This window comes from Coffea arabica, chromosome 5e (assembly GCF_036785885.1).
Source record: "Coffea arabica cultivar ET-39 chromosome 5e, Coffea Arabica ET-39 HiFi, whole genome shotgun sequence".
Taxonomy (NCBI): Eukaryota; Viridiplantae; Streptophyta; class Magnoliopsida; order Gentianales; family Rubiaceae; genus Coffea; species Coffea arabica.
In genome coordinates, this window is record NC_092318.1 from 38,121,254 (window position 1) to 38,193,342 (window position 72,089).

Consider the following 72,089-nt stretch of genomic DNA (forward strand, 5'->3'; position numbering starts at 1 on the left):
GATGATATTATCCTCGCCAACTATTTACTCTGCCTTTGAGTATCTTCAAATGGTCCATAAATGGCCTGCTGGTTTTTGTTCCAACAATAATTGTACTAGAAATCCCCGTCCGAATAATTCCACAATTCGTGGCTTATGGCCTATCAACTTCAGTATGACATTGGAGTCTTGTGTCAGGCTCCCTATGTTGTCCTGGTGATCTTCGTACTCATTAATGTGTTCTTTAGAAGTTGAGTACCTTTTTATTCTTGATTTTAACATAACGTTCTTTTGTACAGTGTTCTCCAAGTTGACTGGCTTACACGAGATGCATCTTGGCCAGACCTTACGGTGCAATACCCAACAATTTCCCAGTCTTTTTGGTAACATTAATGGAAAAAGCATGGGACTTGTTCCCTGAACATGTACAGCCAAAGTTCATACTCCGATCTTGCAACCTGCTTGAAGAATGATGTCTACCTTTTGAGCATTCTTAGCAATAGCAGTATAATTCAAAACGGAATGACTACACTTGGGGCGATTAACTCATCAATAGTTGGGGCCATTCAAAAGGTGCCAGACGCGAGGTGCGTACGCTCTAATGGTTTTCTGGAAGAAATCAGCATTTGTTATGATATCACTGGTCAAACACGTATCAACTGTCCGGCTATAATATATTACAAGAGTAGGCAGAGGTTTATGCGATCCGGAACTTGTCTAGGACATAACGCCATACGCATATGATGTTAGCAGATTACCATTTTCCACCCTACATATACTACTACTAAATAAGATTGTGGAAAATTTTATTTGTGAATCAATTGCTCTTTTTGTGAATCGATTGAATTGAAATGAATGATTTACAACAGCATTAAGCGCTCTGCATTGCTACAACTGTTAGCTAAATTGTCGTTTTAAGTAAATAGGTGTTCTTCCAATCAAAATGTCTTTCATGTCTCCCATGTGAGAGAGACCAAATCTGATCATTTCCCATTGGAGGAAACACTTTCTCTAGTTTTTAGTTTCTCTTGTTTGAAAAAAAATTTCCTAGGGTTTTCTAGCGAACGATTTTTCTCCCTTAGAATCTCGGATCTCCTAGTGAGAATTTCTTCTTTCCTAGATTGTTCTAGTAAGAGTTTTATTCTTTCTTGAGTTTTTTTATGAGAGTTTTTAAGCTTTTATCTTTTTTTTTTTGTAAAATTTGAGATTTTGTAAATTTAGAATCTAATTTTTCAGATTTGTAATCTCTATATTATTATCATATCTAAATTTGTTTTTGGAATTGAACCAGTTTTAATAAGATCTGACTATCAAAAAATGTGCACAGATGTATTGGGTTACATGATTTATCCGAATAGAAGATATGTAAGAGAATCAATATTATTTTTATTTGTATTGATTTTTTAAATCCATTGTATCTATTGATTTCAAATCTATATGTATTTGTATCACATTTATTTGACTAGTGTGCTAAGATTTGTAATCAGTGCAAATAAATGCTGAGTGTACCAAATCAGTTTATTTACTTGCATGTTTTAGAGTACTGATGATGACAATTGACTCCTTTTCACAAGAACTAAAGTGTTAATTACTATTAGGATGATAACTACGACACTATTAAGAATAGTGTTCATACAAAATTTTGTAGGTGTAGCATTTAATCCCATCTTTCTAATAGATACAAATTAGTATACAATATTAAGAAGGGTTTTCTTAACGGGTGCCCTATGGGCACTTGTTAACACACCTATATTGCAACCAACTTATCCTATATATACGCACACTAACAATTAATACATTCTTTTGTATTTATACACCTTCTCTAATTAATTGTCTTGCTTTTATACGCTTTCCATAATTAATCTTATATTTCTAAAAATCTAATATCTGAAATACATATTAAAGAGTACCCTATGAGCACGCATTAAACAGACATTATTAAGAATAATGTTAATACATTGCTTCATATGGTAGGATTTTTGTAAGAGGTGTCCAATAAATACTAGTTAATATTCAATATTTATCATTTCAATGGACATGCTTATATGTCCAACTTTGCATTTGGGTTCTTTCCTCATTTAACTTCATCTTTCGAGAAACTAAATTCTTGGGGAACTTTCAATCAGGTTTATTGAACACTCGAAAAATCTTATAAAAATATAAAATTATAGTATATGTATCACAAATAATAGGGGTGTTCAACTTGATCCGGTGAACTGAAAAAATCCAATGATCTGATCTGGATTTGATACAGTTTTAGGATAGCATCATATGCAGATCGTATCATGTGTGGATTAAGAACTTATTTGAATCACATTCAAATATCATTTTATATAATCTATGAATATCCGATCCGATCCTGATAAGTTGCATTTTTGTCGTTAATTTTATAATTATTTTTCTTTTTTATTTTATCAAATATTGCATTAATTGATGGAGTCTACTTATATTTGGTAATTTGTATTGGTTGTAGGGATTTGGAGCAAAAAGAGATTAAAGACGTAATTTTCATTGAATTTTTATGCTAATCAACGGAGCATGCCAAAATTAAAACTCTACCCGTCCGAAACGCTTGGAAATTGAAGCGTAATCTCCAATCGTGAATTGAAGTTACAAGAGTCTTGGATGTTTCACTAGATGGATAGGATAGTTTGTCTTGTTCGGTTAAGATATGATTTGAAGGAATAATTTGACTTCAATAAGTAGTAGTAGTTTAGTAGTGGCAGGAGACTAGTCAGTAGCTTTTCTTTAGTCATTTCCTTGTCCCTTGGGGATGAAGCGGTAGACTGGTAGTCATGAGATATCTCTTCTTTTTTGCCGCAAGAAACGTGTGGAACGTTTCCTTCTTTTCCTTTTAATTTCTTCGAATAATATACATAACTTTTGGAGAATATTCATGTCGATGAGTTCAACTAATTCACGTGAGATTTCTTCAATAGAGATTAACTAAATTTCTATTTCTAGTCAAAGAACAACGAAGGATTTGGTTCATCTAAAATTGTGAAATCGAATTGATTATATTTATTTTCTTTATTTTACTAGTAATTGTATGTTCTCTGATTTAATTTCTTATGGTTATTATTTTATTTAAATATCAAGGACGCTCGATATTTAATTTACTCTAATAACCTAAAACTAATTAGAAAAGTTAAATCCGTAATTGTTTAATTACTTTAAATTAGTAGTAATTGGCATGATTAGGTTTGTGTCAGGAAAACATAGGGGTTAACTTAAAATAACTCTTGTAGCGTGTTATTTGGTTAGAACAGAGCTTCTCTAATTCTTAAAACAATTGAAAAATTGAACTCTAAAGTCGTACCAAGGGCTATTTCTTGATTAGGGAAGTGCTTAACGGTCGTATCTTGGTTACCGATACAGTAACGAGAAGTTGATTGTCATCGCATGTGTGGCAGTTATAACTTGTTTATCAGCGAGTGAATGTAATTATTATTGCATCCATGATCAATTGAGTGAACCATCTCTAAAGTTATTTTTTGGTTAGAGTTTATTTATTATTGTTTTATTTTTAGTAAATTATTAGTTTGGCCTTTTTATTTGAGTTGTTTAATTATTCACACTTTTTATAAAAACCCCCTTACTCTGGACTCTAGAAGAAATAAAATTTTTCCAATCCCTATGGATTCGACCCTACCCACCACTGTATACAAAATTTGTATTTTAATTGAGTAGATATTTATTATTGCACAGGTTCGATACCTATCAGATCCACATAATACCTTTTTTTTTATAAAACTTTTTACATTAAATTTTAATATTGAATTCACTAATCAATATTAATATTAGTTCTTGTTTCTTACTTTTATGTCTATGTTTAAATAAAAATATATATATTCTCTCTGCATGTCATTTCAAGTTTTTCAATGTACTATAATATAAATTATGGGTGATGAATTAAATCTTATTGTTTTTAATTGGAGTAATAAAAAGAATGACGAAAATAATTTAAATTGCAACAAAAGAAGTACTGATCAAGGATTAGAAACTGATATGATACTTTTGAGAACCTTATACCTTTTTAATTTTATTTTTGGGATAGTTCCGACAACCTCACCTAAGGTTTCTCATAATGTCACTAACATCCCTAAGGATTTTAAAATCACACTTACCTCCTCTATCAACTTGACAAGACCAGATGTACTCATTAAAGGTCACGAGTTGACAATATTACCCTATTACTCTTATAATTACTTAACCAAAAAACCAAAATAAAAAGAGAATTTTTAAACCAAAAAATATAGACCAAAAAGAAAAACAAATGTCTATCCAATATTTGTCAAATATTTCTGAGTATCCAGATTGTGGTGGGGCAAAAGAGAAGGCGAGTGTCAGGAATTCAAGTAGAATTCCTGAGGCTGAGATGCCGTAGGCGCAGGGAAGGAAGGAAATTAGGGAGAATAAGAATTGAAGAAGAAGAAGAGTAAAGTGAGAGGAATTGAGGAAGAAATAAGAATCAAATTTGTTATTCTGCTAATAATGCTCCTCTCGTGTACTGAGCTCCTTATAAGGAGATTAGCTAGCTAACCGTCTACTAACTAACTGAGCTGCTGACATCATTAGTTCTAACCACCTGAGTAACCGACCTAACAGAAACAGAAATAGGTATTTATTATTCACTATTTACACTTAAGTCCTTCCAGTCCTGACAATTCCCCCTCCTTATGATCAGCCTTGTCCTCAAGGCTGGAAAAGTGGAAACTGATGGCTAATAACAGAGGCATCTTCCCACGAAGCTTCATCACTATCCATATTAGTCCATTTGATCAGATATTGTATCACCGGTTGATCATTTCTGAGGATAACCCTTCTTTTAAGGATTGCTTCAGGTTCCAATATGCACTGATCTTGCATGTCAAACTCTGGCATGGTGGGAGTGGTATGCTGATCTGGCCCAATCTTTTTCTTAAGTAGAGACACATGAAATATTGGATGTATCCTGGCTCCTTCCGGTAACTTGAGTCTGTAGGAAACCTGCCCAACCTTTTCCAGAATTTCAAAGGGGCCATAATACTTGGCTGCTAGTTTGAGACTTTTCCTGATAGCTAAGGACTGTTGTCTGTAGGGTTGCAGCTTAAGGAACACATAGTCTCCAACTGCTAAAGTCCTTTCAGTTCTGTGCTGGTTGGCAAAATAAGTCATCCTTTGCTGTGCCTTGTCCAGTTGTTCCCGGATGGACTGAGAAATCCGAAGTCTTTCCCGTACCAAATCCTTTGCTCCTGGTATGATAGTGTCCTGGTAAGGCCCCAGTGGTACGTGTGTTGGTTGGTAACCATAGAGGGCTTCAAAAGGTGTGGCTTGTAATCCTGAATGGAACGTAGTGTTGTACCATAGCTCCGCCAATGACAACCATTTATGCCAGTGAGTGGGATGTTCACTAGTCATACACCTCAAAAAGTTCTCCAGGCATTGATTAAGCCTCTCAGATTGCCCGTCTGTCTGGGGGTGGTAGGAAGAGCTCAGATGTAATTCCACCCCCATTAGTCTAAAGAGTTCATGCCAAAACTTGCTAGTGAAGATTTTATCTCTATCACTTACAATGGACACTGGTAATCCATGCAACTTGTATATATTGTCTAGAAAAAGCTGTGCAACCTATGTGGCTGAGAAGGGATGCCTGAGTGCCAAGAAATGAGCATATTTAGTGAACCGGTCGATAACCACAAGGACTGTGTCAAACCCCTGAAAAATAGGCAACTTCTCGATGAAGTCCATAGTAAGATGAGACCATGCTTTATCAGGAATAGACAAGGCCTGCAACAGGCCTGGATACGGCACATTCTCATGTTTGCATCTCTGACACACCTCACAAGAGCTGACAAACTTGGCCACATCTTGCTTCATCCCTTCCCAATAAAATGAGCTCTTCAGTTTCTGATAAGTCCCTCTCTGACCAGAGTGCCCTCCCAAAGTAGTGTCATGTACTGCCTTGAGCAAGGAGTTCCTGATATGGTTGGCTGATCCCACAACCAGCTTCCCTTTATACTTAATTATCCCATCTATAACCTGATAGTCACTCTCAGCTTGTGAGTCCAGCAAACACTGAGCTATAACAGATTGCCATTTGTCATCCCCTGCATAGCTACTACATAGATCCTTCATCCACTTGGGTCTAACTGTAGAGAGTGCCAGTATAGAGTGTTCTTGTTGATTTTCCTGGGCATAGCAGACCTTCCTGGATAGAGCATCTGCAGCATTGTTATCACTTCCTTTCTTGTATTGTATCTCATAATCCATACCCAGCAATTTAGTCAACCACTTATGTTGCAAGGGAGTGGTCAGTCGTTGCTCCAATAAGTACTTCAGTGACTGGTGATCAGTCTTAACAATGAAGTGATGTCCAACCAAATAGTGTCGCCACTTGGTCACAGCTAACACTAAAGCCATTAATTCTTTCTCATAGACGGATATACCCAAATTTCTAGGTGAGAGTGCTCTACTGAGATAAGCTATTGGGTGAGAATTCTGTTGTAGAACTGCCCCGATACCCCCATTGCTAGCATCTGTTTCAATTACAAATGGTTCCTCAAAATCTGGTAGCCTTAGGACTGGGGAAGAGCACATGATTTGCTTCAGTTTTCGAAAGGCAACGTCTGCTTGCTCATTCCAGCAGAAACTATCTTTCTTGAGTAAGTCTGTCAATGGTCTGCATATGATGCCATACTGCTTGATGAACCGCCTGTAATAACCAGTAAGGCCTAGAAATCCCCTTAAGGCCTTAACTGAGTTGGGTGTAGGCCAATTTAGTACATCCTTTATCTTCTCATCTTCCATACTCACTCCTTCTGATGAGATTATGTGCCCCAAGTACTCAATCCTTTGCTGGGCAAAAGAACATTTAGATAGCTTCGCATAGAGCTGGTTTTCCTTCAGTACTTTTAACACCACCTCCAAATGCTGTACATGCTGGCCCAAGTCCTTGCTATAAACCAATATGTCATCAAAAAATATTAATACAAACTTGCGTAAGTAAGGCTGAAAAACCTGATTCATCAAAGCCTGAAAGGTGGCTGGTGCGTTGGTTAACCCGAAGGGCATCACCAGAAATTCATAATGTCCCTCATGGGTCTGAAAGGCAGTCTTGTGCACATCCTGGACCTTGACTCGCACCTGATGATAACCAGCTCGCAGGTCTATCTTGGAGTGGTACTTAGATCCTCCCAACTCAGCTATCAGCTCCTCAATATTAGGAATAGGGTATTTGTCTTTAATAGTCAGTTTTTTCAGGTGCCTATAATAAACACAAAAACGCCAGGTTCCATCCTTTTTTTTAACAAGCAGCACAGGTGAAGCATAGGGACTATTGCTGTGTTTGATGATCCCACTGCCTAGCATTTCCATGACTTGTCTCTCTATCTCCGCCTTTTGTGAGTGTGGATATCTGTAGGGCTTGATTTTGAAGGCCTGAGCATCAGCCTTAAGAGGTATGGAATGATCCAGATTCCTCTCAGGTGGTAGCCCTGTAGGAGCAGCAAAGACCTCTCTGTACTTGTCCAATAGTTCCTTTACCTCTGCTGGTGTGTCGGTATCTGAACTCCCCTGCTGGAGCTCAGATGTTAGGTTGTAACAACTGTGCTTATAGTTGATGTAGTCTCGTAGGTCCTTATTCCTCAATAGATTAAGTTCAGCCTCTACTACACATCCTTGCAGGATCACTTCTTCTGCTTCACTGTGAATAGCTATATGTAGTTTGTGGAAATCAAAGGTGATGGGGCTATAATGGGTCATCCAATCCACTCCTAAGATCATGTCCCACCCTCCTAGCTCCATAATCCTCATGTCAAAACAGAATTTATGATTGTTGGTGGACCATAGCACTTTTGGCCACTTGGTGCACCCTGTCACACTCGAACCATCTCCAATGACCACCGTGAAGGGATTAGTGACTACATATGGCAATTCTAGATTTCTGACCAGATGTTGGCTAATATAGGTTTCTGAACTACCTGTGTCTACTAAAATGTACACAGGAAATCCTTTGATTTATCCTCGGAGAGTGATTGTCTTCCTCTTCAACGCTTCAGAGAGTGTATGTAAAGATACATCCATCAGTTCCCCTGGGTTGCCCGTTTTTTCATCTTGCTCCCCTACTGCATCTAGGAATTCCCCTTCGTCTTCTTCCTCAACTACCATCATATTCAGCTGTCTATTCCTACACTGATGTCCAGCACCATATCGCTCCCCACATTTAAAACACAGTCCATTGTTCCTCCGAAATTGAATCTCCTGTGGAGATATCCTCCTAGTTGGCGTGGCTTCATTATTCTCATTTTTAAGCATACTAGATGGTGGAACCTTATAGGCATTGGAAACAGCCGCAGTGTTCTTAAACAGGCCAAACTTGGGATCAATAGGTGATTTTGTTATTGGCTTAGCAGACTTTTGCTGCAGTTTCCAAGCTTCCTCTTGCAATCGAGCTAATTCCATCGCATCCGACACTTTGTTTGGTTTCAACATTTTTTACCATGGTTTTAATTTCCTCTCGCAATCCACTAATAAAACTTGAAACGAAGTATGATTCAGAGAGGTGTGGATTCTTTACCAGCCAAGGAACATTTCGACTACCTCCATCTGCTGCTCTGGTGGAATTTGGTAAGTTATGAAGTACTTCTGACACTTGCGAAGCCAGATGCGTGGATTCTCTCCGGCGAACAAAGGCAATTCGATCCTTGGTGGATTGGATAAAAATACCTTTGGAGGTTTGACTCTTGAGCATTGATTGGTGCCAAACTCCGGTTGGAGCTTCGTGTGTGGGGGCGGCGTGGGTAGAATGGGGCTTTTCTCTAGTTGAGTTGCTTCCTCTCTGTCCCCATTCCTTTCTCTGGCCATGATCTGAACCAAGGCATTGAGTTTCTGGTCCACGCCGGCGATCATTGTTCTCATTTCCTTGTTGGAGTTCTCCATTTCCCCTCGCAGCTGCTGTTGAACTTCTTGCTGGTTTTACTGAAGAGAAAGGATCGATTGCAGAGCTTCCTGCAGTCGAACTTCTTGTTTCCGTAGTTGATCTTCCATATTCTTGAAGCGGGTGCCTTCTGCCATTGTGATGAGCTGCAATAATCCGAGGATTCGCAGCTCTGATACCACTTGTCAAGAATTCAAGTAGAATTCCTGAGGCTGAGATGCCGTAGGCGCAGGGAAGGAAGGAAATTAGGGAGAATAAGAATTGAAGAAGAAGAAGAGTAAAGTGAGAGGAATTGAGGAAGAAATAAGAATCAAATTTGTTATTCTGCTAATAATGCTCCTCTCGTGTACTGAGCTCCTTATAAGGAGATTAGCTAGCTAACCGTCTACTAACTAACTGAGCTGCTGACATCATTAGTTCTAACCACCTGAGTAACCGACCTAACAGAAACAGAAATAGGTATTTATTATTCACTATTTACACTTAAGTCCTTCCAGTCCTGACAGCGAGTAAATTAAGTCAGTCAGCCACTTACAAAGATTTTGGTAAGTGATTAGTAAGTTGAGAAATTCTGTGGAACGGATAGATAGTTCACTATTCTAAGAAGCTTAAAATACCAACCTAAGATATAGAAGAATATTATGAAGCCTGCAGAAATTTGAACAACTCTATGACTTCCAACTCGAGTGAGTCCAAGGGTCCTACGTTTTCCCTGAAATATGTTGTGAAAGTTTCAGTCAAGAAAATGTAGATAAATACACAGCAATCACTAATCATACTGACGGCTTTTTTTTTTAATACGTACAAGTTAAAAATTCGAAATACACCCGTTTCACCGCAAGTATACAGGTCAACTAGTAGTTTAGGGTATATATCGGGTCGATCCCACGAAAAAGATTGAACAATTACCGGCACTACTAAAACTTCTCTATTATTTAGACTACTCTCTGAATTATAACAAATAAAACCCACTGAACTTACACAAGAAAATAACAAATGAAGGCTCCTTAGGTTATGGTATCCCTAACTACTCATGCAAGTGCTATTTTGGATCATTGAATGCTACTATCTAGACTAGCTATGGTGTAATTTCCTTATGCATATGAATCCTACTTTCGTAGTGAATCAATTATACTCATAACTAATTCATACCTATTCTCATGGTTATGAAATTAGCTACAAGTTCATTTCTTCAATGAAATTACATGAAATGAATCACTAAAATCACATAGATGCACCTCTACTCTCGTGAGTGTACTCCCTATGTTTAGCACTTCTTGAACCAGTGTTAAATCTCAATTTTCATTGCAGAAACAACACCTTAAATAATCACAATCAATGGTACCAAATTAATCATGATTTCAAAGAGCTAAAGTGCTAAATAACTTGTTCAAAATAATGGCATCAATTAACCAAATAATAAACACTAGCAATTATAGAAAGTTCAACCAAACCCAAGGCATAAACTTTAGAAACACATAATAACATATAAATCCATAACTTGCATATTAACTAAACTTGGAATCAAGTACAAAAGATAAAGAGTTGGAAAGGAATGTAACCCTTGTCACATGAGTTCATCTCCTTGCCTTCTTCATCCTCCAACCTCTTCTTCATCTAGCTAATAAACAAGATGGATGAACTACTACTCTATATTAAACTCATCTAACACTCAGAAAATGGAAGAGCTACATTTCTGCAGACTCCAAGCTTTCTCCCATATGTCTCTCCCTTGAATCTTGCAAGATTTTGGCTATATAAAGGTAAAAGGTGGTCAAAGAATGAGGCTTACACTTCCTTTTTATAGCTGCAAAGTGTTTGTCACATGTCTAGCATTACATGTGACTTGTTGGAGGTGCAAAACAAGTTTTCCGCGTATAGAGCAGCATTTTCTGGCCATTATCCGGCCAGAAATCCGGCCATAAATCCTGCCAATTTCTGGTTGGATTGCTACAGTGACTTTTTGTGCAATTTCTATTCATTCTTCACTGCTGCTCCGATTTTGCCTCAAATTCAACTGAACTTTTCTTGATGATAGAAGCTGATTTAACTCTTGACCAAAACATAAAACTTGTAGCCCTTTGAGTAGCTTTCCAATGCATCAAGAATCGCCTCATTTAGATTTGTGTAGTCTAAGAAATGATTGAAATACCCTTGACTGCTCAATGCTTTGTTTCTGCTTCGACCAATAGAAATTAGCTACTATAATTCAATTTTTTGACCTAGAAAATCTCAGAACTGGATTTTGATGTTTCACCAAAGTGTAGATCTATTTCTTATCTTCAAATTGGTTCAAGAATCGTCTCAATCCGATCACTGTAGCTCAAGTTATAGCCAAAATACGAAAATGTGTCAAAGCTGTCAAAAATTCACAAAATGCAAGTAAAAAGTGATAAAAACTTCATTTAATCACTTAAGACATTTTTTCCCAATTATAGCCAAAATGATTTATTTTCTTCCAATAATATAATCAAAGGGACTAAAAATAGCATAAAATATCATTCAATTATTACGTAAATTAGTCACTTAGCACATACTATACATTTTTTATACGACACAATAGAACTAGTGCCTGTCCTAAAAAGTTCATCGAGCAAAACCCCGACGCCCTGCAAAGTGATGCCTATGATTATTGCATGTCTATGATTGTTTCTCTTCTGAATTATTTTTATCAGTAGATTCAAATACGTCTATTAATATTTGTTGAATAGAAGGACCAAAACTATCAATCTCAAGCTCCACTTGCTTCTACATATTATCATCTGCATGACAAGAACTAGAAGATTTTTTCTTGAAGATAACATAGAAAATTCATCAAAAGTAACATCTCTACTGATTATAAATTTTGAAAAATTGAGATCAGGATACCACAATCTGTACCCTTTCACCTCAGAAGCATACCCAAGGAAAAAATACACTTTTTTGCTCAAAACTCTAATTTTTCATCATTCACATTCATGTATACTGAACACTCAAAAACTTTTAAATTAAAATAATCAACAAGAGTATCTGACCAAACTTGTTAGTTTTGAAATCAAAAGTTGCACAAGAAGTACGGTTGATAATATAACAAGCCATAGAGATCGCCTCTGCCCAAAATTCCATTGTCAACCCAACATTAGAGATCATATACCTTGCTCTCTTTAAAAGTGTTCTGTTTATACATTCGGACAGGCCATTTTGTTGAGGCGTCATCCTAACAATGTGATACCAAACAATTCCTTCATTCTTACATAATTTATCAAATTCACCTTTACAAAATTTCATGCCATTATCTGTTCTAAGCCGCTTTATCTATCTATCTATCTGTTCTCAATCAAACTTTTCATTACTTGAGAGTGAGGTAGACATCATTCTTATGTTTAAGAAAATAAACCTAAACTTTTCTTGAATAATCATCAATGAAAGTTAACATATACCTGGTACCATCCTTAGATGGAACACGAGATAGACCCGATAAATCTGAATAAATATAATTAAGAGTACCTTTCGTCTTATAAATTGCTCGTGACCTGAAACTTACTCTTTTTTACTTTTCAAAAATACAGTATTCATAGAATTCCAATGATTCAGTACTTTGACCACAAAGAAGTCCCTGTTTACTTAACATGTTCAAGCCATTCTCACCCATATGTCCCAAACGCATATGTCATAATTTGGTGATACCAGAATTAGATAAAGATGATGATGAAACTACAACCGAACCTGTGACAGTAGATCGCTGCAAAATATACAAACTATCAGATCTACAAGCTTTCATAATAACAAGAGCACCTTTTGAAACTTTCATAATACCATTTTCAGTTGTGCATTTGCACCCAAGAGTCTCCAGCATGCCCAAATAGATGAGATTCTTTTTCGAATCAAAAACATGTCTAACATTAGTGAGATTCTTTTTCCAATCAAGAACATGTCTAATATTAGTGAGTGTTCTCACAATATCAACATACATTTTAATTCAGATTGTACCCTTACCAACAACACAAATGGCATTATTGCCCATCCAAACAATTCATCATTACAAGGTTTATAAGTGGAAAACAAATCCTTATTAGGACACATGTGATAAGAACACCCCGAATTTAAAATTGATTTATTTTTAGACCTTGTCCTGTCATCAGTCACCAAAAATATTTTTGTCATTCTCATTAGCTGCAACACAAGATTCGACAATTTTAGTATTTTTCTCACCATATTTTCCCTTTGCTTTAATCTAGTTTTCAATTTAAAGCAATTTACCTTAATGTGCCCCATTTTGTGACAGTAATTACACTCCAAATTTCTATTTGGATTTAGATTTAGATTTAGATCTATCACTGTCAAATTCTTTTCTTTTGGTTCTGCCCTTAGCAACTAGACCTTCTGCCTAACCTCCATTAATTTTTTGATAATATTCCTGTTTATCTGCTTCTTAGATTTTAATGTAGATTTAATTTTTTGATACGAAATTGTTTCTTTTCCATAAATTATAGTATCATGAAAATATCTAAACGACTGGGGAAGAGAACATAAAAATAATAGGGTCTGATCCTCATCATCAATTTTTAAATCTATATTCTCCAAATCCATAATAATGGAATCAAATTTATCAAGATGTGAGAATATAGATATACCTTCAGTCGTGCGAAGCATATACGGACTTTACTTTCAATAAAGTCGATTCTTAATTGTTTTTTTCATGTACAAAGCTTTAAATTTGTCCCACATGGCCATTGTCGAAGTCTCAGCGGCTACCTCCCGCAAAACCTTGTTAGAGAGATTTAAGATAATACTGGATCGAGATTTCTTATCCATCTTAGCAAAATTTGCATCTGTTACACTCTCTAACTTTTTCTCAACTCCTTGTATCACTAAATCAACTCCATTTTGAACCAAAATGGCTTCCATCTTGAGCTGTCACATCCTGAAGTTAACATTCCTATTGAATTTCTCGACAACGGTCTTTGTTATTGTCATTGTTGTCACAAAATCGAAATCCTTAGAAGAAACTTTGATACCAGTTTATTAGGTCTGACCTTAGAAAATTGACGAAATAATTTTGGCAATCCCAAAATCCCAAAAGACAAATAACAAAGCAAAAATAAATAAAACAGAAACACAGGAATTTACATGGTTTAGTAAAATTAACCTACCTCCACAGAGGAGGAACAAAATTCTACTATGAAAAAGAGAGTACAAAAATGCCTTAGGAGAGTGTTTTTAGGTTCAAAACACCTAATACTTAAAATACAAAAGAGATCAAAATATTTTACTAAACAAAAATTTTAATGACCCAAAGACCCAAATAGTCTACTAAAGATCTTTTGGTTTGATGCATTTAATCCCATCACATGCTCACTGTATTTATAACAAACTAAGAGAAAGACTCCCTTGTACAAAAAACGATATGGGACAAAGCCACACATGATAATAATTCACCTACTTCATCCCCTTTCTATTAGAGTTAGCACAGCATTCTCGTTTTTTTTAGCAAAATTTCAACTTTATATTAATCAGCATACCTTTCCATATATCAGTACACGAAAGAGAAAGAAACAAAATTGTACCCAACTCCAGTAGCAGCTCCTAATTCTCTTTTGTACGTGAAACTTTAGGCCATGCAGAACAATTTAAAACAAAGATGCGGTAATAAATTACTGGTAATTTGGTCTCATAAACATTGATTTGTTTTGAAGTTTTTGGACCGTTACTCTTTCCTGCTGTATTATGCAAAACTTATCCAAATTTTCTGTCTTGTTATATAATCGTACTGCATAGGACTTTTATTTAACTTGTGTTTCGATACTTATAAAAAATATTTATTGTAGAGAGTTTGCATACTTGTTGAGGAGTTTGCTTGTTTAGAATTATTAAATTGATTTTAGATGTAATTCTTGTACAGAATACTATGGATCCATTGAATACGGTAGCTTTATTTGCATTAGAGACTATTGGTTCATCTGATGTCACACCTCTGCCATCAAATATGAAAGTTACGGTAATAAGATGCTCGTAATTTGTTCTTATTAGTATTTGATTTGTTTTGATGCTCACATAGTTTGTTTTGACATTCACATAGTTACTTAGTTGTTACGTTTGACAAAATATCTCCAAGCGCAGATGCTTTGTTTAAGTGATAAGTTTGGTTTTCCCATTAAGTTTCTTTCTTGTTATTTAATTGTATTGCACGGAGCTCTTATTGGATTGCTTGTATTAAGAGACTTCTGAAATAATGTTTCTTATTGTGGAGTGCTTGCATGATTGGATTGAAGAGTTCTATTTTTTTGACTTCTTGAGCTGATTTTAGATATATTTTTGGTACAGAATATTACTGATTGGTTTAGTCTTGGAACTTCATTTGCATCGGACACTGTTGCTTCATCTGCTCACCCTACCCCTCTGTCGTCAAGTTCTACAGTTACGGTAATGAAGTTTTTGTAACTTGATATTATTATTATTTTTTTTTTTGTGTTAGAGTTCGTATAGTTTTACTCTGCGTTCCTACATTGTGCAAAACTTCTTAAATACAGCATGCTCTTGCTATTGCTTTGTTCAATTAATGAGTTATTTTTTCCCATCAAATCTGTGTATTGTTATTTGATTGTGCTATGTAGGGCTTCTATTAACTAACTTGTGTTAGGAGGGTGGGAAAGAATATTTAATTGTTATAGAGAGCTTGTGTCATTGTTGATGTAGGATTTTTACTCATTCAGACTTATCACATTTAATTTAGTTGCATTTGTGGTACAGAATATAGCTGATCCATCAAATCCCGCAACTTCACTTGCATTGGAGACGGTTGCTTCATCTGATGCCACCCCTTTAGTAGTAAAGTCATCGTAATACACTACTAGTAATTTGCTCTTATTATCATTTGATTTATTTTAGAACTCATATAGTTTTAGTACTTTTCATTGTTGTGCTAATCTTCTCCGATGACCGCATTCTTGGAATAGTGCTTTGTTTAACTTATAAGTTAGTTTTCGTATTAAATTTGTGTCTTGTTATTTAAGTGTATCGCATAGGTCTATTATTCGGATGTTTGTGTACCTTTGAAGGAATATTTGCTTGTTTTCGAGGGAAACTGTTCATCTGACCTCACCCCTTTGTCATTAAGTAAAAAAGTCATGGGAGTAAAGTTGTAGTTTTAGAATTTGATTTGTTTTGGAGTTGATATAATTTGAGTACTTTTCCTGTTACTGTGCAAAACTTCTCCAAACACAGCGGTCTTTGACCAGCTTTTCATTTACTCAACAAACAATTTTTTCCTGTTAAATTAGTGTCTCGTTAGTTAATTGTACTGCCATGAGGCTTTTATTGGATTCTTTGAGTTAGGAGACCTATGAAATTGTTGACTGTCAATTGAAAGACTGCATGATCGTGTTTTGTTACTTGTTTAGACTTATCAAATTGATTTTAGACGTATTTTTGGCATAGAATATAGCTGATTTATCGAGTCTGGCAACTTCACCGGTGGAATCGAATCTCTTGACCTGCATTCTTGTTTAAGATTCTTTGAAAATTTCACCAGCGGATGCAAAGACATCTGTTTGGTTCGGTGTCTATTCAGTCCCCTCTGAATTCTTCATTGACCCTTTTGAATCCATGCCTTCCCCTTAGTGTAGAATAGGAGTAGGTTTAGAATAAAATTTATTTGTGTCCCGAGAAAAAAAAAAAGAGTTTGGCAACTTCACTTGCACTGGAGACTGTTAAATCATGTGACCTCACCTCTCTGTCGTCGAGTACTAAAGTTATGGTAATAAACTACTGCTAATTTGCTTTTATTAGCTTTGGATTTGTTTAGGGGTTCACATAGTTTGAGTACTTTTTTTCTTATTAATTTGTATCTCATTTTTTAAGGTTATGGTATAGGGCTCTTATTGGATTGCTTGTGTTAGGAGAAGAACTTGCAGAATTCTTGATTATTAACTTTTACTTGTTTAGCCTTATTGAACTAAACTATGATGTATTTGTGGTATAGAATATGACTGATTCATTGAGTCCGGCAACTTCACTTGCATCTGGGGGACTGTTGCTTCACCTAAGCCCGTATCTCCATCTTCAAGTACTGAAGTTATTGTAATAAAGTAGTACTGTTTTACTATTATTACCATTTCATTTCTTTTAGAGTATGTATAGATTTACTTTGCCTTGCTACATGGTGCAAAAGTTCTTTAAACACGGCATTCTTTAACTAGTTCTTTTTTTTTTTAATGCGTTATTTTTTCCCTCAAATTTGTGTTTTGTTATTTGATTGTACTGCATTGGCCTTTCATCAAATATTTTGTGTTAAGAGATTTGTGAAAGAAAATATTTACTCCCTCCATCCCATAAAAAGTGTCATATTTTCATTTTGAGATGTCCCAAAACATTTGTCATGTTTAAAAAATTAAAACATGTTTTAGTCTCTTTTTCCAATATAATATTTCTTTCTATTCATATGCATGTCACCTTTCAAATTTAAATTTTGAATTTGTGAGAGTAAAATTGAAAATAGAAATACAAACATCACAATTAAACTACTATTCTAAAAAAGTTGAATTCCCAAAATTGGGACGGATGGAGTATTTATTATCAGAGAGCTTGTGTAATTGTTGATGGAAGAGCTTTACACGTTTAGACTCATCAAACTGATTGTAGATGTATATACTGTACAGAATTTAACTGATCCATTGACTCCGGCAACATCACTTGCATTAGAAACTGTTGCTTCACTGAGTTGACCTCCTTTTTTTTATCAGTAAATACCGCTTCTCAAGAGCAGAAAGAAGCCATAGCCTCAACAATCAGTCCACAACTATGAAATCAGAAATAATGAAGTGTAATTTGTGGCAGAGATTGTAACGAAACATCTCAGGAGTACTCAACTTCAGATGTTAGATGCCAGAGACATCTATCTACAACCTAAGAGTGTTTTGGATGCTGTGATAAATTTCGTTAAAAGCTTCATTCAATCGCTCGAGGAGAAGGACAACTTCAATGAACCCAAGACCAGAAAAGCTACACTTGCTGTTCTGAGCTTCATGCTGCCATTTCTTGTTTGCCATCTATTTTTGTCCTACTCTAGTAGCCAAAGTTCCTTCAATGGAGCTATGCCATCACCAACCTGAAAGAATTTTGCTGTTTGATTAACAGACAAAACTTAGCTGCTCATAATTCTGCCGTCCACATTTCTTTCTTGGGATGCTGCTGAAAACTGAATTTTCTTGGGTTTTGATATGCTTTAGGCTTTAGCTGGATGCTTTATGGCTATATGGTAAGCTGAGAGATTTAATAGCTGTGATCCATTGAATTATAAAAAATAATCACGTTTTTTGATGTAGTTGGGTTGTATAGAGTTGAGAGTTGTAAAAGCTAACAAATGAATGAAATCCCACAGCGAGTCAGTAGTACTATAATAGCTCTCTTGTAATGTAGTAACTTTTATTTGTCTTCATTATTCTCAATTCATTCACTTCATCTTAGAATTCATTTTATTTGCTACATGATCTTCCACAACAATAACGATGCTCAATGCCATTTTAGTTGGGAAGTACTAAAGTGTGGTGGAAATGGTGAGATGATTTATGCAGGGAAACTTATCGTGCCGGTGCCACAACTCCCAGTTCACAGAAATCGTGAAGGACACTCAATAATCGTTGTCGTAGCAGCAGTGAAACCACATACTTCAGCAGGACTATTCAGCTAAGTCAAGGACATAATATACGTCCTGGCAGCAATCCTACCGTAAGTTCAATAAATTATACTATTTACAGAGCTATCAGTAACCATGTGCCAGATTTGATGTGCGTGACTCCTCCCTATCAAACTCCAGTCCTGGTAGAAATTGGCATTTGTTTCACTGCTGTTATGACAACAATTATTGATTGTCCTTCACGATTTTTGCGAACTGGGAGTTGTGGCACCGACACAATAAGTTTCCCTGCATAAATCATCTCACCATTTCCACCACACTTTAGTACTTCCCAACTAAAAATGGCATTGAGCATCGTTATTGTGGGAGAAGATCATGTAGCAAATAAAATGAATTCTGAGATGAAGTGTATGAAATGAGAATGATGAAGACAATAAAAGTTACTACATTACAAAACGATTGAAACCTCTTCTGTCTCTATTATAGAAGTTACTACATGTTTTCCGAGCATTTCCCATGCATGTCCCATTCATGTCTCCAAAATGATTGAAACCTCTTGTGTTGAAACATTTGCGCAGTTGGCGATGGTTTCGCGAGGTCTGGCCACTGTAAGCTTCTGTTGTTCCAATCCTGGAAAGTCTACTTACAAGAATGATCATTACATTAGTGAACCTGTGTAGGTGCATATTTCATGTTCAAGACATTTGAAAGCCCTAGAGAAATTATACATAGTGGAGTATATCAAGAACCTATGCAACTTAGCAAAATTTTGGTGAAGTTGCCCGGCCAAAGACCATGGATTGTCAAACGGTTGGCAAAGGGTTTCTTTGACATCTGCTTGGATTAGCTGGATTAACAGTACAATAGCCTTTCGGCCATTGTTGCACAAAAGTAAGGTACTGAAGGCTTGAGTTGATTGCCAGGGGGCAAAGCATGAGAATCAAAAGGACAAGTTTAAACACTATGCCCATCATCCCAACGATAGTATAGCGATTAGCACATAAAAATTTTGGCTGTGGAGAGTGGAAGAATATACTTCTATTAGTGATAACTGAGCCTATTTATAGAACTGTTGATTAAATTTTACTTCCTCTTTTCCACTTTGATAAGTTTATTTTCCTTTTTCATTTTTCTAAATTATAATCCACTGTTTAATTAAAGAATGTAGTTAACTTATAATTTCTCTAAAATGCCATTTTTTTAATGTAAGTTGTTATTGAATATAACCTAACTTATTTAATGTAAATTTAATTAGTCATACTCCATTTAATGTAAGAAAATTTTAGGAAGATAATAAACTAGATTTATTCTTCCAACAAAACTAACAACTTTTCTTAAATTGTGTGGAAAAAAAAAAACCATACCTATCTAAATCTATTGATGTTATTGGTCCATAGGGTCAAATTATTTGGGGGGATTTCTATGGCATAAATTGACAGGAGAAAGGATAAAATATGAAAAAGAAAAACCATTAAACCATATGTCAACTCTTTGCAAACATGTATTTGATACTCAAGAAATCTTAATGACTAATTCGCCATTCCATAAGACTGGAAAAATTGGTGATAGTTTGATAAACTGACTTCTATTATTGAGTTAGGAAAGTAAAAGGCGTAATAGCATTTGTATTTTATTTAATTTTAAACAAGCAACATTTTATGGTCAACATATTTACTTTTTCTATGGTCAAGTGTACAACATGTGACTTGTTTGATTAAAATAAGAAGAAAAAAAGTGGTACCATACATGAGCCATGTTGCTCATGTGCTGTGTTGCAATGTCTGCTTTAGTGCCCAAGAACTTATAGGCTAGAGAATCAAACAATTTACAACTCATGTAAATCGTTCATAATCCTGCTGAGGTTTAGAATGTTTGATATATTCATTCCGGTTAGTAGTATAGCTTCACTATAATGTGATTTGATTAGAAAGTTGGATTGATACTAGAATCTTAAATAGATATTTTGTTTTCTACTACCTTTCTTATATGAAAAATGATAATGAGCTTTGTTGGACCAACTTGTGGTCAAAGGCATGCCCTGATCCGTGGTTGTGATCGGAACCAGCCTATCCAAATTTTACTTAAAAAAATGGGGATACCATCTTGTTACAAAATTTCTTCAATATTTATGTAATACTGCCTTCATTTTTCAGAGTACGCTTTTGATTTTCTAGTTAGAGTGACATAGGAGTCACAATTTACATATATGCTGCCTCATATGAAAGTGGTACTATATAATATATAAAATTTTTATGTCTCTTGCTCAATTTATGTGATTTAAAGAGACTTTATTTGCAATATTAGGGAGGCCCAATAGCACTAAACAGATGTTTACATTGGCAATATTGTAGTAAGAATATATTGGTAACAAGTAACAACATTATTGTTATTTCTCTAAAGGAATGGTAGAATGTTTTATGATAAAGTGATAATTTCACAAACCTACCCTGAGGTTTTCAGCAATTTCACTAAACTCTCTCAAAGTTTTAAAATTACATTTACCGCCCTAATTTGACACTTTTAGTACCCAAATGTTGAAATAGCATAAAAAATTTATTGGATGTCTTAAAATGCCCTCATCTAATAAAGTTTAATTTATTTTGCACAATTACAAAGGAATGAGTGTCAAATTTTATGCCCATATTTGTTGTTTAATGATAAACTATGATGATAAATTTCATTACGATAGACTATTTTTAATAGTACTTTATTGGAGATATAATTTTTTTTTTTTAAGATTGGAGAAGAAAGTGGCCTAATCGTCACGCAAAATATTTTAAACAAATTAAGCAATATTTGTGCATTCAGCTCCTAATGCCGTCAAACTAATTCCAACATGTGGCCTATACTATGCTGGGCTTGCCCCACAAAGTCCCAAATCAGCATCAGCTCCTGTAAAGTGTAAACAGCCTTCTCACCTTTGACAAACTTCGATCTCTGCCTCGCAACTCCCATTATAACACAAAGATCAAAACCGGAGATCAAAACCGATGAAAATCCCTCATATAAACCCCGGATGCCCCCGGATGAAGGTCCAGAAACGTTATTATTTTATTGACATTATTATTTTGTTGATATGGCTAATTTCTCCCCTCATCAAATCGGAATTACTATACTGATTTTTTGAATTTTTTTGTTTTGTATTTCCACTCTACCCTGGGAGAAAGTGCTCGAGTTCTGAATCATTGGCGTTGGATTTTCAATCGCCGACCGGTGTTGGTTCCACTATGGAGAACTCGGACTTACTTAAGGTAATTCAGGAAAGGTTAAAATTTATTATAGGAAAACTAAACCTTATGTTTTCATCTGTTATTATTATTGTGTATGATGATCCATTGTTCTGTTTTGGATTCGCCAAAAAAGGATGTGAAGGATTTCGGTGCGATCAAGACGAACGTGACATAAACTGGTATCAAAGTTTCTTCTAAGGATTTCGATTTTGTGACAACAATGACAATAACAAAGACCGTTGTCGAGAAATTCAATAGGAATGTTAACTTCAGGATGTGACAGCTCAAGATGGAAGCCATTTTGGTTCAAAATGGAGTTGATTTAGTGATACAAGGAGTTGAGAAAAAGTTAGAGAGTGTAACAGATGCAAATTTTGCTAAGATGGATAAGAAATCTCGATCCAGTATTATCTTAAATCTCTCTAACAAGGTTTTGCGGGAGGTAGCCGCTGAGACTTCGACAATGGCCATGTGGGACAAATTTAAAGCTTTGTACATGAAAAAAACAATTAAGAATCGACTTTATTGAAAGTAAAGTCCGTATATGCTTCGCACGACTGAAGGTATATCTATATTCTCACATCTTGATAAATTTGATTCCATTATTATGGATTTGGAGAATATAGATTTAAAAATTGATGATGAGGATCAGACCCTATTATTTTTATGTTCTCTTCCCCAGTCGTTTAGATATTTTCATGATACTATAATTTATGGAAAAGAAACAATTTCGTATCAAAAAATTAAATCTACATTAAAATCTAAGAAGCAGATAAACAGGAATATTATCAAAAAATTAATGGAGGTTAGGCAGAAGGTCTAGTTGCTAAGGGCAGAACCAAAAGAAAAGAATTTGACAGTGATAGATCTAAATCTAAATCTAAATCCAAATAGAAATTTGGAGTGTAATTACTGTCACAAAATGGGGCACATTAAGGTAAATTGCTTTAAATTGAAAACTAGATTAAAGCAAAGGGAAAATATGGTGAGAAAAATACTAAAATTGTCGAATCTTGTGTTGCAGCTAATGAGAATGACAAAAATATTTTTGGTGACTGATGACAGGACAAGGTCTAAAAATAAATCAATTTTAAATTCGGGGTGTTCTTATCACATGTGTCCTAATAAGGATTTGTTTTCCACTTATAAACCTTGTAATGATGAATTGTTTGGATGGGCAATAATGCCATTTGTGTTGTTGGTAAGGGTACAATCTGAATTAAAATGTATGTTGATATTGTGAGAACACTCACTAATATTAGACATGTTCTTGATTGGAAAAAGAATCTCACTAATGTTAGACATGTTTTTGATTCGAAAAAGAATCTCATCTATTTGGGCATGCTGGAGACTCTTGGGTGCAAATGCACAACTGAAAATGGTATTATGAAAGTTTCAAAAGGTGCTCTTGTTATTATGAAAGCTTGTAGATCTGATAGTTTGTATATTTTGCAGCGATCTACTGTCACAGGTTCGGTTGTAGTTTCATCATCATCTTTATCTAATTCTGGTATCACCAAATTATGACATATGCGTTTGGGACATATGGGTGAGAATGGCTTGAACATGTTAAGTAAACAGGGACTTCTTTGTGGTCAAAGTACTGAATCATTGGAATTCTATGAATACTGTATTTTTGAAAAGTAAAAAAGAGTAAGTTTCAGGTCACGAGCAATTTATAAGACGAAAGGTACTCTTAATTATATTTATTCAGATTTATCGGGTCTATCTCGTGTTCCATCTAAGGATGGTACCAGGTATATGTTAACTTTCATTGATGATTATTCAAGAAAAGTTTAGGTTTATTTTCTTAAACATAAGAATGATGTCTACCTCACTCTCAAGTAATGAAAAGTTTGATTGAGAACAGATAGATAGATAGATAAAGCGGCTTAGAACAGATAATGGCATGAAATTTTGTAAAGGTGAATTTGATAAATTATGTAAGAATGAAGGAATTGTTTGGTATCACATTGTTAGGATGACGCCTCAACAAAATGGCCTGTCCGAATGTATAAACAGAACACTTTTAAAGAGAGCAAGGTATATGATCTCTAATGTTGGGTTGACAATGGAATTTTGGGCAGAGGCGATCTCTATGGCTTGTTATATTATCAACCGTACTTCTTGTGCAACTTTTGATTTCAAAACTAACAAGTTTGGTCAGATACTCTTGTTGATTATTTTAATTTAAAAGTTTTTGAGTGTTCAGTATACATGAATGTGAATGATGAAAAATTAGAGTTTTGAGCAAAAAAGTGTATTTTTTCCTTGGGTATGCTTCTGAGGTGAAAGGGTACAGATTGTGGTATCCTGATCTCAATTTTTCAAATTTATAATCAGTAGAGATGTTACTTTTGATGAATTTTCTATGTTATCTTCAAGAAAAAATCTTCTAGTTCTTGTCATGCAGATGATAATATGTAGAAGCAAGTGGAGCTTGAGATTGATAGTTTTGGTCCTTCTATTCAACAAATATTAATAGACGTATTTGAATCTACTGATAAAAATAATTCAGAAGAGAAACAATCATAGACATGCAATAATCATAGGCATCACTTTGCAGGGCGTCGGGGTTTTGCTCGATGAACTTTTTAGGACAGGCACTAGTTCTATTGTGTCGTATAAAAAATGTATAGTATGTGCTAAGTGACTAATTTACGTAATAATTGAATGATATTTTATGCTATTTTTAGTCCTTTGATTATATTATTGGAAGAAAATAAATCATTTTGGCTATAATTGGGAAAAAATGTCTTAAGTGATTAAATGAAGTTTTTATCACTTTTTACTTGCATTTTGTGAATTTTTGACAGCTTTGACACATTTTCGTATTTTGGCTATAACTTGAGCTACAGTGATCGGATTGAGACGATTCTTGAACCAATTTGAAGATAAGAAATAGATCTACACTTTGGTGAAACATCAAAATCCAGTTCTGAGATTTTCTAGGTCAAAAAATTGAATTATAGTAGCTAATTTCTATTGGTCGAAGCAGAAACAAAGCATTGAGCAGTCAAGGGTATTTCAATCATTTCTTAGACTACACAAATCTAAATGAGGCGATTCTTGATGCATTGGAAAGCTACTCAAAGGGCTACAAGTTTTATGTTTTGGTCAAGAGTTAAATCAGCTTCTATCATCAAGAAAAGTTCAGTTGAATTTGAGGCAAGGAGTTGGGTACAATTTTGTTTCTTTCTCTTTCGTGTACTGATATATGGAAAGGTATGCTGATTAATATAAAGTTGAAATTTTGCTAAAAAAAACGAGAATGCTGTGCTAACTCTAATAGAAAGGGGATGAAGTAGGTGAATTATTATCATGTGTGGCTTTGTCCCATATCGTTTTTTGTACAAGGGAGTCTTTCTCTTAGTTTGTTATAAATACAGTGAGCATGTGATGGGATTAAATGCATCAAACCAAAAGATCTTTAGTAGACTATTTGGGTCTTTGGGTCATTAAAATTTTTGTTTAGTAAAATATTTTGATCTCTTTTGTATTTTAAGTATTAGGTGTTTTGAACCTAAAAACACTCTCCTAAGGCATTTTTGTACTCTCTTTTTCATAGTAGAATTTTGTTCCTCCTCTGTGGAGGTAGGTTAATTTTACTAAACCATGTAAATTCCTGTGTTTCTGTTTTATTTATTTTTGCTTTGTTATTTGTCTTTTGGGATTTTGGGATTGCCAAAATTATTTCGTCAATTTTCTAAGGTCAGACCTAATAAACTGGTATCAAAGTTTCTTCTAAGGATTTCGATTTTGTGACAACAATGACAATAACAAAGACCGTTGTCGAGAAATTCAATAGGAATGTTAACTTCAGGATGTGACAGCTCAAGATGGAAGCCATTTTGGTTCAAAATGGAGTTGATTTAGTGATACAAGGAGTTGAGAAAAAGTTAGAGAGTGTAACAGATGCAAATTTTGCTAAGATGGATAAGAAATCTCGATCCAGTATTATCTTAAATCTCTCTAACAAGGTTTTGCGGGAGGTAGCCGCTGAGACTTCGACAATGGCCATGTGGGACAAATTTAAAGCTTTGTACATGAAAAAAACAATTAAGAATCGACTTTATTGAAAGTAAAGTCCGTATATGCTTCGCACGACTGAAGGTATATCTATATTCTCACATCTTGATAAATTTGATTCCATTATTATGGATTTGGAGAATATAGATTTAAAAATTGATGATGAGGATCAGACCCTATTATTTTTATGTTCTCTTCCCCAGTCGTTTAGATATTTTCATGATACTATAATTTATGGAAAAGAAACAATTTCGTATCAAAAAATTAAATCTACATTAAAATCTAAGAAGCAGATAAACAGGAATATTATCAAAAAATTAATGGAGGTTAGGCAGAAGGTCTAGTTGCTAAGGGCAGAACCAAAAGAAAAGAATTTGACAGTGATAGATCTAAATCTAAATCTAAATCCAAATAGAAATTTGGAGTGTAATTACTGTCACAAAATGGGGCACATTAAGGTAAATTGCTTTAAATTGAAAACTAGATTAAAGCAAAGGGAAAATATGGTGAGAAAAATACTAAAATTGTCGAATCTTGTGTTGCAGCTAATGAGAATGACAAAAATATTTTTGGTGACTGATGACAGGACAAGGTCTAAAAATAAATCAATTTTAAATTCGGGGTGTTCTTATCACATGTGTCCTAATAAGGATTTGTTTTCCACTTATAAACCTTGTAATGATGAATTGTTTGGATGGGCAATAATGCCATTTGTGTTGTTGGTAAGGGTACAATCTGAATTAAAATGTATGTTGATATTGTGAGAACACTCACTAATATTAGACATGTTCTTGATTGGAAAAAGAATCTCACTAATGTTAGACATGTTTTTGATTCGAAAAAGAATCTCATCTATTTGGGCATGCTGGAGACTCTTGGGTGCAAATGCACAACTGAAAATGGTATTATGAAAGTTTCAAAAGGTGCTCTTGTTATTATGAAAGCTTGTAGATCTGATAGTTTGTATATTTTGCAGCGATCTACTGTCACAGGTTCGGTTGTAGTTTCATCATCATCTTTATCTAATTCTGGTATCACCAAATTATGACATATGCGTTTGGGACATATGGGTGAGAATGGCTTGAACATGTTAAGTAAACAGGGACTTCTTTGTGGTCAAAGTACTGAATCATTGGAATTCTATGAATACTGTATTTTTGAAAAGTAAAAAAGAGTAAGTTTCAGGTCACGAGCAATTTATAAGACGAAAGGTACTCTTAATTATATTTATTCAGATTTATCGGGTCTATCTCGTGTTCCATCTAAGGATGGTACCAGGTATATGTTAACTTTCATTGATGATTATTCAAGAAAAGTTTAGGTTTATTTTCTTAAACATAAGAATGATGTCTACCTCACTCTCAAGTAATGAAAAGTTTGATTGAGAACAGATAGATAGATAGATAAAGCGGCTTAGAACAGATAATGGCATGAAATTTTGTAAAGGTGAATTTGATAAATTATGTAAGAATGAAGGAATTGTTTGGTATCACATTGTTAGGATGACGCCTCAACAAAATGGCCTGTCCGAATGTATAAACAGAACACTTTTAAAGAGAGCAAGGTATATGATCTCTAATGTTGGGTTGACAATGGAATTTTGGGCAGAGGCGATCTCTATGGCTTGTTATATTATCAACCGTACTTCTTGTGCAACTTTTGATTTCAAAACTAACAAGTTTGGTCAGATACTCTTGTTGATTATTTTAATTTAAAAGTTTTTGAGTGTTCAGTATACATGAATGTGAATGATGAAAAATTAGAGTTTTGAGCAAAAAAGTGTATTTTTTCCTTGGGTATGCTTCTGAGGTGAAAGGGTACAGATTGTGGTATCCTGATCTCAATTTTTCAAAATTTATAATCAGTAGAGATGTTACTTTTGATGAATTTTCTATGTTATCTTCAAGAAAAAATCTTCTAGTTCTTGTCATGCAGATGATAATATGTAGAAGCAAGTGGAGCTTGAGATTGATAGTTTTGGTCCTTCTATTCAACAAATATTAATAGACGTATTTGAATCTACTGATAAAAATAATTCAGAAGAGAAACAATCATAGACATGCAATAATCATAGGCATCACTTTGCAGGGCGTCGGGGTTTTGCTCGATGAACTTTTTAGGACAGGCACTAGTTCTATTGTGTCGTATAAAAAATGTATAGTATGTGCTAAGTGACTAATTTACGTAATAATTGAATGATATTTTATGCTATTTTTAGTCCCTTTGATTATATTATTGGAAGAAAATAAATCATTTTGGCTATAATTGGGAAAAAATGTCTTAAGTGATTAAATGAAGTTTTTATCACTTTTTACTTGCATTTTGTGAATTTTTGACAGCTTTGACACATTTTCGTATTTTGGCTATAACTTGAGCTACAGTGATCGGATTGAGACGATTCTTGAACCAATTTGAAGATAAGAAATAGATCTACACTTTGGTGAAACATCAAAATCCAGTTCTGAGATTTTCTAGGTCAAAAAATTGAATTATAGTAGCTAATTTCTATTGGTCGAAGCAGAAACAAAGCATTGAGCAGTCAAGGGTATTTCAATCATTTCTTAGACTACACAAATCTAAATGAGGCGATTCTTGATGCATTGGAAAGCTACTCAAAGGGCTACAAGTTTTATGTTTTGGTCAAGAGTTAAATCAGCTTCTATCATCAAGAAAAGTTCAGTTGAATTTGAGGCAAAATCGGAGCAGCAGTGAAGAATGAATAGAAATTGCACAAAAAGTCACTGTAGCAATCCAACCAGAAATTGGCAGGATTTATGGCCGGATTTCTGGCCGGATAATGGCCAGAAAATGCTGCTCTATACGCGGAAAACTTGTTTTGCACCTCCAACAAGTCACATGTAATGCTAGACATGTGACAAACACTTTGCAGCTATAAAAAGGAAGTGTAAGCCTCATTCTTTGACCACCTTTTACCTTTATATAGCCAAAATCTTGCAAGATTCAAGGGAGAGACATATGGGAGAAAGCTTGGAGTCTGCAGAAATGTAGCTCTTCCATTTTCTGAGTGTTAGATGAGTTTAATATAGAGTAGTAGTTCATCCATCTTGTTTATTAGCTAGATGAAGAAGAGGTTGGAGGATGAAGAAGGCAAGGAGATGAACTCATGTGACAAGGGTTACATTCCTTTCCAACTCTTTATCTTTTGTACTTGATTCCAAGTTTAGTTAATATGCAAGTTATGGATTTATATGTTATTATGTGTTTCTAAAGTTTATGCCTTGGGTTTGGTTGAACTTTCTATAATTGCTAGTGTTTATTATTTGGTTAATTGATGCCATTATTTTGAACAAGTTATTTAGCACTTTAGCTCTTTGAAATCATGATTAATTTGGTACCATTGATTGTGATTATTTAAGGTGTTGTTTCTGCAATGAAAATTGAGATTTAACACTGGTTCAAGAAGTGCTAAACATAGGGAGTACACTCACGAGAGTAGAGGTGCATCTATGTGATTTTAGTGATTCATTTCATGTAATTTCATTGAAGAAATGAACTTGTAGCTAATTTCATAACCATGAGAATAGGTATGAATTAGTTATGAGTATAATTGATTCACTACGAAAGTAGGATTCATATGCATAAGGAAATTACACCATAGCTAGTCTAGATAGTAGCATTCAATGATCCAAAATAGCACTTGCATGAGTAGTTAGGGATACCATAACCTAAGGAGCCTTCATTTGTTATTTTCTTGTGTAAGTTCAGTGGGTTTTATTTGTTATAATTCAGAGAGTAGTCTAAATAATAGAGAAGTTTTAGTAGTGCCGGTAATTGTTCAATCTTTTTCGTGGGATCGACCCGATATATACCCTAAACTACTAGTTGACCTGTATACTTGCGGTGAAACGGGTGTATTTCGAATTTTTAACTTGTACGTATTAAAAAAAAAAGCCGTCAGTATGATTAGTGATTGCTGTGTATTTATCTACATTTTCTTGACTGAAACTTTCACAACATATTTCAGGGAAAACGTAGGACCCTTGGACTCACTCGAGTTGGAAGTCATAGAGTTGTTCAAATTTCTGCAGGCTTCATAATATTCTTCTATATCTTAGGTTGGTATTTTAAGCTTCTTAGAATAGTGAACTATCTATCCGTTCCACAGAATTTCTCAACTTACTAATCACTTACCAAAATCTTTGTAAGTGGCTGACTGACTTAATTTACTCGCTGTCAGGACTGGAAGGACTTAAGTGTAAATAGTGAATAATAAATACCTATTTCTGTTTCTGTTAGGTCGGTTACTCAGGTGGTTAGAACTAATGATGTCAGCAGCTCAGTTAGTTAGTAGACGGTTAGCTAGCTAATCTCCTTATAAGGAGCTCAGTACACGAGAGGAGCATTATTAGCAGAATAACAAATTTGATTCTTATTTCTTCCTCAATTCCTCTCACTTTACTCTTCTTCTTCTTCAATTCTTATTCTCCCTAATTTCCTTCCTTCCCTGCGCCTACGGCATCTCAGCCTCAGGAATTCTACTTGAATTCTTGACAAGTGGTATCAGAGCTGCGAATCCTCGGATTATTGCAGCTCATCACAATGGCAGAAGGCACCCGCTTCAAGAATATGGAAGATCAACTACGGAAACAAGAAGTTCGACTGCAGGAAGCTCTGCAATCGATCCTTTCTCTTCAGTAAAACCAGCAAGAAGTTCAACAGCAGCTGCGAGGGGAAATGGAGAACTCCAACAAGGAAATGAGAACAATGATCGCCGGCGTGGACCAGAAACTCAATGCCTTGGTTCAGATCATGGCCAGAGAAAGGAATGGGGACAGAGAGGAAGCAACTCAACTAGAGAAAAGCCCCATTCTACCCACGCCGCCCCCACACACGAAGCTCCAACCGGAGTTTGGCACCAATCAATGCTCAAGAGTCAAACCTCCAAAGGTATTTTTATCCAATCCACCAAGGATCGAATTGCCTTTGTTCGCCGGAGAGAATCCACGCATCTGGCTTCGCAAGTGTCAGAAGTACTTCATAACTTACCAAATTCCACCAGAGCAGCAGATGGAGGTAGTCGAAATGTTCCTTGACAATAAGGCAGATGTATGGTACCAAGGCATCAAGGTAGAATTTCCAGATCTGTCATGGCAGCAATTTGCCGACATGCTCAGCCAGAGATTTGCAGAGAAAGGCACGCGCGATGTGGTGGAGGATTTCAATAAGTTGCAACAATCTGGAACTGTGGAGGATTACCAAGAAAAGTTTGAAGAATTGAAATCACTAATGCTGGTAAAGAATCCACACCTCTCTGAATCATACTTCGTTTCAAGTTTTATTAGTGGATTGCGAGAGGAAATTAAAACCATGGTAAAAAATGTTGAAACCAAACAAAGTGTCGGATGCGATGGAATTAGCTCGATTGCAGGAGGAAGCTTGGAAACTGCAGCAAAAGTCTGCTAAGCCAATAACAAAATCACCTATTGATCCCAAGTTTGGCCTGTTTAAGAACACTGCGGCTGTTTCCAATGCCTATAAGGTTCCACCATCTAGTATGCTTAAAAACGAGAATAATGAAGCCACGCCAACTAGGAGGATATCTCCACAGGAGATTCAATTTCGGAGGAACAATGGACTGTGTTTTAAATGTGGGGAGCGATATGGTGCTGGACATCAGTGTAGGAATAGACAGCTGAATATGATGGTAGTTGAGGAAGAAGACGAAGGGGAATTCCTAGATGCAGTAGGGGAGCAAGATGAAAAAACGGGCAACCCAGGGGAACTGATGGATGTATCTTTACATACACTCTCTGAAGCGTTGAAGAGGAAGACAATCACTCTCCGAGGATAAATCAAAGGATTTCCTGTGTACATTTTAGTAGACACAGGTAGTTCAGAAACCTATATTAGCCAACATCTGGTCAGAAATCTAGAATTGCCATATGTAGTCACTAATCCCTTCACGGTGGTCATTGGAGATGGTTCGAGTGTGACAGGGTGCACCAAGTGGCCAAAAGTGCTATGGTCCACCAACAATCATAAATTCTGTTTTGACATGAGGATTATGGAGCTAGGAGGGTGGGACATGATCTTAGGAGTGGATTGGATGACCCATTATAGCCCCATCACCTTTGATTTCCACAAACTACATATAGCTATTCACAGTGAAGCAGAAGAAGTGATCCTGCAAGGATGTGTAGTAGAGGCTGAACTTAATCTATTGAGGAATAAGGACCTACGAGACTACATCAACTATAAGCACAGTTGTTACAACCTAACATCTGAGCTCCAGCAGGGGAGTTCAGATACCGACACACCAGCAGAGGTAAAGGAACTATTGGACAAGTACAGAGAGGTCTTTGCTGCTCCTACAGGGCTACCACCTGAGAGGAATCTGGATCATTCCATACCTCTTAAGGCTGATGCTCAGGCCTTCAAAATCAAGCCCTACAGATATCCACACTCACAAAAGGCGGAGATAGAGAGACAAGTCATGGAAATGCTAGGCAGTGGGATCATCAAACACAGCAATAGTCCCTATGCTTCACCTGTGCTGCTTGTTAAAAAAAAGGATGGAACCTGGCGTTTTTGTGTTTATTATAGGCACCTGAAAAAACTGACTATTAAAGACAAATACCCTATTCCTAATATTGAGGAGCTGATAGCTGAGTTGGGAGGATCTAAGTACCACTCCAAGATAGACCTGCGAGCTGGTTATCATCAGGTGCGAGTCAAGGTCCAGGATGTGCACAAGACTGCCTTTCAGACCCATGAGGGACATTATGAATTTCTGGTGATGCCCTTCGGGTTAACCAACGCACCAGCCACCTTTCAGGCTTTGATGAATCAGGTTTTTCAGCCTTACTTACGCAAGTTTGTATTAATATTTTTTGATGACATATTGGTTTATAGCAAGGACTTGGGCCAGCATGTACAGCATTTGGAGGTGGTGTTAAAAGTACTGAAGGAAAACCAGCTCTATGCGAAGCTATCTAAATGTTCTTTTGCCCAGCAAAGGATTGAGTACTTGGGGCACATAATCTCATCAGAAGGAGTGAGTATGGAAGATGAGAAGATAAAGGATGTACTAAATTGGCCTACACCCAACTCAGTTAAGGCCTTAAGGGGATTTCTAGGCCTTACTGGTTATTACAGGCGGTTCATCAAGCAGTATGGCATCATATGCAGACCATTGACAGACTTACTCAAGAAAGATAGTTTCTGCTGGAATGAGCAAGCAGACGTTGCCTTTCGAAAACTGAAGCAAATCATGTGCTCTTCCCCAGTCCTAAGGCTACCAGATTTTGAGGAACCATTTGTAATTGAAACAGATGCTAGCAATGGGGGTATCGGGGCAGTTCTACAACAGAATTCTCACCCAATAGCTTATCTCAGTAGAGCACTCTCACCTAGAAATTTGGGTATATCCGTCTATGAGAAAGAATTAATGGCTTTAGTGTTAGCTGTGACCAAGTGGCGACACTATTTGGTTGGACATCACTTCATTGTTAAGACTGATCACCAGTCACTGAAGTACTTATTGGAGCAACGACTGACCACTCCCTTGCAACATAAGTGGTTGACTAAATTGCTGGGTATGGATTATGAGATACAATACAAGAAAGGAAGTGATAACAATGCTGCAGATGCTCTATCCAGGAAGGTCTGCTATGCCCAGGAAAATCAACAAGAACACTCTATACTGGCACTCTCTACAGTTAGACCCAAGTGGATGAAGGATCTATGTAGTAGCTATGCAGGGGATGACAAATGGCAATCTGTTATAGCTCAGTGTTTGCTGGACTCACAAGCTGAGAGTGACTATCAGGTTATAGATGGGATAATTAAGTATAAAGGGAAGCTGGTTGTGGGATCAGCCAACCATATCAGGAACTCCTTGCTCAAGGCAGTACATGACACTACTTTGGGAGGGCACTCTGGTCAGAGAGGGACTTATCAGAAACTGAAGAGCTCATTTTATTGGGAAGGGATGAAGCAAGATGTGGCCAAGTTTGTCAGCTCTTGTGAGGTGTGTCAGAGATGCAAACATGAGAATGTGCCGTATCCAGGCCTGTTGCAGGCCTTGTCTATTCCTGATAAAGCATGGTCTCATCTTACTATGGACTTCATCGAGAAGTTGCCTATTTCTCAGGGGTTTGACACAGTCCTTGTGGTTATCGACCGGTTCACTAAATATGCTCATTTCTTGGCACTCAGGCATCCCTTCTCAGCCACATAGGTTGCACAGCTTTTTCTAGACAATATATACAAGTTGCATGGATTACCAGTGTCCATTGTAAGTGATAGAGATAAAATCTTCACTAGCAAGTTTTGGCATGAACTCTTTAGACTAATGGGGGTGGAATTACATCTGAGCTCTTCCTACCACCCCCAGACAGACGGGCAATCTGAGAGGCTTAATCAATGCCTGGAGAACTTTTTGAGGTGTATGACTAGTGAACATCCCACTCACTGGCATAAATGGTTGTCATTGGCGGAGCTATGGTACAACACTACGAATCGATTTTTGGCTTAATTGAGCAGAGCTTTGACTTACTTTTATAAAGTTCAAACTTGAGTTCGAACTCTACGAGCTGTCAATTTAAAGTTCGAGTTCGAAAAAATAAAAAATAATTATTTTATTTTTAAAAAATAAATAAAATAATTTTTTCTTAATAAATAATAAAATATTAGAGATATTTATGTAATTTTACTATTAAAATAAAAAATAAAAAAATATGTATATACTCGAACTCGCGAGCTAACGAGGTTAATATTTTTGAGTTCGAGTTCGATTTGACTAACTCGAGCTGGATATTGATCGAGGTGGAGTCGAGTTTTGTTTCGTTTGCGGTCCTATTCTCAGCAAAACTTAATCTTGAGACTCTATAGATAGTTAGCCCGTTTGGGCTGCTATTTTATAAAGTTTTTGTAGAAAAAATGTATCATAACTATTTGATATATATGAGGTAAAAAAGTGATTGAGAAACATATTCTCGGAAAACGTAAGAATTTTTTTAAAGAAAATTGACAATCCAAAGCTTTTCAGTTGAAAAAGCAAATCTAGGGTCTTTAGGATTTAAAGTATCAGAAATTACATTTGTCAGAAACAATCCTATAAATTATTGCCACATTTTTCCTCTCAAAGTATATAAACATCTTATTTTGTACTCGTCCGGAACGTTTATTGACAAAAGAGGGGTGTGGTCAGATGCAACAACAGTCTCCAATGCAATAAAATTTGCCGGATTGTGTACCAGAAATACATCTTAAATCAGCTCATTACATCAAACGCGTGAAACTCTTCTACCCTCCATCGGACAAGCTCTCTATGACATAATTATTCTTTCACAGATCTCCTAGCTGGAACATGTTTTCGCATAAAATCCCAATGCAACACACGATCGAACTAATCTTCGTTTCTAAAACCCCTAATAATTATGGTACAATATTGAACCATGCTTTCCCAATCTTGGTTTCTAACAGTGCCATTTTACTTATGAAGAAAATTTTCCGGATACACGATGAAATGGAATCTGAAAGTCCAGACCTGAAAAGGTTATGGATTGTTGCAAGCACTGTAAATATTGCAGTCATTGTAACTAATCTGCAAGAAGTATTAGATCGTAATGAATCTTCTGTCCTACTTTCTATGCCACTTTTTATTATATTGCTATTTCTTATTTATAAACATTATGTTTTATTTCTTTTATGTTTCTTTAAGATCAAATAACTATTAACTGAGTAATACACAAAATTTAACAAATACAAAAAATCAAAATGCATAAAAAAATGAGATTTTTTAATGAATTTTTTGCTGTATTTTTTAATTTTCTATTATATTGCCTGATGAGGTTGTTGTATTTATATTTCACTCAATTAATAGTTATTGGATCTTAAAAAAACAAAATAGAAATAAAATATAATATTTATGAATAAGAAATAATAATATAATAAAAAGTAAGATAGAATATCCGTTGTGGTATTTGACCTTTTCAGGCACTATTTTCAATTCTTGAACGTGTTAGGTAAATATCGGGCCCATTCGGCGTATATAGCTAGCTTAAAATCTCAACATGAGCACAGAAGATTTATGCCAATGTGAAGTGATAGCAAGACATGATAACTTCGTTTGCATTAGTAAAATTGGGTGGATATTTGATGAAAAAGGCAATGAAAAAAAGAGTAAATAGACAGAACAAATTAGGCAGAAATTATCCAACTTTACTCATGTTTATATATAGTTTACCTTTTCTCGTCCCTTAAGAATTTCTACGGAAATTCAATATCAAGTGGTAACTAAAAATTACTATCTGGCAAAACTTTTATTTTTGGGAGTACTTGTGCATGCATGCAACAAGGCACAATCAGCCAAAGGTGGCATGATGCATTTTATGCCACACCATCTTCTTTTTTCTTTTGGATAGGATCTTTATCTGTAACTTTTCTGCAAGGAAGCACAAAAACATTAAAACACTAAAGGCTAATGCACGTTGGACTTATTCCCGAAGAGAAATCAGACATCTATTATACTTAAATCTTTCAACTCTCTAGAGCCAGTCACACCCACAAATGTGATTGTTCTCATAATTCGACGGACCGCAGTTATTAAATCTCTCAACTTAATTACTATGTAGTCATGAAGCATTCAGCTAAAGCCTAAAGCATACCAAAACCCAAGAAAATTTAGCTTTCAGCAGTATTTCAAGAAAGAAATATGGACAGCAGAAATATGAGGAGCTAATTGAGTTTTGTCTATTAATCAAATAGCAAATATCTTTCAGGTTGGTGGTGGTATAGCTCCATTGAAGGAACTTTGGCTGCCAGAGAAGGAAAAAAATAGACGACAAACAAGAAACGGCAGCATGAAGCTCAGAACAGCAAGTGTAGCTTTTCTGGCCTTGGGTTCCTTGAAGTTGTCCTTCTCCTCAAGCAACTGAATGAAGCTTTTAGCGAAATTAATCACAGCGTCTCCTCTGGCTTCTAACATCTGAAGTTGAGCACTAGTGAGATGTTTTATTACTATCTCTGCCACAACATTGCCCTTCATTGTTTCTAATTTAGTAGTTGTGGTTATGGCTTCTTCCTGCCCTTTAGAAGTGGTATTTATTGATGAAAAAGGGGTCAGCTCGGATGAAGCAACAGTCTCCAATGCAAGTGAAGTTGCCGGAGTCAATGGATCAGTTAAATTCTGCACAGTCAATAAATCTACAATCAGTTTGATGAGTCTGAGCGTGTAAAGCTCTTCCATCAACAATTACAAAAGCTCTCTAATAACAAGTAAACATTTTCTTTCACAAATCTCCTTATCACAAAATTTCTGATGAAAGGCCTATGCAGTACAATCAAAAATAAGAAAACACAAATTTGATGGAAATAAATAACTTATTAATAAAAAATACAACTAGTAAGAGAATGCTGTCTTTAAAGAACTTTTGCACCAAGTAGAAAGACAAAGTAAATCTATACAAACTCCAAAAGAAATCAATAGTAATAATAGCAATATAGTACTACTTTATTACCATAACGTCAGTCCTTGAAGATGGAGGTATGGGCTTAGGTGAAGCAACAGTCACCAATGCAAGTGAACTTGGACTCAATGAATCAGTCATATTCTATGCCACAGAAGCACAACAATTCAGTTCAATAATGCTAAACAAGTAAAAGTTAACAAACCAACAATTCTGCAAGCTCTCTGTATCAAGTAAATATTCATTTACAGGTCTCCTAACAAAAGCAATCCAATAAAAGCCCCATGCCATAACATTAAAAAATGAGATCCAAATTAACAAGAAAAAAATAACTCATCAATTGAACAAAGCACTAGTCAAATAATGCTGTGTTTAAACAAGTTTTACACAATGTAACAAGGAAAAGTACTCAAACTATGTGAACTCCAAACAAATCCAAAGATAATAAAAGCAAATTAGCAGCACTTTATTACCATAACTTTGGTAATCGATGGCAGTGAGATTAGGTCACATGATTCAACAGTCTCCAGTGCAATAAAGTTGCCGGACTCGATAAATTACCTATATTCTGTAGCAGAAATATATCTAAAATCAATTTGATGAATCTAAACAATAATACAACATGGCCATGCACGCTCTCTATAGAAAAAAGGGTAAAAAGCAAAAAAACCCTCCGTGGTAAAACTAATGTATAGAAAAACCCCCGTGATTTCAAAACGTACAACACGACACTCCATACTTTGAACTAAATTGTAAAGGTGATGGAATCCGTTAAACTTAACGGAAATGGATGAAATGACCAAAATGCTCTGATATAATTAAGCAAAAGATAGTTCAAAAAAATCATTTATTTATTTTTTGGATAGAGAGAATTGAGTGTTAAGGGGTAGAACAGGTATATTTGTTAAAAATTAGGTATAAATTTTTTTTTAAGATTCCAATAAGTCATTTCCGTTAAGTTTAACGGATTCCATCAATTTTACAATTTAGTTCAAAGTATGAGGTATCATGTTATACGTTTTGAAACCACGGAAGGCTTTTCTGTGTATTAGATTTACTACAGGGGGCCTTTTTGTTTTATACCCTAGAAAAAAATTTCTTTCATAGGTCTTCTAACACAATAAATTCAATAAGAGCCCCATGGCAGTAGAATTAAATAACAAGAAACTAATTTAACATGACAAAAATTATTTATCAAGTAAACAAAGTTCTGCCCAAAGAATGCTGTATTTGGAGAAGGTTTGCACAGTAATAGGGAAAAGTAAAACTATATGAACTCCAAAACAAATCAAATTCTAAAACTACTACTTTCCTCCCACGAATTTAGTACTTGACAAGAGGGAGCGAGGTTAGAAGAACAGTTTCCCTCGATAACAAATAAATATTGTTTCAAAGGCACGTAAGGAATCCAATAATAGCCATATGCAATACACTTAAATAATAAGGCAAATTACATTTTAGCCCTCTGTAGTTTTCGCAAAAATCACATAACCCCCATGATTCAAAAAGCTATACATAAACTCCCTGTAGTTTGGGTTGAACTGTCAAATAGACGGAAAGAACCCATCGTGACGATTCGTGGGCAAAATGTCCAAATTACCCTAATATAAATACAAAAAAGAAGCAGGTGAAGTCAGACTCTCCCTTGCTTTGACCTTTGTCGTGAGAAAGAGAGGGTTATCAGCTTTTACCTTCGGACTTTGGAGAGGGTTTGGTGACTGGTGGGCAGTGATAAGGGTGGTGGGGATCTTGGCTTGCGGAATTTGGCTGCTTTGGGGATTTCTTCTTACAGCTCCTTTCCTTATTTTTGTATTATTTCGCTTTTATTTTTTATTCCCTTCTTTTGAGTTTTGTGAAGGGGTTTGTTATTTATGGGTAGCGTGAAGAGTTGTGTTGTGAAAAGAATCTGTCAGCCACTGGGGAGATATGGTAGGACGCAGCCGGAGGACTTAGCAGCTTCTTCTTCTTCTTCTGTGTCTTCAAACCATAACATTCTACCGTATCCTTCACGCCACCGACAACCCAAGCTCGTGCCAACCCTGAAATGAGAGTGAATCTTGGAACCAGAAATGGAAGGACCAGTCAATCAAAACAAGAGATGCCCTTTGACCCCTGATGTGGACGCAGGTGGGCTGCAATCTCAAGGCTCCACCCTCCCCTGCCCCGAGCCCCTCTTGACTCCCGTTTCGCATTTCATCATATGCCTCCTATCTCTTGCATTTTCCAATTCGTTCATGATTCGCATATGGCCTGGGGAGGGATGTGTGTCTGGATCTTTAAGAATCAGACCATAATTTCATGCGCAAAGATTTAACCGGAGTTGGATCCTGTTCCTCTATATTTGAGAGTTGGTTCCGGTGGACGATTGAGATCGAGCCAGGTCTTGTTAATTCGTTTGAGAGTTGGTTCCGGTGCGTTTCTTCTGCGAAAATTCGCAGTCCAAACTAGATAGCACCTTTCACCTTTTGCTGGAATATGCCTCATGTCTCTTGCATTCCCCCACCTTTAACTAGTTAGCATTCTTTTTGTGTATAGTTAGCATCCTGTCCACATCAGGGTCAAAGGGTAATATGGGAATGGTTCTTATTGATACTAGTAGTACAAGCACGTTTTGCCCACGAACCATCACGATGAGTTCATTCCGTGTATTTGATAGTTCAACCCAAACTACAGAGAGTTTATGTATAGCTTTTTGAATCATGGGAGGTTATGTGATTTTTGCAAAAATCACAGGAGGCTAAAATGTAATTTGTCCTAACTAATAAGACACGAATTTAATAGGAAAAAGTAACTTATGAGTTAAACAAAGCACTGTTCTAAGAATGCTGTGTATGAGAAGTTTTGCACAATGTAGCAAGGCAAAGTAAAACTATACAAACTCTAATACGAAAAAAACAATAATAATATCAAATCACAAGTACTTAATTACCGTAACTGTAGAACTTGAGGACACAGGAGTTGGGTGATCAGATGAAGCAATAGTGTCCGATGCAAATGAATTTCCAAGACTAAACCAGTCAGTAATATTCTGTACCAAAAATATATCTAAAATCAGTTCAAGAAGTCTAAAAGAGTAAAACTCTTCAATCCAATCATGCAAGCACTCTAGAACAAGAAACATTATTTGAGAGGTCTCTTAACACAAGCTGTCTAATAAGAGCTCCATGCAATACAATTAAATAACGAGAACGGAACTTAATGGGAAAACCGAACTTATCACCTAAACATTAATTTTTTGAATGCCAAAACAAACTATGTGAACACCGAAACAAATTAACTACTAATAAGAACAAATTACGAGCATCTTACTACCATGACTTTCGTACTTGACGACAGAGGTATGACATCAGATGAACCAACAGTATCCAATGCAAGTGAAGCTGCCGTATTCAATGGATCAATTGTTTTCTGTACAAGAATTACATCTAAAATCAGTTTGATAATTCTAAACAAGAAAAACTCCGCAAAGATCTTCATAATAAATATTTTTTGCAGAAGATAAATGCTGTTACAAAGAGGATACCAATAGAATTTAAAAAGATGATGGAGTAGGTGAATTACGTCTGCAGGCTGGCTTGGCCTAAAAAATGTCCAAGCGTTCTGACAAGTGACTAATTTTCGCTATATTCGAATGATATTTTATGTTATTTTTAGTCACTTTGGCAATATTGTAGGAAGAAAATGGATCAGTTTGGCTATAATTGGTGTAAAATGCTCTTCAGTGATTAAATGAGGTTTTTGTCACTTTTTACTTGCATTTTGTCCATAATTTGTATAGGGGTTGGAAATATACTTCGTTTGGATGAAGAGGAAGTTGATAGCTTTGACATATCTTTGTATTTGGGCTATAACTTGAGCTACAATGATCGGATTGAGATGATTATTGAACCATTTTGAAGGCAAGAAATAGATCTACAAATCTTGTGAAGACATCGAAATCCAGTTTGAAGGTTTTCCCTGTCAAAAAACCGAGTTACAGTAGCCAATTTCTATTGGACAAAACTGAAACAAGGCAGTGAGCAGTCAAGGGTATTTCTATCATTTATCCGTCTACACAAATCCAAATGAGGTGATTCTTGATGCATTGGAAAGCTAACTTAAAGGGCTACAAGTTTCATGTTTTGGTCAAGAGTTAATTCAGCTTCTATCATCAAGAAATGTTCAGTTGAAGTTGAGGCAGAATTGGAACAACATTGAAGACTAGACAGAAATTGCTAAGAATGGTAGGGGAGCAATCCGGCCAGATTTGTGGCCGGATTCTGGTCAGAAATGGCGGCTCTCCACTTACACATCTTGTTTCTTCCTCCAATAATTTACAGCTGTTGATGGACGTGTGACAACAACTTTTTGCAGCTGTAAAAGTGATGTTTGAAGCCTCATTTCTTGACTAAATCATTTATAAATTGCCATGAACTTGCAAGGACAAAGAGAGCTTGGAGAGTGCAAGAAATATTACGAAAAAATGTAGTTCTTACATTTTCTTAGTATTAGGTTAGTTTATTATAGGATAGTTTAACTAGTAGTTCATCCTTTTTGTTTATTAGCTAGGCAAAGATGAAGAAGGAGATGAAGATGGAGGAGATGAACTTATGTGACAAGGGATATATTTCTTTCCAAACTCTTTATCTTTTGTACTTGATTTTAAATTTAGTTAATATACAAGTTTTGGATTTTAAGTTTATTATGTGTTTCTAAAGTTTATGCCGTAGGTTTGGTTGAACTTTCTATGATTGTTAGTGTTTATTATGCTATTATTTTGAGTAAGTTATTTAGCACTTTAACTCTTTAAATCATGATTAACTTGGTACCATTAATTGTGATGATCTTAATGTGTTGTTTCTTCAATGAAAATTGAGATTTAACACTAGTTCAAGAAGTGCTAAACCTAAGGAGTACACTCACGAGAGTAGAGGTGCACCTATGTGGCTTTAGTAATTTATTTTATGTAATTTCATAGAAGAAATGAACTTGTAGCTAATTTCATAACCATGAGAGTAGGTATAGATTAGTTATAAGTATAGTTAATTCACTACGAAAGTAGGTTTTACATATATAAGAAAATTACGCCATAGCTAGCCAAGATAGTAGTACTTAATGATCCAAAAATAATACTTATATGAGTAGTTAGGGATACCATAACCTAAGGAGCTTTCCTTTGTTATTATCTTGCATAAGTTTAGCATAGTTTTATTTTTTTTAATTCATTGATCGTCTAAATAATAGAGAAGTTTTAGTAGTGCCGGTAATTATCCAATCTTTCTCGTGGGATCAACCCGATATTTGCCCTAAACTACTAATTTGATCTGTATACTTGCAATCAAAACGGGTATATTTCGAAATTAAACTTGTATTTATATTAAAATCCTGTCACGTTCGTCTTGATCGCACCGAAATCCTTCACATCCTTTTTTGGCGAATCCAAAACAGAACAATGGATCATCATACACAATAATAATAACAGATGAAAACATAAGGTTTAGTTTTCCTATAATAAATTTTAACCTTTCCTGAATTACCTTAAGTAAGTCCGAGTTCTCCATAGTGGAACCAACACCGGTCGGCGATTGAAAATCCAACGCCAATGATTCAGAACTCGAGCACTTTCTCCCAGGGTAGAGTGGAAATACAAAACAAAAAAATTCAAAAAATCAGTATAGTAATTCCGATTTGATGAGGGGAGAAATTAGCCATATCAACAAAATAATAATGTCAATAAAATAATAACGTTTCTGGACCTTCATCCGGGGGCATCCGGGGTTTATATGAGGGATTTTCATCGGTTTTGATCTCCGGTTTTGATCTTTGTGTTATAATGGGAGTTGCGAGGCAGAGATCGAAGTTTGTCAAAGGTGAGAAGGCTGTTTACACTTTACAGGAGCTGATGCTGATTTGGGACTTTGTGGGGCAAGCCCAGCATAGTATAGGCCACATGTTGGAATTAGTTTGACGGCATTAGGAGCTGAATGCACAAATATTGCTTAATTTGTTTAAAATATTTTGCGTGACGATTAGGCCACTTTCTTCTCCAATCTTAAAAAAAAAAAATTATATCTCCAATAAAGTACTATTAAAAATAGTCTATCGTAATGAAATTTATCATCATAGTTTATCATTAAACAACAAATATGGGCATAAAATTTGACACTCATTCCTTTGTAATTGTGCAAAATAAATTAAACTTTATTAGATGAGGGCATTTTAAGACATCCAATAAATTTTTTATGCTATTTCAACATTTGGGTACTAAAAGTGTCAAATTAGGGCGGTAAATGTAATTTTAAAACTTTGAGAGAGTTTAGTGAAATTGCTGAAAACCTCAGGGTAGGTTTGTGAAATTATCACTTTATCATAAAACATTCTACCATTCCTTTAGAGAAATAACAATAATGTTGTTACTTGTTACCAATATATTCTTACTACAATATTGCCAATGTAAACATCTGTTTAGTGCTATTGGGCCTCCCTAATATTGCAAATAAAGTCTCTTTAAATCACATAAATTGAGCAAGAGACATAAAAATTTTATATATTATATAGTACCACTTTCATATGAGGCAGCATATATGTAAATTGTGACTCCTATGTCACTCTAACTAGAAAATCAAAAGCGTACTCTGAAAAATGAAGGCAGTATTACATAAATATTGAAGAAATTTTGTAACAAGATGGTATCCCCATTTTTTTAAGTAAAATTTGGATAGGCTGGTTCCGATCACAACCACGGATCAGGGCATGCCTTTGACCACAAGTTGGTCCAACAAAGCTCATTATCATTTTTCATATAAGAAAGGTAGTAGAAAACAAAATATCTATTTAAGATTCTAGTATCAATCCAACTTTCTAATCAAATCACATTATAGTGAAGCTATACTACTAACCGGAATGAATATATCAAACATTCTAAACCTCAGCAGGATTATGAACGATTTACATGAGTTGTAAATTGTTTGATTCTCTAGCCTATAAGTTCTTGGGCACTAAAGCAGACATTGCAACACAGCACATGAGCAACATGGCTCATGTATGGTACCACTTTTTTTCTTCTTATTTTAATCAAACAAGTCACATGTTGTACACTTGACCATAGAAAAAGTAAATATGTTGACCATAAAATGTTGCTTGTTTAAAATTAAATAAAATACAAATGCTATTACGCCTTTTACTTTCCTAACTCAATAATAGAAGTCAGTTTATCAAACTATCACCAATTTTTCCAGTCTTATGGAATGGCGAATTAGTCATTAAGATTTCTTGAGTATCAAATACATGTTTGCAAAGAGTTGACATATGGTTTAATGGTTTTTCTTTTTCATATTTTATCCTTTCTCCTGTCAATTTATGCCATAGAAATCCCCCCAAATAATTTGACCCTATGGACCAATAACATCAATAGATTTAGATAGGTATGGTTTTTTTTTTTCCACACAATTTAAGAAAAGTTGTTAGTTTTGTTGGAAGAATAAATCTAGTTTATTATCTTCCTAAAATTTTCTTACATTAAATGGAGTATGACTAATTAAATTTACATTAAATAAGTTAGGTTATATTCAATAACAACTTACATTAAAAAAATGGCATTTTAGAGAAATTATAAGTTAACTACATTCTTTAATTAAACAGTGGATTATAATTTAGAAAAATGAAAAAGGAAAATAAACTTATCAAAGTGGAAAAGAGGAAGTAAAATTTAATCAACAGTTCTATAAATAGGCTCAGTTATCACTAATAGAAGTATATTCTTCCACTCTCCACAGCCAAAATTTTTATGTGCTAATCGCTATACTATCGTTGGGATGATGGGCATAGTGTTTAAACTTGTCCTTTTGATTCTCATGCTTTGCCCCCTGGCAATCAACTCAAGCCTTCAGTACCTTACTTTTGTGCAACAATGGCCGAAAGGCTATTGTACTGTTAATCCAGCTAATCCAAGCAGATGTCAAAGAAACCCTTTGCCAACCGTTTGACAATCCATGGTCTTTGGCCGGGCAACTTCACCAAAATTTTGCTAAGTTGCATAGGTTCTTGATATACTCCACTATGTATAATTTCTCTAGGGCTTTCAAATGTCTTGAACATGAAATATGCACCTACACAGGTTCACTAATGTAATGATCATTCTTGTAAGTAGACTTTCCAGGATTGGAACAACAGAAGCTTACAGTGGCCAGACCTCGCGAAACCATCGCCAACTGCGCAAATGTTTCAACACAAGAGGTTTCAATCATTTTGGAGACATGAATGGGACATGCATGGGAAATGCTCGGAAAACATGTAGTAACTTCTATAATAGAGACAGAAGAGGTTTCAATCGTTTTGTAATGTAGTAACTTTTATTGTCTTCATCATTCTCATTTCATACACTTCATCTCAGAATTCATTTTATTTGCTACATGATCTTCTCCCACAATAACGATGCTCAATGCCATTTTTAGTTGGGAAGTACTAAAGTGTGGTGGAAATGGTGAGATGATTTATGCAGGGAAACTTATTGTGTCGGTGCCACAACTCCCAGTTCGCAAAAATCGTGAAGGACAATCAATAATTGTTGTCATAACAGCAGTGAAACAAATGCCAATTTCTACCAGGACTGGAGTTTGATAGGGAGGAGTCACGCACATCAAATCTGGCACATGGTTACTGATAGCTCTGTAAATAGTATAATTTATTGAACTTACGGTAGGATTGCTGCCAGGACGTATATTATGTCCTTGACTTAGCTGAATAGTCCTGCTGAAGTATGTGGTTTCACTGCTGCTACGACAACGATTATTGAGTGTCCTTCACGATTTCTGTGAACTGGGAGTTGTGGCACCGGCACGATAAGTTTCCCTGCATAAATCATCTCACCATTTCCACCACACTTTAGTACTTCCCAACTAAAATGGCATTGAGCATCGTTATTGTTGTGGAAGATCATGTAGCAAATAAAATGAATTCTAAGATGAAGTGAATGAATTGAGAATAATGAAGACAAATAAAAGTTACTACATTACAAGAGAGCTATTATAGTACTACTGACTCGCTGTGGGATTTCATTCATTTGTTAGCTTTTACAACTCTCAACTCTATACAACCCAACTACATCAAAAAACGTGATTATTTTTTATAATTCAATGGATCACAGCTATTAAATCTCTCAGCTTACCATATAGCCATAAAGCATCCAGCTAAAGCCTAAAGCATATCAAAACCCAAGAAAATTCAGTTTTCAGCAGCATCCCAAGAAAGAAATGTGGACGGCAGAATTATGAGCAGCTAAGTTTTGTCTGTTAATCAAACAGCAAAATTCTTTCAGGTTGGTGATGGCATAGCTCCATTGAAGGAACTTTGGCTACTAGAGTAGGACAAAAATAGATGGCAAACAAGAAATGGCAGCATGAAGCTCAGAACAGCAAGTGTAGCTTTTCTGGTCTTGGGTTCATTGAAGTTGTCCTTCTCCTCGAGCGATTGAATGAAGCTTTTAACGAAATTTATCACAGCATCCAAAACACTCTTAGGTTGTAGATAGATGTCTCTGGCATCTAACATCTGAAGTTGAGTACTCCTGAGATGTTTCGTTACAATCTCTGCCACAAATTACACTTCATTATTTCTGATTTCATAGTTGTGGACTGATTGTTGAGGCTATGGCTTCTTTCTGCTCTTGAGAAGCGGTATTTACTGATAAAAAAAAGGAGGTCAACTCAGTGAAGCAACAGTTTCTAATGCAAGTGATGTTGCCGGAGTCAATGGATCAGTTAAATTCTGTACAGTATATACATCTACAATCAGTTTGATGAGTCTAAACGTGTAAAGCTCTTCCATCAACAATTACACAAGCTCTCTGATAATAAATACTCCATCCGTCCCAATTTTGGGAATTCAACTTTTTTAGAATAGTAGTTTAATTGTGATGTTTGTATTTCTATTTTCAATTTTACTCTCACAAATTCAAAATTTAAATTTGAAAGGTGACATGCATATGAATAGAAAGAAATATTATATTGGAAAAAGAGACTAAAACATGTTTTAATTTTTTAAACATGACAAATGTTTTGGGACATCTCAAAATGAAAATATGACACTTTTTATGGGATGGAGGGAGTAAATATTTTCTTTCACAAATCTCTTAACACAAAATATTTGATGAAAGGCCAATGCAGTACAATCAAATAACAAAACACAAATTTGAGGGAAAAAATAACGCATTAAAAAAAAAAAGAACTAGTTAAAGAATGCCGTGTTTAAAGAACTTTTGCACCATGTAGCAAGGCAAAGTAAATCTATACATACTCTAAAAGAAATGAAATGGTAATAATAGTAAAACAGTACTACTTTATTACAATAACTTCAGTACTTGAAGATGGAGATACGGGCTTAGGTGAAGCAACAGTCCCCCAGATGCAAGTGAAGTTGCCGGACTCAATGAATCAGTCATATTCTATACCACAAATACATCATAGTTTAGTTCAATAAGGCTAAACAAGTAAAAGTTAATAATCAAGAATTCTGCAAGTTCTTCTCCTAACACAAGCAATCCAATAAGAGCCCTATACCATAACCTTAAAAAATGAGATACAAATTAATAAGAAAAAAAGTACTCAAACTATGTGAACCCCTAAACAAATCCAAAGCTAATAAAAGCAAATTAGCAGTAGTTTATTACCATAACTTTAGTACTCGACGACAGAGAGGTGAGGTCACATGATTTAACAGTCTCCAGTGCAAGTGAAGTTGCCAAACTCTTTTTTTTTTTCTCGGGACACAAATAAATTTTATTCTAAACCTACTCCTATTCTACACTAAGGGGAAGGCATGGATTCAAAAGGGTCAATGAAGAATTCAGAGGGGACTGAATAGACACCGAACCAAACAGATGTCTTTGCATCCGCTGGTGAAATTTTCAAAGAATCTTAAACAAGAATGCAGGTCAAGAGATTCGATTCCACCGGTGAAGTTGCCAGACTCGATAAATCAGCTATATTCTATGCCAAAAATACGTCTAAAATCAATTTGATAAGTCTAAACAAGTAACAAAACACGATCATGCAGTCTTTCAATTGACAGTCAACAATTTCATAGGTCTCCTAACTCAAAGAATCCAATAAAAGCCTCATGGCAGTACAATTAACTAACGAGACACTAATTTAACAGGAAAAAATTGTTTGTTGAGTAAATGAAAAGCTGGTCAAAGACCGCTGTGTTTGGAGAAGTTTTGCACAGTAACAGGAAAAGTACTCAAATTATATCAACTCCAAAACAAATCAAATTCTAAAACTACAACTTTACTCCCATGACTTTTTTACTTAATGACAAAGGGGTGAGGTCAGATGAACAGTTTCCCTCGAAAACAAGCAAATATTCCTTCAAAGGTACACAAACATCCGAATAATAGACCTATGCGATACACTTAAATAACAAGACACAAATTTAATACGAAAACTAACTTATAAGTTAAACAAAGCACTATTCCAAGAATGCGGTCATCGGAGAAGATTAGCACAACAATGAAAAGTACTAAAACTATATGAGTTCTAAAATAAATCAAATGATAATAAGAGCAAATTACTAGTAGTGTATTACGATGACTTTACTACTAAAGGGGTGGCATCAGATGAAGCAACCGTCTCCAATGCAAGTGAAGTTGCGGGATTTGATGGATCAGCTATATTCTGTACCACAAATGCAACTAAATTAAATGTGATAAGTCTGAATGAGTAAAAATCCTACATCAACAATGACACAAGCTCTCTATAACAATTAAATATTCTTTCCCACCCTCCTAACACAAGTTAGTTAATAGAAGCCCTACATAGCACAATCAAATAACAATACACAGATTTGATGGGAAAAAATAACTCATTAATTGAACAAAGCAATAGCAAGAGCATGCTGTATTTAAGAAGTTTTGCACAATGTAGGAACGCAGAGTAAAACTATACGAACTCTAACACAAAAAAAAAAATAATAATAATATCAAGTTACAAAAACTTCATTACCGTAACTGTAGAACTTGACGACAGAGGGGTAGGGTGAGCAGATGAAGCAACAGTGTCCGATGCAAATGAAGTTCCAAGACTAAACCAATCAGTAATATTCTGTACCAAAAATATATCTAAAATCAGCTCAAGAAGTCAAAAAAATAGAACTCTTCAATCCAATCATGCAAGCACTCCACAATAAGAAACATTATTTCAGAAGTCTCTTAATACAAGCAATCCAATAAGAGCTCCGTGCAATACAATTAAATAACAAGAAAGAAACTTAATGGGAAAACCAAACTTATCACTTAAACAAAGCATCTGCGCTTGGAGATATTTTGTCAAACGTAACAACTAAGTAACTATGTGAATGTCAAAACAAACTATGTGAGCATCAAAACAAATCAAATACTAATAAGAACAAATTACGAGCATCTTATTACCGTAACTTTCATATTTGATGGCAGAGGTGTGACATCAGATGAACCAATAGTCTCTAATGCAAATAAAGCTACCGTATTCAATGGATCCATAGTATTCTGTACAAGAATTACATCTAAAATCAATTTAATAATTCTAAACAAGCAAACTCCTCAACAAGTATGCAAACTCTCTACAATAAATATTTTTTATAAGTATCGAAACACAAGTTAAATAAAAGTCCTATGCAGTACGATTATATAACAAGACAGAAAATTTGGATAAGTTTTGCATAATACAGCAGGAAAGAGTAACGGTCCAAAAACTTCAAAACAAATCAATGTTTATGAGACCAAATTACCAGTAATTTATTACCGCATCTTTGTTTTAAATTGTTCTGCATGGCCTAAAGTTTCACGTACAAAAGAGAATTAGGAGCTGCTACTGGAGTTGGGTACAATTTTGTTTCTTTCTCTTTCGTGTACTGATATATGGAAAGGTATGCTGATTAATATAAAGTTGAAATTTTGCTAAAAAAAACGAGAATGCTGTGCTAACTCTAATAGAAAGGGGATGAAGTAGGTGAATTATTATCATGTGTGGCTTTGTCCCATATCGTTTTTTGTACAAGGGAGTCTTTCTCTTAGTTTGTTATAAATACAGTGAGCATGTGATGGGATTAAATGCATCAAACCAAAAGATCTTTAGTAGACTATTTGGGTCTTTGGGTCATTAAAATTTTTGTTTAGTAAAATATTTTGATCTCTTTTGTATTTTAAGTATTAGGTGTTTTGAACCTAAAAACACTCTCCTAAGGCATTTTTGTACTCTCTTTTTCATAGTAGAATTTTGTTCCTCCTCTGTGGAGGTAGGTTAATTTTACTAAACCATGTAAATTCCTGTGTTTCTGTTTTATTTATTTTTGCTTTGTTATTTGTCTTTTGGGATTTTGGGATTGCCAAAATTATTTCGTCAATTTTCTAAGGTCAGACCTAATAAACTGGTATCAAAGTTTCTTCTAAGGATTTCGATTTTGTGACAACAATGACAATAACAAAGACCGTTGTCGAGAAATTCAATAGGAATGTTAACTTCAGGATGTGACAGCTCAAGATGGAAGCCATTTTGGTTCAAAATGGAGTTGATTTAGTGATACAAGGAGTTGAGAAAAAGTTAGAGAGTGTAACAGATGCAAATTTTGCTAAGATGGATAAGAAATCTCGATCCAGTATTATCTTAAATCTCTCTAACAAGGTTTTGCGGGAGGTAGCCGCTGAGACTTCGACAATGGCCATGTGGGACAAATTTAAAGCTTTGTACATGAAAAAAACAATTAAGAATCGACTTTATTGAAAGTAAAGTCCGTATATGCTTCGCACGACTGAAGGTATATCTATATTCTCACATCTTGATAAATTTGATTCCATTATTATGGATTTGGAGAATATAGATTTAAAAATTGATGATGAGGATCAGACCCTATTATTTTTATGTTCTCTTCCCCAGTCGTTTAGATATTTTCATGATACTATAATTTATGGAAAAGAAACAATTTCGTATCAAAAAATTAAATCTACATTAAAATCTAAGAAGCAGATAAACAGGAATATTATCAAAAAATTAATGGAGGTTAGGCAGAAGGTCTAGTTGCTAAGGGCAGAACCAAAAGAAAAGAATTTGACAGTGATAGATCTAAATCTAAATCTAAATCCAAATAGAAATTTGGAGTGTAATTACTGTCACAAAATGGGGCACATTAAGGTAAATTGCTTTAAATTGAAAACTAGATTAAAGCAAAGGGAAAATATGGTGAGAAAAATACTAAAATTGTCGAATCTTGTGTTGCAGCTAATGAGAATGACAAAAATATTTTTGGTGACTGATGACAGGACAAGGTCTAAAAATAAATCAATTTTAAATTCGGGGTGTTCTTATCACATGTGTCCTAATAAGGATTTGTTTTCCACTTATAAACCTTGTAATGATGAATTGTTTGGATGGGCAATAATGCCATTTGTGTTGTTGGTAAGGGTACAATCTGAATTAAAATGTATGTTGATATTGTGAGAACACTCACTAATATTAGACATGTTCTTGATTGGAAAAAGAATCTCACTAATGTTAGACATGTTTTTGATTCGAAAAAGAATCTCATCTATTTGGGCATGCTGGAGACTCTTGGGTGCAAATGCACAACTGAAAATGGTATTATGAAAGTTTCAAAAGGTGCTCTTGTTATTATGAAAGCTTGTAGATCTGATAGTTTGTATATTTTGCAGCGATCTACTGTCACAGGTTCGGTTGTAGTTTCATCATCATCTTTATCTAATTCTGGTATCACCAAATTATGACATATGCGTTTGGGACATATGGGTGAGAATGGCTTGAACATGTTAAGTAAACAGGGACTTCTTTGTGGTCAAAGTACTGAATCATTGGAATTCTATGAATACTGTATTTTTGAAAAGTAAAAAAGAGTAAGTTTCAGGTCACGAGCAATTTATAAGACGAAAGGTACTCTTAATTATATTTATTCAGATTTATCGGGTCTATCTCGTGTTCCATCTAAGGATGGTACCAGGTATATGTTAACTTTCATTGATGATTATTCAAGAAAAGTTTAGGTTTATTTTCTTAAACATAAGAATGATGTCTACCTCACTCTCAAGTAATGAAAAGTTTGATTGAGAACAGATAGATAGATAGATAAAGCGGCTTAGAACAGATAATGGCATGAAATTTTGTAAAGGTGAATTTGATAAATTATGTAAGAATGAAGGAATTGTTTGGTATCACATTGTTAGGATGACGCCTCAACAAAATGGCCTGTCCGAATGTATAAACAGAACACTTTTAAAGAGAGCAAGGTATATGATCTCTAATGTTGGGTTGACAATGGAATTTTGGGCAGAGGCGATCTCTATGGCTTGTTATATTATCAACCGTACTTCTTGTGCAACTTTTGATTTCAAAACTAACAAGTTTGGTCAGATACTCTTGTTGATTATTTTAATTTAAAAGTTTTTGAGTGTTCAGTATACATGAATGTGAATGATGAAAAATTAGAGTTTTGAGCAAAAAAGTGTATTTTTTCCTTGGGTATGCTTCTGAGGTGAAAGGGTACAGATTGTGGTATCCTGATCTCAATTTTTCAAAATTTATAATCAGTAGAGATGTTACTTTTGATGAATTTTCTATGTTATCTTCAAGAAAAAATCTTCTAGTTCTTGTCATGCAGATGATAATATGTAGAAGCAAGTGGAGCTTGAGATTGATAGTTTTGGTCCTTCTATTCAACAAATATTAATAGACGTATTTGAATCTACTGATAAAAATAATTCAGAAGAGAAACAATCATAGACATGCAATAATCATAGGCATCACTTTGCAGGGCGTCGGGGTTTTGCTCGATGAACTTTTTAGGACAGGCACTAGTTCTATTGTGTCGTATAAAAAATGTATAGTATGTGCTAAGTGACTAATTTACGTAATAATTGAATGATATTTTATGCTATTTTTAGTCCCTTTGATTATATTATTGGAAGAAAATAAATCATTTTGGCTATAATTGGGAAAAAATGTCTTAAGTGATTAAATGAAGTTTTTATCACTTTTTACTTGCATTTTGTGAATTTTTGACAGCTTTGACACATTTTCGTATTTTGGCTATAACTTGAGCTACAGTGATCGGATTGAGACGATTCTTGAACCAATTTGAAGATAAGAAATAGATCTACACTTTGGTGAAACATCAAAATCCAGTTCTGAGATTTTCTAGGTCAAAAAATTGAATTATAGTAGCTAATTTCTATTGGTCGAAGCAGAAACAAAGCATTGAGCAGTCAAGGGTATTTCAATCATTTCTTAGACTACACAAATCTAAATGAGGCGATTCTTGATGCATTGGAAAGCTACTCAAAGGGCTACAAGTTTTATGTTTTGGTCAAGAGTTAAATCAGCTTCTATCATCAAGAAAAGTTCAGTTGAATTTGAGGCAAAATCGGAGCAGCAGTGAAGAATGAATAGAAATTGCACAAAAAGTCACTGTAGCAATCCAACCAGAAATTGGCAGGATTTATGGCCGGATTTCTGGCCGGATAATGGCCAGAAAATGCTGCTCTATACGCGGAAAACTTGTTTTGCACCTCCAACAAGTCACATGTAATGCTAGACATGTGACAAACACTTTGCAGCTATAAAAAGGAAGTGTAAGCCTCATTCTTTGACCACCTTTTACCTTTATATAGCCAAAATCTTGCAAGATTCAAGGGAGAGACATATGGGAGAAAGCTTGGAGTCTGCAGAAATGTAGCTCTTCCATTTTCTGAGTGTTAGATGAGTTTAATATAGAGTAGTAGTTCATCCATCTTGTTTATTAGCTAGATGAAGAAGAGGTTGGAGGATGAAGAAGGCAAGGAGATGAACTCATGTGACAAGGGTTACATTCCTTTCCAACTCTTTATCTTTTGTACTTGATTCCAAGTTTAGTTAATATGCAAGTTATGGATTTATATGTTATTATGTGTTTCTAAAGTTTATGCCTTGGGTTTGGTTGAACTTTCTATAATTGCTAGTGTTTATTATTTGGTTAATTGATGCCATTATTTTGAACAAGTTATTTAGCACTTTAGCTCTTTGAAATCATGATTAATTTGGTACCATTGATTGTGATTATTTAAGGTGTTGTTTCTGCAATGAAAATTGAGATTTAACACTGGTTCAAGAAGTGCTAAACATAGGGAGTACACTCACGAGAGTAGAGGTGCATCTATGTGATTTTAGTGATTCATTTCATGTAATTTCATTGAAGAAATGAACTTGTAGCTAATTTCATAACCATGAGAATAGGTATGAATTAGTTATGAGTATAATTGATTCACTACGAAAGTAGGATTCATATGCATAAGGAAATTACACCATAGCTAGTCTAGATAGTAGCATTCAATGATCCAAAATAGCACTTGCATGAGTAGTTAGGGATACCATAACCTAAGGAGCCTTCATTTGTTATTTTCTTGTGTAAGTTCAGTGGGTTTTATTTGTTATAATTCAGAGAGTAGTCTAAATAATAGAGAAGTTTTAGTAGTGCCGGTAATTGTTCAATCTTTTTCGTGGGATCGACCCGATATATACCCTAAACTACTAGTTGACCTGTATACTTGCGGTGAAACGGGTGTATTTCGAATTTTTAACTTGTACGTATTAAAAAAAAAAGCCGTCAGTATGATTAGTGATTGCTGTGTATTTATCTACATTTTCTTGACTGAAACTTTCACAACATATTTCAGGGAAAACGTAGGACCCTTGGACTCACTCGAGTTGGAAGTCATAGAGTTGTTCAAATTTCTGCAGGCTTCATAATATTCTTCTATATCTTAGGTTGGTATTTTAAGCTTCTTAGAATAGTGAACTATCTATCCGTTCCACAGAATTTCTCAACTTACTAATCACTTACCAAAATCTTTGTAAGTGGCTGACTGACTTAATTTACTCGCTGTCAGGACTGGAAGGACTTAAGTGTAAATAGTGAATAATAAATACCTATTTCTGTTTCTGTTAGGTCGGTTACTCAGGTGGTTAGAACTAATGATGTCAGCAGCTCAGTTAGTTAGTAGACGGTTAGCTAGCTAATCTCCTTATAAGGAGCTCAGTACACGAGAGGAGCATTATTAGCAGAATAACAAATTTGATTCTTATTTCTTCCTCAATTCCTCTCACTTTACTCTTCTTCTTCTTCAATTCTTATTCTCCCTAATTTCCTTCCTTCCCTGCGCCTACGGCATCTCAGCCTCAGGAATTCTACTTGAATTCTTGACAAGTGGTATCAGAGCTGCGAATCCTCGGATTATTGCAGCTCATCACAATGGCAGAAGGCACCCGCTTCAAGAATATGGAAGATCAACTACGGAAACAAGAAGTTCGACTGCAGGAAGCTCTGCAATCGATCCTTTCTCTTCAGTAAAACCAGCAAGAAGTTCAACAGCAGCTGCGAGGGGAAATGGAGAACTCCAACAAGGAAATGAGAACAATGATCGCCGGCGTGGACCAGAAACTCAATGCCTTGGTTCAGATCATGGCCAGAGAAAGGAATGGGGACAGAGAGGAAGCAACTCAACTAGAGAAAAGCCCCATTCTACCCACGCCGCCCCCACACACGAAGCTCCAACCGGAGTTTGGCACCAATCAATGCTCAAGAGTCAAACCTCCAAAGGTATTTTTATCCAATCCACCAAGGATCGAATTGCCTTTGTTCGCCGGAGAGAATCCACGCATCTGGCTTCGCAAGTGTCAGAAGTACTTCATAACTTACCAAATTCCACCAGAGCAGCAGATGGAGGTAGTCGAAATGTTCCTTGACAATAAGGCAGATGTATGGTACCAAGGCATCAAGGTAGAATTTCCAGATCTGTCATGGCAGCAATTTGCCGACATGCTCAGCCAGAGATTTGCAGAGAAAGGCACGCGCGATGTGGTGGAGGATTTCAATAAGTTGCAACAATCTGGAACTGTGGAGGATTACCAAGAAAAGTTTGAAGAATTGAAATCACTAATGCTGGTAAAGAATCCACACCTCTCTGAATCATACTTCGTTTCAAGTTTTATTAGTGGATTGCGAGAGGAAATTAAAACCATGGTAAAAAATGTTGAAACCAAACAAAGTGTCGGATGCGATGGAATTAGCTCGATTGCAGGAGGAAGCTTGGAAACTGCAGCAAAAGTCTGCTAAGCCAATAACAAAATCACCTATTGATCCCAAGTTTGGCCTGTTTAAGAACACTGCGGCTGTTTCCAATGCCTATAAGGTTCCACCATCTAGTATGCTTAAAAACGAGAATAATGAAGCCACGCCAACTAGGAGGATATCTCCACAGGAGATTCAATTTCGGAGGAACAATGGACTGTGTTTTAAATGTGGGGAGCGATATGGTGCTGGACATCAGTGTAGGAATAGACAGCTGAATATGATGGTAGTTGAGGAAGAAGACGAAGGGGAATTCCTAGATGCAGTAGGGGAGCAAGATGAAAAAACGGGCAACCCAGGGGAACTGATGGATGTATCTTTACATACACTCTCTGAAGCGTTGAAGAGGAAGACAATCACTCTCCGAGGATAAATCAAAGGATTTCCTGTGTACATTTTAGTAGACACAGGTAGTTCAGAAACCTATATTAGCCAACATCTGGTCAGAAATCTAGAATTGCCATATGTAGTCACTAATCCCTTCACGGTGGTCATTGGAGATGGTTCGAGTGTGACAGGGTGCACCAAGTGGCCAAAAGTGCTATGGTCCACCAACAATCATAAATTCTGTTTTGACATGAGGATTATGGAGCTAGGAGGGTGGGACATGATCTTAGGAGTGGATTGGATGACCCATTATAGCCCCATCACCTTTGATTTCCACAAACTACATATAGCTATTCACAGTGAAGCAGAAGAAGTGATCCTGCAAGGATGTGTAGTAGAGGCTGAACTTAATCTATTGAGGAATAAGGACCTACGAGACTACATCAACTATAAGCACAGTTGTTACAACCTAACATCTGAGCTCCAGCAGGGGAGTTCAGATACCGACACACCAGCAGAGGTAAAGGAACTATTGGACAAGTACAGAGAGGTCTTTGCTGCTCCTACAGGGCTACCACCTGAGAGGAATCTGGATCATTCCATACCTCTTAAGGCTGATGCTCAGGCCTTCAAAATCAAGCCCTACAGATATCCACACTCACAAAAGGCGGAGATAGAGAGACAAGTCATGGAAATGCTAGGCAGTGGGATCATCAAACACAGCAATAGTCCCTATGCTTCACCTGTGCTGCTTGTTAAAAAAAAGGATGGAACCTGGCGTTTTTGTGTTTATTATAGGCACCTGAAAAAACTGACTATTAAAGACAAATACCCTATTCCTAATATTGAGGAGCTGATAGCTGAGTTGGGAGGATCTAAGTACCACTCCAAGATAGACCTGCGAGCTGGTTATCATCAGGTGCGAGTCAAGGTCCAGGATGTGCACAAGACTGCCTTTCAGACCCATGAGGGACATTATGAATTTCTGGTGATGCCCTTCGGGTTAACCAACGCACCAGCCACCTTTCAGGCTTTGATGAATCAGGTTTTTCAGCCTTACTTACGCAAGTTTGTATTAATATTTTTTGATGACATATTGGTTTATAGCAAGGACTTGGGCCAGCATGTACAGCATTTGGAGGTGGTGTTAAAAGTACTGAAGGAAAACCAGCTCTATGCGAAGCTATCTAAATGTTCTTTTGCCCAGCAAAGGATTGAGTACTTGGGGCACATAATCTCATCAGAAGGAGTGAGTATGGAAGATGAGAAGATAAAGGATGTACTAAATTGGCCTACACCCAACTCAGTTAAGGCCTTAAGGGGATTTCTAGGCCTTACTGGTTATTACAGGCGGTTCATCAAGCAGTATGGCATCATATGCAGACCATTGACAGACTTACTCAAGAAAGATAGTTTCTGCTGGAATGAGCAAGCAGACGTTGCCTTTCGAAAACTGAAGCAAATCATGTGCTCTTCCCCAGTCCTAAGGCTACCAGATTTTGAGGAACCATTTGTAATTGAAACAGATGCTAGCAATGGGGGTATCGGGGCAGTTCTACAACAGAATTCTCACCCAATAGCTTATCTCAGTAGAGCACTCTCACCTAGAAATTTGGGTATATCCGTCTATGAGAAAGAATTAATGGCTTTAGTGTTAGCTGTGACCAAGTGGCGACACTATTTGGTTGGACATCACTTCATTGTTAAGACTGATCACCAGTCACTGAAGTACTTATTGGAGCAACGACTGACCACTCCCTTGCAACATAAGTGGTTGACTAAATTGCTGGGTATGGATTATGAGATACAATACAAGAAAGGAAGTGATAACAATGCTGCAGATGCTCTATCCAGGAAGGTCTGCTATGCCCAGGAAAATCAACAAGAACACTCTATACTGGCACTCTCTACAGTTAGACCCAAGTGGATGAAGGATCTATGTAGTAGCTATGCAGGGGATGACAAATGGCAATCTGTTATAGCTCAGTGTTTGCTGGACTCACAAGCTGAGAGTGACTATCAGGTTATAGATGGGATAATTAAGTATAAAGGGAAGCTGGTTGTGGGATCAGCCAACCATATCAGGAACTCCTTGCTCAAGGCAGTACATGACACTACTTTGGGAGGGCACTCTGGTCAGAGAGGGACTTATCAGAAACTGAAGAGCTCATTTTATTGGGAAGGGATGAAGCAAGATGTGGCCAAGTTTGTCAGCTCTTGTGAGGTGTGTCAGAGATGCAAACATGAGAATGTGCCGTATCCAGGCCTGTTGCAGGCCTTGTCTATTCCTGATAAAGCATGGTCTCATCTTACTATGGACTTCATCGAGAAGTTGCCTATTTCTCAGGGGTTTGACACAGTCCTTGTGGTTATCGACCGGTTCACTAAATATGCTCATTTCTTGGCACTCAGGCATCCCTTCTCAGCCACATAGGTTGCACAGCTTTTTCTAGACAATATATACAAGTTGCATGGATTACCAGTGTCCATTGTAAGTGATAGAGATAAAATCTTCACTAGCAAGTTTTGGCATGAACTCTTTAGACTAATGGGGGTGGAATTACATCTGAGCTCTTCCTACCACCCCCAGACAGACGGGCAATCTGAGAGGCTTAATCAATGCCTGGAGAACTTTTTGAGGTGTATGACTAGTGAACATCCCACTCACTGGCATAAATGGTTGTCATTGGCGGAGCTATGGTACAACACTACGAATCGATTTTTGGCTTAATTGAGCAGAGCTTTGACTTACTTTTATAAAGTTCAAACTTGAGTTCGAACTCTACGAGCTGTCAATTTAAAGTTCGAGTTCGAAAAAATAAAAAATAATTATTTTATTTTTAAAAAATAAATAAAATAATTTTTTCTTAATAAATAATAAAATATTAGAGATATTTATGTAATTTTACTATTAAAATAAAAAATAAAAAAATATGTATATACTCGAACTCGCGAGCTAACGAGGTTAATATTTTTGAGTTCGAGTTCGATTTGACTAACTCGAGCTGGATATTGATCGAGGTGGAGTCGAGTTTTGTTTCGTTTGCGGTCCTATTCTCAGCAAAACTTAATCTTGAGACTCTATAGATAGTTAGCCCGTTTGGGCTGCTATTTTATAAAGTTTTTGTAGAAAAAATGTATCATAACTATTTGATATATATGAGGTAAAAAAGTGATTGAGAAACATATTCTCGGAAAACGTAAGAATTTTTTTAAAGAAAATTGACAATCCAAAGCTTTTCAGTTGAAAAAGCAAATCTAGGGTCTTTAGGATTTAAAGTATCAGAAATTACATTTGTCAGAAACAATCCTATAAATTATTGCCACATTTTTCCTCTCAAAGTATATAAACATCTTATTTTGTACTCGTCCGGAACGTTTATTGACAAAAGAGGGGTGTGGTCAGATGCAACAACAGTCTCCAATGCAATAAAATTTGCCGGATTGTGTACCAGAAATACATCTTAAATCAGCTCATTACATCAAACGCGTGAAACTCTTCTACCCTCCATCGGACAAGCTCTCTATGACATAATTATTCTTTCACAGATCTCCTAGCTGGAACATGTTTTCGCATAAAATCCCAATGCAACACACGATCGAACTAATCTTCGTTTCTAAAACCCCTAATAATTATGGTACAATATTGAACCATGCTTTCCCAATCTTGGTTTCTAACAGTGCCATTTTACTTATGAAGAAAATTTTCCGGATACACGATGAAATGGAATCTGAAAGTCCAGACCTGAAAAGGTTATGGATTGTTGCAAGCACTGTAAATATTGCAGTCATTGTAACTAATCTGCAAGAAGTATTAGATCGTAATGAATCTTCTGTCCTACTTTCTATGCCACTTTTTATTATATTGCTATTTCTTATTTATAAACATTATGTTTTATTTCTTTTATGTTTCTTTAAGATCAAATAACTATTAACTGAGTAATACACAAAATTTAACAAATACAAAAAATCAAAATGCATAAAAAAATGAGATTTTTTAATGAATTTTTTGCTGTATTTTTTAATTTTCTATTATATTGCCTGATGAGGTTGTTGTATTTATATTTCACTCAATTAATAGTTATTGGATCTTAAAAAAACAAAATAGAAATAAAATATAATATTTATGAATAAGAAATAATAATATAATAAAAAGTAAGATAGAATATCCGTTGTGGTATTTGACCTTTTCAGGCACTATTTTCAATTCTTGAACGTGTTAGGTAAATATCGGGCCCATTCGGCGTATATAGCTAGCTTAAAATCTCAACATGAGCACAGAAGATTTATGCCAATGTGAAGTGATAGCAAGACATGATAACTTCGTTTGCATTAGTAAAATTGGGTGGATATTTGATGAAAAAGGCAATGAAAAAAAGAGTAAATAGACAGAACAAATTAGGCAGAAATTATCCAACTTTACTCATGTTTATATATAGTTTACCTTTTCTCGTCCCTTAAGAATTTCTACGGAAATTCAATATCAAGTGGTAACTAAAAATTACTATCTGGCAAAACTTTTATTTTTGGGAGTACTTGTGCATGCATGCAACAAGGCACAATCAGCCAAAGGTGGCATGATGCATTTTATGCCACACCATCTTCTTTTTTCTTTTGGATAGGATCTTTATCTGTAACTTTTCTGCAAGGAAGCACAAAAACATTAAAACACTAAAGGCTAATGCACGTTGGACTTATTCCCGAAGAGAAATCAGACATCTATTATACTTAAATCTTTCAACTCTCTAGAGCCAGTCACACCCACAAATGTGATTGTTCTCATAATTCGACGGACCGCAGTTATTAAATCTCTCAACTTAATTACTATGTAGTCATGAAGCATTCAGCTAAAGCCTAAAGCATACCAAAACCCAAGAAAATTTAGCTTTCAGCAGTATTTCAAGAAAGAAATATGGACAGCAGAAATATGAGGAGCTAATTGAGTTTTGTCTATTAATCAAATAGCAAATATCTTTCAGGTTGGTGGTGGTATAGCTCCATTGAAGGAACTTTGGCTGCCAGAGAAGGAAAAAAATAGACGACAAACAAGAAACGGCAGCATGAAGCTCAGAACAGCAAGTGTAGCTTTTCTGGCCTTGGGTTCCTTGAAGTTGTCCTTCTCCTCAAGCAACTGAATGAAGCTTTTAGCGAAATTAATCACAGCGTCTCCTCTGGCTTCTAACATCTGAAGTTGAGCACTAGTGAGATGTTTTATTACTATCTCTGCCACAACATTGCCCTTCATTGTTTCTAATTTAGTAGTTGTGGTTATGGCTTCTTCCTGCCCTTTAGAAGTGGTATTTATTGATGAAAAAGGGGTCAGCTCGGATGAAGCAACAGTCTCCAATGCAAGTGAAGTTGCCGGAGTCAATGGATCAGTTAAATTCTGCACAGTCAATAAATCTACAATCAGTTTGATGAGTCTGAGCGTGTAAAGCTCTTCCATCAACAATTACAAAAGCTCTCTAATAACAAGTAAACATTTTCTTTCACAAATCTCCTTATCACAAAATTTCTGATGAAAGGCCTATGCAGTACAATCAAAAATAAGAAAACACAAATTTGATGGAAATAAATAACTTATTAATAAAAAATACAACTAGTAAGAGAATGCTGTCTTTAAAGAACTTTTGCACCAAGTAGAAAGACAAAGTAAATCTATACAAACTCCAAAAGAAATCAATAGTAATAATAGCAATATAGTACTACTTTATTACCATAACGTCAGTCCTTGAAGATGGAGGTATGGGCTTAGGTGAAGCAACAGTCACCAATGCAAGTGAACTTGGACTCAATGAATCAGTCATATTCTATGCCACAGAAGCACAACAATTCAGTTCAATAATGCTAAACAAGTAAAAGTTAACAAACCAACAATTCTGCAAGCTCTCTGTATCAAGTAAATATTCATTTACAGGTCTCCTAACAAAAGCAATCCAATAAAAGCCCCATGCCATAACATTAAAAAATGAGATCCAAATTAACAAGAAAAAAATAACTCATCAATTGAACAAAGCACTAGTCAAATAATGCTGTGTTTAAACAAGTTTTACACAATGTAACAAGGAAAAGTACTCAAACTATGTGAACTCCAAACAAATCCAAAGATAATAAAAGCAAATTAGCAGCACTTTATTACCATAACTTTGGTAATCGATGGCAGTGAGATTAGGTCACATGATTCAACAGTCTCCAGTGCAATAAAGTTGCCGGACTCGATAAATTACCTATATTCTGTAGCAGAAATATATCTAAAATCAATTTGATGAATCTAAACAATAATACAACATGGCCATGCACGCTCTCTATAGAAAAAAGGGTAAAAAGCAAAAAAACCCTCCGTGGTAAAACTAATGTATAGAAAAACCCCCGTGATTTCAAAACGTACAACACGACACTCCATACTTTGAACTAAATTGTAAAGGTGATGGAATCCGTTAAACTTAACGGAAATGGATGAAATGACCAAAATGCTCTGATATAATTAAGCAAAAGATAGTTCAAAAAAATCATTTATTTATTTTTTGGATAGAGAGAATTGAGTGTTAAGGGGTAGAACAGGTATATTTGTTAAAAATTAGGTATAAATTTTTTTTTAAGATTCCAATAAGTCATTTCCGTTAAGTTTAACGGATTCCATCAATTTTACAATTTAGTTCAAAGTATGAGGTATCATGTTATACGTTTTGAAACCACGGAAGGCTTTTCTGTGTATTAGATTTACTACAGGGGGCCTTTTTGTTTTATACCCTAGAAAAAAATTTCTTTCATAGGTCTTCTAACACAATAAATTCAATAAGAGCCCCATGGCAGTAGAATTAAATAACAAGAAACTAATTTAACATGACAAAAATTATTTATCAAGTAAACAAAGTTCTGCCCAAAGAATGCTGTATTTGGAGAAGGTTTGCACAGTAATAGGGAAAAGTAAAACTATATGAACTCCAAAACAAATCAAATTCTAAAACTACTACTTTCCTCCCACGAATTTAGTACTTGACAAGAGGGAGCGAGGTTAGAAGAACAGTTTCCCTCGATAACAAATAAATATTGTTTCAAAGGCACGTAAGGAATCCAATAATAGCCATATGCAATACACTTAAATAATAAGGCAAATTACATTTTAGCCCTCTGTAGTTTTCGCAAAAATCACATAACCCCCATGATTCAAAAAGCTATACATAAACTCCCTGTAGTTTGGGTTGAACTGTCAAATAGACGGAAAGAACCCATCGTGACGATTCGTGGGCAAAATGTCCAAATTACCCTAATATAAATACAAAAAAGAAGCAGGTGAAGTCAGACTCTCCCTTGCTTTGACCTTTGTCGTGAGAAAGAGAGGGTTATCAGCTTTTACCTTCGGACTTTGGAGAGGGTTTGGTGACTGGTGGGCAGTGATAAGGGTGGTGGGGATCTTGGCTTGCGGAATTTGGCTGCTTTGGGGATTTCTTCTTACAGCTCCTTTCCTTATTTTTGTATTATTTCGCTTTTATTTTTTATTCCCTTCTTTTGAGTTTTGTGAAGGGGTTTGTTATTTATGGGTAGCGTGAAGAGTTGTGTTGTGAAAAGAATCTGTCAGCCACTGGGGAGATATGGTAGGACGCAGCCGGAGGACTTAGCAGCTTCTTCTTCTTCTTCTGTGTCTTCAAACCATAACATTCTACCGTATCCTTCACGCCACCGACAACCCAAGCTCGTGCCAACCCTGAAATGAGAGTGAATCTTGGAACCAGAAATGGAAGGACCAGTCAATCAAAACAAGAGATGCCCTTTGACCCCTGATGTGGACGCAGGTGGGCTGCAATCTCAAGGCTCCACCCTCCCCTGCCCCGAGCCCCTCTTGACTCCCGTTTCGCATTTCATCATATGCCTCCTATCTCTTGCATTTTCCAATTCGTTCATGATTCGCATATGGCCTGGGGAGGGATGTGTGTCTGGATCTTTAAGAATCAGACCATAATTTCATGCGCAAAGATTTAACCGGAGTTGGATCCTGTTCCTCTATATTTGAGAGTTGGTTCCGGTGGACGATTGAGATCGAGCCAGGTCTTGTTAATTCGTTTGAGAGTTGGTTCCGGTGCGTTTCTTCTGCGAAAATTCGCAGTCCAAACTAGATAGCACCTTTCACCTTTTGCTGGAATATGCCTCATGTCTCTTGCATTCCCCCACCTTTAACTAGTTAGCATTCTTTTTGTGTATAGTTAGCATCCTGTCCACATCAGGGTCAAAGGGTAATATGGGAATGGTTCTTATTGATACTAGTAGTACAAGCACGTTTTGCCCACGAACCATCACGATGAGTTCATTCCGTGTATTTGATAGTTCAACCCAAACTACAGAGAGTTTATGTATAGCTTTTTGAATCATGGGAGGTTATGTGATTTTTGCAAAAATCACAGGAGGCTAAAATGTAATTTGTCCTAACTAATAAGACACGAATTTAATAGGAAAAAGTAACTTATGAGTTAAACAAAGCACTGTTCTAAGAATGCTGTGTATGAGAAGTTTTGCACAATGTAGCAAGGCAAAGTAAAACTATACAAACTCTAATACGAAAAAAACAATAATAATATCAAATCACAAGTACTTAATTACCGTAACTGTAGAACTTGAGGACACAGGAGTTGGGTGATCAGATGAAGCAATAGTGTCCGATGCAAATGAATTTCCAAGACTAAACCAGTCAGTAATATTCTGTACCAAAAATATATCTAAAATCAGTTCAAGAAGTCTAAAAGAGTAAAACTCTTCAATCCAATCATGCAAGCACTCTAGAACAAGAAACATTATTTGAGAGGTCTCTTAACACAAGCTGTCTAATAAGAGCTCCATGCAATACAATTAAATAACGAGAACGGAACTTAATGGGAAAACCGAACTTATCACCTAAACATTAATTTTTTGAATGCCAAAACAAACTATGTGAACACCGAAACAAATTAACTACTAATAAGAACAAATTACGAGCATCTTACTACCATGACTTTCGTACTTGACGACAGAGGTATGACATCAGATGAACCAACAGTATCCAATGCAAGTGAAGCTGCCGTATTCAATGGATCAATTGTTTTCTGTACAAGAATTACATCTAAAATCAGTTTGATAATTCTAAACAAGAAAAACTCCGCAAAGATCTTCATAATAAATATTTTTTGCAGAAGATAAATGCTGTTACAAAGAGGATACCAATAGAATTTAAAAAGATGATGGAGTAGGTGAATTACGTCTGCAGGCTGGCTTGGCCTAAAAAATGTCCAAGCGTTCTGACAAGTGACTAATTTTCGCTATATTCGAATGATATTTTATGTTATTTTTAGTCACTTTGGCAATATTGTAGGAAGAAAATGGATCAGTTTGGCTATAATTGGTGTAAAATGCTCTTCAGTGATTAAATGAGGTTTTTGTCACTTTTTACTTGCATTTTGTCCATAATTTGTATAGGGGTTGGAAATATACTTCGTTTGGATGAAGAGGAAGTTGATAGCTTTGACATATCTTTGTATTTGGGCTATAACTTGAGCTACAATGATCGGATTGAGATGATTATTGAACCATTTTGAAGGCAAGAAATAGATCTACAAATCTTGTGAAGACATCGAAATCCAGTTTGAAGGTTTTCCCTGTCAAAAAACCGAGTTACAGTAGCCAATTTCTATTGGACAAAACTGAAACAAGGCAGTGAGCAGTCAAGGGTATTTCTATCATTTATCCGTCTACACAAATCCAAATGAGGTGATTCTTGATGCATTGGAAAGCTAACTTAAAGGGCTACAAGTTTCATGTTTTGGTCAAGAGTTAATTCAGCTTCTATCATCAAGAAATGTTCAGTTGAAGTTGAGGCAGAATTGGAACAACATTGAAGACTAGACAGAAATTGCTAAGAATGGTAGGGGAGCAATCCGGCCAGATTTGTGGCCGGATTCTGGTCAGAAATGGCGGCTCTCCACTTACACATCTTGTTTCTTCCTCCAATAATTTACAGCTGTTGATGGACGTGTGACAACAACTTTTTGCAGCTGTAAAAGTGATGTTTGAAGCCTCATTTCTTGACTAAATCATTTATAAATTGCCATGAACTTGCAAGGACAAAGAGAGCTTGGAGAGTGCAAGAAATATTACGAAAAAATGTAGTTCTTACATTTTCTTAGTATTAGGTTAGTTTATTATAGGATAGTTTAACTAGTAGTTCATCCTTTTTGTTTATTAGCTAGGCAAAGATGAAGAAGGAGATGAAGATGGAGGAGATGAACTTATGTGACAAGGGATATATTTCTTTCCAAACTCTTTATCTTTTGTACTTGATTTTAAATTTAGTTAATATACAAGTTTTGGATTTTAAGTTTATTATGTGTTTCTAAAGTTTATGCCGTAGGTTTGGTTGAACTTTCTATGATTGTTAGTGTTTATTATGCTATTATTTTGAGTAAGTTATTTAGCACTTTAACTCTTTAAATCATGATTAACTTGGTACCATTAATTGTGATGATCTTAATGTGTTGTTTCTTCAATGAAAATTGAGATTTAACACTAGTTCAAGAAGTGCTAAACCTAAGGAGTACACTCACGAGAGTAGAGGTGCACCTATGTGGCTTTAGTAATTTATTTTATGTAATTTCATAGAAGAAATGAACTTGTAGCTAATTTCATAACCATGAGAGTAGGTATAGATTAGTTATAAGTATAGTTAATTCACTACGAAAGTAGGTTTTACATATATAAGAAAATTACGCCATAGCTAGCCAAGATAGTAGTACTTAATGATCCAAAAATAATACTTATATGAGTAGTTAGGGATACCATAACCTAAGGAGCTTTCCTTTGTTATTATCTTGCATAAGTTTAGCATAGTTTTATTTTTTTTAATTCATTGATCGTCTAAATAATAGAGAAGTTTTAGTAGTGCCGGTAATTATCCAATCTTTCTCGTGGGATCAACCCGATATTTGCCCTAAACTACTAATTTGATCTGTATACTTGCAATCAAAACGGGTATATTTCGAAATTAAACTTGTATTTATATTAAAATCCTGTCACGTTCGTCTTGATCGCACCGAAATCCTTCACATCCTTTTTTGGCGAATCCAAAACAGAACAATGGATCATCATACACAATAATAATAACAGATGAAAACATAAGGTTTAGTTTTCCTATAATAAATTTTAACCTTTCCTGAATTACCTTAAGTAAGTCCGAGTTCTCCATAGTGGAACCAACACCGGTCGGCGATTGAAAATCCAACGCCAATGATTCAGAACTCGAGCACTTTCTCCCAGGGTAGAGTGGAAATACAAAACAAAAAAATTCAAAAAATCAGTATAGTAATTCCGATTTGATGAGGGGAGAAATTAGCCATATCAACAAAATAATAATGTCAATAAAATAATAACGTTTCTGGACCTTCATCCGGGGGCATCCGGGGTTTATATGAGGGATTTTCATCGGTTTTGATCTCCGGTTTTGATCTTTGTGTTATAATGGGAGTTGCGAGGCAGAGATCGAAGTTTGTCAAAGGTGAGAAGGCTGTTTACACTTTACAGGAGCTGATGCTGATTTGGGACTTTGTGGGGCAAGCCCAGCATAGTATAGGCCACATGTTGGAATTAGTTTGACGGCATTAGGAGCTGAATGCACAAATATTGCTTAATTTGTTTAAAATATTTTGCGTGACGATTAGGCCACTTTCTTCTCCAATCTTAAAAAAAAAAAATTATATCTCCAATAAAGTACTATTAAAAATAGTCTATCGTAATGAAATTTATCATCATAGTTTATCATTAAACAACAAATATGGGCATAAAATTTGACACTCATTCCTTTGTAATTGTGCAAAATAAATTAAACTTTATTAGATGAGGGCATTTTAAGACATCCAATAAATTTTTTATGCTATTTCAACATTTGGGTACTAAAAGTGTCAAATTAGGGCGGTAAATGTAATTTTAAAACTTTGAGAGAGTTTAGTGAAATTGCTGAAAACCTCAGGGTAGGTTTGTGAAATTATCACTTTATCATAAAACATTCTACCATTCCTTTAGAGAAATAACAATAATGTTGTTACTTGTTACCAATATATTCTTACTACAATATTGCCAATGTAAACATCTGTTTAGTGCTATTGGGCCTCCCTAATATTGCAAATAAAGTCTCTTTAAATCACATAAATTGAGCAAGAGACATAAAAATTTTATATATTATATAGTACCACTTTCATATGAGGCAGCATATATGTAAATTGTGACTCCTATGTCACTCTAACTAGAAAATCAAAAGCGTACTCTGAAAAATGAAGGCAGTATTACATAAATATTGAAGAAATTTTGTAACAAGATGGTATCCCCATTTTTTTAAGTAAAATTTGGATAGGCTGGTTCCGATCACAACCACGGATCAGGGCATGCCTTTGACCACAAGTTGGTCCAACAAAGCTCATTATCATTTTTCATATAAGAAAGGTAGTAGAAAACAAAATATCTATTTAAGATTCTAGTATCAATCCAACTTTCTAATCAAATCACATTATAGTGAAGCTATACTACTAACCGGAATGAATATATCAAACATTCTAAACCTCAGCAGGATTATGAACGATTTACATGAGTTGTAAATTGTTTGATTCTCTAGCCTATAAGTTCTTGGGCACTAAAGCAGACATTGCAACACAGCACATGAGCAACATGGCTCATGTATGGTACCACTTTTTTTCTTCTTATTTTAATCAAACAAGTCACATGTTGTACACTTGACCATAGAAAAAGTAAATATGTTGACCATAAAATGTTGCTTGTTTAAAATTAAATAAAATACAAATGCTATTACGCCTTTTACTTTCCTAACTCAATAATAGAAGTCAGTTTATCAAACTATCACCAATTTTTCCAGTCTTATGGAATGGCGAATTAGTCATTAAGATTTCTTGAGTATCAAATACATGTTTGCAAAGAGTTGACATATGGTTTAATGGTTTTTCTTTTTCATATTTTATCCTTTCTCCTGTCAATTTATGCCATAGAAATCCCCCCAAATAATTTGACCCTATGGACCAATAACATCAATAGATTTAGATAGGTATGGTTTTTTTTTTTCCACACAATTTAAGAAAAGTTGTTAGTTTTGTTGGAAGAATAAATCTAGTTTATTATCTTCCTAAAATTTTCTTACATTAAATGGAGTATGACTAATTAAATTTACATTAAATAAGTTAGGTTATATTCAATAACAACTTACATTAAAAAAATGGCATTTTAGAGAAATTATAAGTTAACTACATTCTTTAATTAAACAGTGGATTATAATTTAGAAAAATGAAAAAGGAAAATAAACTTATCAAAGTGGAAAAGAGGAAGTAAAATTTAATCAACAGTTCTATAAATAGGCTCAGTTATCACTAATAGAAGTATATTCTTCCACTCTCCACAGCCAAAATTTTTATGTGCTAATCGCTATACTATCGTTGGGATGATGGGCATAGTGTTTAAACTTGTCCTTTTGATTCTCATGCTTTGCCCCCTGGCAATCAACTCAAGCCTTCAGTACCTTACTTTTGTGCAACAATGGCCGAAAGGCTATTGTACTGTTAATCCAGCTAATCCAAGCAGATGTCAAAGAAACCCTTTGCCAACCGTTTGACAATCCATGGTCTTTGGCCGGGCAACTTCACCAAAATTTTGCTAAGTTGCATAGGTTCTTGATATACTCCACTATGTATAATTTCTCTAGGGCTTTCAAATGTCTTGAACATGAAATATGCACCTACACAGGTTCACTAATGTAATGATCATTCTTGTAAGTAGACTTTCCAGGATTGGAACAACAGAAGCTTACAGTGGCCAGACCTCGCGAAACCATCGCCAACTGCGCAAATGTTTCAACACAAGAGGTTTCAATCATTTTGGAGACATGAATGGGACATGCATGGGAAATGCTCGGAAAACATGTAGTAACTTCTATAATAGAGACAGAAGAGGTTTCAATCGTTTTGTAATGTAGTAACTTTTATTGTCTTCATCATTCTCATTTCATACACTTCATCTCAGAATTCATTTTATTTGCTACATGATCTTCTCCCACAATAACGATGCTCAATGCCATTTTTAGTTGGGAAGTACTAAAGTGTGGTGGAAATGGTGAGATGATTTATGCAGGGAAACTTATTGTGTCGGTGCCACAACTCCCAGTTCGCAAAAATCGTGAAGGACAATCAATAATTGTTGTCATAACAGCAGTGAAACAAATGCCAATTTCTACCAGGACTGGAGTTTGATAGGGAGGAGTCACGCACATCAAATCTGGCACATGGTTACTGATAGCTCTGTAAATAGTATAATTTATTGAACTTACGGTAGGATTGCTGCCAGGACGTATATTATGTCCTTGACTTAGCTGAATAGTCCTGCTGAAGTATGTGGTTTCACTGCTGCTACGACAACGATTATTGAGTGTCCTTCACGATTTCTGTGAACTGGGAGTTGTGGCACCGGCACGATAAGTTTCCCTGCATAAATCATCTCACCATTTCCACCACACTTTAGTACTTCCCAACTAAAATGGCATTGAGCATCGTTATTGTTGTGGAAGATCATGTAGCAAATAAAATGAATTCTAAGATGAAGTGAATGAATTGAGAATAATGAAGACAAATAAAAGTTACTACATTACAAGAGAGCTATTATAGTACTACTGACTCGCTGTGGGATTTCATTCATTTGTTAGCTTTTACAACTCTCAACTCTATACAACCCAACTACATCAAAAAACGTGATTATTTTTTATAATTCAATGGATCACAGCTATTAAATCTCTCAGCTTACCATATAGCCATAAAGCATCCAGCTAAAGCCTAAAGCATATCAAAACCCAAGAAAATTCAGTTTTCAGCAGCATCCCAAGAAAGAAATGTGGACGGCAGAATTATGAGCAGCTAAGTTTTGTCTGTTAATCAAACAGCAAAATTCTTTCAGGTTGGTGATGGCATAGCTCCATTGAAGGAACTTTGGCTACTAGAGTAGGACAAAAATAGATGGCAAACAAGAAATGGCAGCATGAAGCTCAGAACAGCAAGTGTAGCTTTTCTGGTCTTGGGTTCATTGAAGTTGTCCTTCTCCTCGAGCGATTGAATGAAGCTTTTAACGAAATTTATCACAGCATCCAAAACACTCTTAGGTTGTAGATAGATGTCTCTGGCATCTAACATCTGAAGTTGAGTACTCCTGAGATGTTTCGTTACAATCTCTGCCACAAATTACACTTCATTATTTCTGATTTCATAGTTGTGGACTGATTGTTGAGGCTATGGCTTCTTTCTGCTCTTGAGAAGCGGTATTTACTGATAAAAAAAAGGAGGTCAACTCAGTGAAGCAACAGTTTCTAATGCAAGTGATGTTGCCGGAGTCAATGGATCAGTTAAATTCTGTACAGTATATACATCTACAATCAGTTT

At 35.5% G+C, this 72,089-nt stretch overlaps 2 protein-coding genes and 4 long non-coding RNA genes across 6 annotated transcripts; 3 read left to right on the plus strand and 3 right to left on the minus strand.

Moving 5' to 3' along the window:
• Positions 1-18,894: 18,894 nt before the first annotated feature.
• On the minus strand, positions 18,895-19,349 carry LOC140006273 (uncharacterized). The gene is made up of 2 exons (XR_011813912.1): positions 19,259-19,349; positions 18,895-19,148 (listed from the first exon to the last, which is right to left on the minus strand). It is a non-coding gene; the product is annotated as an uncharacterized lncRNA (long non-coding RNA).
• A 2,087-nt stretch (positions 19,350-21,436) lies between these two features.
• LOC140006342 (uncharacterized) lies at positions 21,437-21,760 on the plus strand. The gene is made up of 2 exons (XR_011813970.1): positions 21,437-21,541; positions 21,677-21,760. It is a non-coding gene; the product is annotated as an uncharacterized lncRNA (long non-coding RNA).
• Positions 21,761-39,109: 17,349 nt separating this feature from the next.
• Positions 39,110-43,085, minus strand: LOC140006993 (uncharacterized). Its single transcript, XM_072049664.1, has 5 exons — positions 42,936-43,085; positions 42,717-42,800; positions 40,513-40,608; positions 40,130-40,228; positions 39,110-39,256 (listed from the first exon to the last, which is right to left on the minus strand). The coding sequence occupies exons 1-5, from the start codon at positions 42,975-42,977 to the stop codon at positions 39,110-39,112; spliced, it is 468 nt and encodes a 155-aa protein (XP_071905765.1). The 5' UTR covers positions 42,978-43,085.
• Positions 43,086-45,127: 2,042 nt separating this feature from the next.
• Positions 45,128-45,582, plus strand: LOC140006274 (uncharacterized). The gene is made up of 2 exons (XR_011813913.1): positions 45,128-45,218; positions 45,329-45,582. It is a non-coding gene; the product is annotated as an uncharacterized lncRNA (long non-coding RNA).
• An 18,642-nt stretch (positions 45,583-64,224) lies between these two features.
• LOC140006994 (uncharacterized) lies at positions 64,225-68,189 on the minus strand. Its single transcript, XM_072049665.1, has 5 exons — positions 68,051-68,189; positions 67,832-67,915; positions 65,628-65,723; positions 65,245-65,343; positions 64,225-64,371 (listed from the first exon to the last, which is right to left on the minus strand). The coding sequence occupies exons 1-5, from the start codon at positions 68,090-68,092 to the stop codon at positions 64,225-64,227; spliced, it is 468 nt and encodes a 155-aa protein (XP_071905766.1). The 5' UTR covers positions 68,093-68,189.
• A 2,053-nt stretch (positions 68,190-70,242) lies between these two features.
• On the plus strand, positions 70,243-70,697 carry LOC140006533 (uncharacterized). The gene is made up of 2 exons (XR_011814195.1): positions 70,243-70,333; positions 70,444-70,697. It is a non-coding gene; the product is annotated as an uncharacterized lncRNA (long non-coding RNA).
• Positions 70,698-72,089: the final 1,392 nt, after the last annotated feature.

Coding starts and splice junctions, on each gene's coding strand:
- LOC140006994 (XM_072049665.1), bottom strand. CDS start 68,092: ATGAAAATCCCTCATATAAACCCCGGATGCCCCCGGATGAAG. Junction 65,724..67,831: donor AGAACTCGGACTTACTTAAG/GTAATTCAGGAA, acceptor ATTCTTGTACAG/AAAACAATTGATCCATTGAA. Junction 65,344..65,627: donor CGTCAAGTACGAAAGTCATG/GTAGTAAGATGC, acceptor TTTTTGGTACAG/AATATTACTGACTGGTTTAG.
- LOC140006993 (XM_072049664.1), bottom strand. CDS start 42,977: ATGAAAATCCCTCATATAAACCCCGGATGCCCCCGGATGAAG. Junction 40,609..42,716: donor AGAACTCGGACTTACTTAAG/GTAATTCAGGAA, acceptor ATTCTTGTACAG/AAAACAATTGATCCATTGAA. Junction 39,257..40,129: donor CCTCAAGTTCTACAGTTACG/GTAATTAAGTAC, acceptor TCTGGTTCCAAG/ATTCACTCTCATTTCAGGGT.